This window comes from Oryza glaberrima, chromosome 3, assembly GCF_000147395.1.
Source record: "Oryza glaberrima chromosome 3, OglaRS2, whole genome shotgun sequence".
Classification (NCBI taxonomy): domain Eukaryota; kingdom Viridiplantae; phylum Streptophyta; class Magnoliopsida; order Poales; family Poaceae; genus Oryza; species Oryza glaberrima.
Window position 1 is genome coordinate 19550081 of NC_068328.1, and position 71756 is coordinate 19621836.

Below are 71756 nucleotides of genomic sequence, written 5' to 3' on the forward strand. Positions count from 1 at the left end.
ATGAATGAGGCCAGGATCATCCTAATGCAAAAAATGCAGGTTAGTAACTGAGTCCCCCTTAGCCCCCGCTGTAGGTGGTGATGATCTTTGAATCATGACGATGTGTAGCGATTAGTCTTCGGGTTGTAGAACTTGTATGCATGATGATGTTGTTGCTGTTTGGCTTGTATGACCATGTGTTGGATGCAGAAAATTGCGGAGCGCTTTGAGGCCAAAAGCGAGCCTCTAGAGTGTGTCTTCAGTAATGTGATGGAGATTGAGGGGATCCGCCGGGCTGTTCAGTGGCAATTCGAGGCCAAGGAGTGACATGCCCAGGATTGCCAAGCTGAGGTAGGATGGCATGTGCCTGTTGCATATTATTCTTTTGTTGGCCCTGTCTGGGTGCTTTACGGGCGTGTTTTGTCTTGCAGTAAAGGCTGAACAGAAGGGGGCGTTGGATGCAGCCGACTGGGAGAGAAGGGTTGCCCAAGCAGAGGAGGCCGGTGGCAAAGACCAGTGCGGCCAAGTTGACGGCGAAGCTTGAAGAGGCGTTGAAGGAGTCAAATGATCTTCGTACTCAGCTTGCCTGTAACTTCCATCTCAGTTTTGCTCTTATTGGTTTTGTGCTGGCCTTATGGATTGACGTTAGTTTCCCTGCAGTTGCCCAAGCCACCATCGAGTCGGATGCCGCCGAGAAGGAACAGCTTGCCAAGGACTTGAAGGACAAGACGACTGCCTTTGACAACTTTGCGAGCTGAGGTTGATGTGCGAGCGGAGAACAGTTGAGTGCAATTTGAGCACTTTGAACGGGAAATGTGGATGGCACAGGCTCGGCGTGAGGAGCTGGTAGAATCGCTAGCTCCCACTCTTCAGCTGCTGCTTCCCTCCTGGCAAGAAGACAAGGATCCCATCCAACTGGCGGCTAAGCTGGTACCTGAGGGGCCGGCTGCTTGTCGTCGTATGTCGGAGTCTGCAGCCTCCATCAGCACCAACCATGTCCTAGCGGTTGTGAAGTACTCCCTCCATCTACTTTTGATAGTCATATTTCATCTTGGCACACAGACCAAGGATAAGTAATTCTACTTATCATCCATTTAAACATGCTACTAGTTATTCCTCGTAAACAAGCGATTCATTAATATTTACATTTCTCGATGCCCATGCAGCCAATCTTGTGTGGAAGAATGAAGAGTCACGCATTAAATCCGAGAAAGTCATTAACAGGATAGGATGTTGGATTGAAATATGACTATCAAAAGTAAAATTTTCAGATTTGGAAATATGACTATCAAAAGTAGATGGAGGGAGTAACACTATCCCTGAATTGACCTATCGATGATTGAAGAGGGGTATGCTGGAGACTGCTCCAAGGAAGACATCGACTGCCTGCTGGAAGAAGTTGGTCCTACTGCATCTGCCATGGCGAAAGATCTTGACCTGTAGGGCTGTGGCGATTAGTTAGTGATGAATGGCTGAACTCTAGGTGGAACTGATTTGCGAACTTTGATCTGTGACTTTAATTTGTTGCTTTTGATGTCTTGAAGTCTTGCTTGTTGATGAAGTGCTATGTTGTGACTGGGTAAGCCGTCATATGATCCGATTGCAATAGGACTTCAGGGTATGGATCTGGGTGGAGTTCCATGGCGCGCGACCACTCAGCAAATAGGCTACCCAGGTGCGAAGCCCTCAGGCGGGTAGTGACACCGGGATGAGTAGAACGCAAGGGCTCGGAGCCCCTAGGCGACTTAACTACTGGTGCGCGGAGCTCTAGGCAAATAGGGCGCCAGGGCTCGGGGTCCCAAGGCGACTTGGTTGCCAAGGCGTGGAGCCCCCAGGCGAGTAGGGCGCCAAGGCTCGGGGCCCCGAGGCGACTTGGTTGCTAGGACACGGAGCCCCCAGGCGAGTAAGGCGCCAGGGCTCGAAGCCCCAAGGCGACCTGGCTGCGAGGGCGCAGAGCCCATAGGTGAGTAGGGCGCCAGGGCTCGGATCCCTAAGGCGGCTTGGTTGCTAAGGCGCGGAGCCCCCAGGCGAGTAGAGATATGTTTTAATTGCATTTTATTTCATGTTGGTGATTCATATATAGAATTTGAGGAGATGCTCTATATTCCAGGAACTCGAGATTGCTTCTCCTTCCAATGTCACTAGCCTGTAGGATCCTAGCCGAGTGACGTCCGTTACTATGTACGGGCTGAGATTATGCATTTGGGGCCAGGCATCTTCATCATGGCATATGCGTAGTGGGGGATGGCCATGAATTTGGCCATGGCTGGTCATCCAAAGATGGCGTGGTACGCTGTTTCGAAGTCGGCCACCTCAAAGACCACGTTCTCGGTGCGGAAGTTGTCCGGGCTGCCAAATGTCACCAGCAGGGTTACTTGTCCGAGAGGGATTGACGAGGTGCCGGGTATGACCCCATGAAAGGGTGACTTGCTTGGCTCAAGTGCTGAAGCTGGGATGCCCATGTCCTTGAAAGTCTTAGAGATGAGGATGTTGAGGGTGCTATCGCCGTCGACAAGCACACTTTTCAGGCGCACCCCTTGGATTACTGGGTCAAGGACGAGGGGGTTAATGGCCTGGGTGTGGCATGTGGTCCGAGTGGTCTGATCTGTCGAAAGTGATGGCCACCTCGAACCATCGGAAGTATTGACTATGGACCAAGGAGCTTCTTTTATGTCTAAGGAAGTAAAGAGTTTTGCCGAATCTTATGGTATTAAGTTGTTGAGTTCTTCTCCTTACTACGCTCAGGCTAATGGATAAGCCGAGTCGAGTAATAAGACGTTGTTGAAGCTGGTAAAAAAGAATATAGAGGAACACCCAAAGAAGTGGCATGAGGTGCTTTCTGAAGCATTGTGGGCGCATAGGATTTCTAAACATTGTACTACTAAAGTCACTCCTTTTGAGTTGTTTATGGTCAAGAAGCCATTTTACCGGTTGAGGTAAATCTTGGTTCTCTTCGTTATATCAAGCAAGATGATTTCTCAAGTGAAGATTACAAGACATTGATGGGAGACAACCTTGATGAAGTCATCGACAAGTGTTTGAAGGCTTTGGAAGAGATAAAGAAAGAGAAGAAGAGGGTGGACAAGGCGTACAACAAAAGGGTGAAAGCAAAGTTGTTTCAAGTTGGAGACTTGGTTTGGAAGACAATTTTACCTTTGGGTACTCGATCCAGGGAGTTCGGTAAGTGGTCTCCTAGTTGGGAGGGTCCTTATCGAGTATGTGGCATTGTTCGAGGGAACATATTTTTTGGAGACACTTCAAGGAGAGCGTTTTCAGCGAGCAATCAACGGGAAATACTTGAAGAAATACTTCCCGAGTATTTGGCAAGACGCTTAGGAGGTACTATGGCCAGTAATTGGATTATCGCCCTAAGACCAAAAACATGTTCTATGCTTTTAGATTCACGTTGTTAATAAAAAAGGCAGGGGGATATGTGTTTACACCCAAATTTGGCACCTAGGATCGAAATAGGAAAAATTGCCAAAGTGTGGTGTCCTGCCGGTTTCCTCCAAAGAGGGCCGGTCTGACCGCTATGTGTTGGCCGGTCAGACCGTCGGGTGAGGGCCGGTCAGACCGGCGGTGTGTGGCCGGTCTTACCGGCAAATCCGAATCCGGGTCTGTTTCGCCTGATCTCGAAGTTTCCTTACTCGGGAAGACATGTTCGGGTTTCCTTTGGATTCTATCCCGAGTTGGACGTGGAGGAGGGCCTGTAGAGGGCAAGACCAACCCCTATATAAGGGGGTAAGGCCGGTTCATTGTAACAATCAATCAATCGAATCGTTTTTCATATTGCTTTTAGTTTTCTCTTAGTTTGTCCATCTTTGTCGATTTGCGCTGTAAATCGTCCGCCGCCGCTGCGAGAGTGCGACACCTCTTTGTAGGTTTGTCCTGAAAACCTTCTGTTTTGCCCACGAGACGGGTAGTTATCTAAAATCGGCTCCGCTAGCCGGTTTAGTTATCAAAACCCATCTTGGTTTAGCTTTTGCTAGATTGAGGTGGTTGGCGACTCTAGGATTACCGCAAGGCGTTTAGGTGTTGCGATCGTGCTTGTCAACTTGTCACAAAAAGTTGCCAACAGCAGCGATCACTGTATACTATTCCTTGTATATCCAAGGGACCACATCGTCGTAGTTCTTGATCTGGCCCACTACGATGAGAAGACGTTGATGGAGTTCCTTATCTTGCTGAATTTGTAAGTTTGAAATATACCCCCTGCATACTATACATATTAGATACATATTAGATGTAATGTTAAAGTTAGCTCAAACAAATATTTTATCTTTGTAGAGGACACGACTATCACAAAAGACATGGCTGGTTCGTAAAGCATCAAAAGAGAACAAAACTTCTCGTAAAGGCACGCTGGCTGGTATGTGATCATATATGCATTAAATTAATGATGTGATTATTAGTTCTTAATACTGACGTGTTTACTGTTCTTACGTAGTGTTACAAGCAACCCAGCGCCACTAACCTATACGGATATTACGTGTGAGAGATGCTCAGAGTCTGTGGGAGATACATAACTGAGTTTACAGATGTAAGTGATTGTGCTCCTTACATATAGGAAATAGTTCATTTAAGTTGATTTTAACACATATCATTTTTCTTCTATTTTCATAGCTCCCGAGCATCCCATATACCGCAAACTGGTTCAACCAAAAAACGCTTCTCAACTTCTACGTGAACTTATGCCGGATCATTCGTCGCGACATCTATAACATCTGGGGAGTTCTACGACCCTTACAGCGAACTTTCTATGGACCCCCAATTCAAAAACCTAAAAGAGTGGGACAAAGAACATGCAATAGATTAAAAAAGATCTATTTGTGAGGGAGTCATAACTTGTAACATTATGAACACTAGACATGTCACTACTTTAATATGTGTACATGTACATATGCTATCTAATTATATATATGGATGTTTGTGATTGAGCGCGAATAATTTATATATAACTGTACCATTTAAAAACACATACACAAAAGAAAAAGAGTAGAAGTGCGTAGATCTTCCCAAATGGTTAACATGTGTTAGGGTAACTATACGAATCTATTATCCCGTGCGATCGCTCTAGCACATGCTAGCCTACTGGGATTATCGATTATCCCGTGCAGTCGGTATAACTGGACCGTACAGGATAATCGATTATCCTGTGCGGTTTACTTAACCCAACCACACGGGATAATTGATTATGCCGTGTGGTTGGGCCGCCCGCACTTGAAAATATGGATTTTCGCAGAGACCTGAATGCAGACGGACAAGACCTCCGCACGGAAAAGGCCATTTTGACCGCACGAAAAAAATCTTTTTTTACTAGTGGTACTTGTTCTAATTACACGCAACTGCATCAAAGTATGCAACATCGCAGGCAATAAATAAAGCAAAACAATCTTGTTGAGTGAGTATAATTAAATCAAATCCCATTGTGCTCAAATTACATACAAAACGTACAGTGTTCATCCTGCGATAAGCCCGTGCTGTAGCTATCTGCCCTCTACAACTGTTACAGTCCAGCTTCTTGCGCTGTTGGACCGGCTGGCCTCCGTGTCGTCGCTGAGGCTCCTCCCCGTGCAGAAAGCAGGCTCGCACGGCTCCAGCAGCGCGGGGCTCTCGCTGCTCAGCATCATGGTCACCGCCGACATGGTCGGCCTGTGCCTCGGCTGCTCCTGGACGCACAGCAGGCCAATCTGGATGCACCTCAGCACCTCCGTCACGTTTGAGGAAGTGCCGGCGATAGACTGATCCAAGAACTCTAAGCTCCGACCTTCCTTCCACAGCCTCCATGCCTGAAAACAGCAGCGAATTTGTCATCGTTCTCCTTAATTTGTCATACGTCAAGTTTATTTGTGAAGTTGTATATATTTGTAAGAAGAAGATTGAGAAACGTTCAGAGGTTTTTCAGCTAGCTTTATAAGGTGGTGGATTAGACAACCTGGGTTCGAAGCCTCACCCTTCTAATTATTTGATATTAGGTCATTCCCTAATATTCGCGTCTTTTATATGTAAGAAAAGATTGAAGGAGGCATACATATCTAAGAAGGTTCAGGTCGAGCTCATTGTGGTAGAATCCTCTGTTCTTCTTGCCACTGACAATCTCCAGTACCAGGACGCCGAAGCTGAAGACGTCAGATTTCATCGAGAATACGCCGTCCATCGCGTATTCAGGAGACATGTATCCGCTGCAACCACGAGAAGATGTAATTAGCATAGTGCTTTGCTACACATTGCTGCTGAAATTAATTAATGCATCAACTTACTATGTCCCAACTACTTTCTTGGTATATGCACTAGTCTGGTCAGTTCCAAATATTCTCGCAACACCGAAGTCTGAGATCTTGGGGTTCATGTCTCTGTCAAGCAAAATGTTGCTTGCTTTAAGATCTCTATGAATTATCCGTAGCGCGGAATCTTGATGCAGGTATAGTATTCCCCGCGCGATCCCGTTGATGATATTGAATCGCTTTGACCAGTTTAAAATTGATTGTTTCTCTTCATCTGAACAATCATTCAACAAGCTGACGTCAAGATTACATGTCATGTCAGTAAAGGAATACAATAGGCATTAAGATCAGAAGTTGAAATGGCAACAACTCACTGAACAGAAAAGTGTTGAGGCTACGATTGTGCATGTACTCGTAGATTAGCATCCTCTCTGAACCGTCAATGCAGCAACCAAGTAGCCTGACAAGATTCCTGTGCTGAAGCTTAGCTATCAGCTTGACTTCATTCTTGAATTCGCGGAGACCTTGCGTCGATCTACGTGACAGTCTCTTGACAGCTATATCTTGTCCGTTGTCAAGTCTCCCCTGCAAAACTTATATATGTCACCAGTTAATTCAGAATTACTAATCAATTAAAATCTGAAGATGCCGATCATATGTTTTGACAGTCCTAACTCTCAAGCTCAAACAATACATTACCATGTAGACAGGGCCAAATCCTCCTTGGCCAAGCTTGTTATCAGCCGAAAAGTTGTTGGTGGCGTAAAGAATGGTTTCTATAACGAACGACGGCAGATCCAAATCCTGGTGATTTCCCTGACCAGCAGGACGCATGGAATTGTTGTCCTGGGCATCGTTGGATGCAGCAACATGGTTTCTTTGCCAGAAGGGAGTAATCTCCCAATTGTTCAGTGCTGAAGCAGTATGGTTTCTTTGTCCGAAAGGAGTAACCTGTCCATTGTTCAGTGCTGATGGGATCGCCTTCCTGTTCTTCTTTGCCTTGATGACACAGATGACAAGTCCAGCTAGAAGCAACAATAGTGCGACAACGGATGGGACAATGATTTCGACGAGCTTAGCTGTCTGTGAATTGTCTGAAACAGAATTGGTGGCTGCAAAATTCACAGAAAAATTGTTCAGTGGCCTACTGGAGGAATCTCTTTTCTCAACTTGCCAATCAACTACCTAACTTGATGAAAGTGGAAGTAATTGACAGTTATTTGCAAAAGCCAAGGCAGGTTTCAGCATTCAATTGACCAACAAGAACCAAAGAAAAATGAATCTGATTTTGATGTTCTACTGATCCTTATTGGCAGCAATCGTCTACTCCAACCTAATTAGTTCTAATTCTAAACGGTTAGCATTAGTTAATATTTTTCTGATATTCTTGTTACGTTGGCGATAAGGAACTGAATTTTCTTTGGGGATAAAAGGTTGATCAGTTGGAAGTCAGGTACAGAAAAGGATTGGAGATGAGTACACTGAATATGAAATGGCAATACATGCGTTTCTTTTTCCAACAGTGAACATCAATGTGGTTGGACCTAACAGCAGCTCGATTTAAAACCCAAACTATTATGTAGAGGTTTGGGGCTTTGACTTTTGATGTTTAAGTTTGATCAGCAAGTGAGAACTCTGAGAAGAAAAAAGAAGGAACTTTTAACTAGCTGCGCAAGTAGCATTGCCCTAAAATTTTGACCAAGTACGCAACGTTTATAAGAAGTAAACGACAGGTATGCACTTTAATTACATGAACAGCGGAAACAAGGCTTAGGTGGGGACAGAGAAACTTGTAAGCGTGCATAATGCAGCAGCAAAACGTCAACTCTGAATGCCCCGGAAAGCAAAAACAGAAGTGCGTGTAGTGTTCTCTACTCTGTTTATACTGATGACCCCTAAAATAAACTTATAGCTCAAAAGAAAAGAAAAGTGACAAAGAAACAATAAAACTTTTAATCTAAAGAGTAGCGAAAAATGACAAATGAAAGCACGGAGTCAGCAAAGTAAGAGTTGAAGAAAAGATGGAAGAACTCACGGAGATCAGACGCAGCCAGGCGGACGAACAGGTCCTGGCCTCCGTTGTCGAACTGCCTCATGTCAAGCAAATCGGCCGTCCACATGAAGCACCCCTTGGCGTTCGCGCTGGTGACGTTGGCACTGGCGTAGGCGCGGCACGCGCAGTTGCTCAGGCAGCTGAGCCGGCACTCCTCCAGGCCCAGCGCCATGTCAACCGTCGCGTTCGCCGACTCCGGCAGCTTCATATTCCTCGTCACGGCGAACCCGTCGCCGCCGGTACAGTTGAGCGCCGTGCGCCTGATGCACCCGCCGGACCCGTCACGCAGCGCCCATGCCTTGGGGTACCGCGGCTCGAACCCCTCCGCGCAGCCGCACATCGGCGACTGCTCGACGTTGCAGACGCCGTAGGCACCGCAGGCGCGGTAGGCCTCGCACTCGTCCATGGGGTACGACGAGAAGACGCTCCACGACCGCGTCGTGTCGATCCACATCAGCCTCTGGATCTGCCCCGACGAGTTCATCACGAACCGCGTCAGGATCGTCGTGCTGTCGTCCACCTCGTACCGATAGTATGCCTCGTCGGCCGTCGACACGTACTGGTAGCTCAGGAGGGTGTTCGTCCTGAGGTTCGGCACGCCGGAGAACTGGTACCCGTTCCACGGGCCGCTGCCGTACGTCCTCGTGGACCACCGGTACAGGAAAAACTCCGGCGAGCCGCTCGGGTCGATCCGGAAGGAGTACTCTCCGGGGGACGGGTCATCGGCCGCCCTCCACGAGTTCATGTACCGGTCAAGGCCGGTGCGGAAGTCGATGCCAAGCTTCATGCCGGGGAGCAGAGTGTCGGTCGGGTAGTCAAAGCTCTGCCACGCAACGCCGGCGCTGGCGAACCGCAGCACGAAGTTGCCGTTGTCAAGGAGCTGCGCCTTGGCGCTGCCGGCGCTCAGCACAGAAGCCGACATCACCGGCGACGCCCACACGACCCTGCCTTGCCCGTCCACAATGGCAAGGCTCCCATTGCCGTTGATCTTGAGCGTGGGCGAGCCGCCGACCACCGGGCTCTTACGATTGGCGACCCACACGACGGTCCGCGCTAGGATGTTGCTGTACCATATCCCGAGGTACCTGCGCCCTGCCGGGGCGACGTCCGGCGTGAAGAAGCCGAGCGTGAAGGTCCCTCCGGCCGACACGATCGTCCGGTTGCCCGCGAGTGGCGCCTCCATGGTGACCGTGTCGACGGACGCGGCCGGCGAGAGGAAGAGGAAGAGAACGGCCGCCAACGGTAGAGCGCGCCACGGCCATGTCACCATCATGTTTCTTTTGGCGAGGCGAGTTGTCTGTTCTTCTAAGAACGCGACGCGATGGGCGCGCGGGTTTACGCTCGTTTTGAGGAGCACTCGCGCGGCGAGGCCGTGTGCCCCTTGTGTTTCTTCCTTTTTTGTGTGTGTGTTGGGGTGCGGCTGGATCGGCGGAGTTGTGTGGGTCTGGACATGCGCTGGGCCGCACTGGGATGGACTCGTGCCTCATGGCCAAGACAAGGGGTCCGTCCCTCGTCTTGTTTGCGTGGCCGATGTGCGCCAGGCTTGCCTGGTTAGTTGGGTGGAACGGGTCGCGTTTTGGTTCTGTTGTCGCCGTCTCCGAGGATTTGGTTCACATCGTACCGACTACCGCGTCTCGCGGTTTGGGGACTGGGCCTGGATTACAGCCAAATGGGCCGCCCGGGCCGGCTCGACAGGGCCCGGGACGAGGTCATTTGGGCTGGTACGGCCCAACCTACACGCTGGACTGGGCCATGCCTACCCATGGGTTGCACACCAACGGCCCAGGCATGGCCCAATAAAACTCGGATCGTGCTAGGCCGGTTCGAAGGAACTATAGTTCATCGTGCTTCTTCAAGGAATAAGTCTATTTTTCGACCCTCTTCTTTTGGGCCGTGTCGTATCAGCTTCACCTTTTTGCTTTATGCTTATGCTTATTAACCAAAATTTGAATTTTCAATATTAAATTTAAAGCTGATTTTGGAGTTTTTTCATCTAAGTTTATGTTGGAGGTATACCATGAAGGGCCTTCAGCCGGGCCTGCCGAAACCGAAAACTTGGGCGACGGGCTCGAACCGGAGGCAAGCGACGAAGGTCGAAGAGGAATACCCCAAGGGCGAACACCACAGCTCGGGAGTACACGTGCTTCGCTGGACAAGGACCCCGTTAGGAGGCCACACAGGCGGAGTCGGTGAGGCGAAAGCCTCAGCCCGAAGGCATAGGTTTCGCCAAGGCACCAAACCCCACCATGAGGAAGCCCAGCGGGCCGTTGCGTCCCCGCAGGGGGATTCGCCAGATTGATGGGCCAAGCCATCTAGCCCAATTGGGGCCCATACATGTAAAGGATACTGTGTGCCCCTAATAATGTCCCTATCATAAGGGTAACCATGTAAATTCCCCTGTAAAGTCTAAACCCTAGGGGAGAGAACATGTAATAGGATTATAAATAGCCCCTCTAGGCCATGTAATGGGGGATAAAAAAAAATTTCGACCAAGTAATGCAATTGTCCTTTTTCCAACCACTGTTGAGAGAACCACGCCTTTCGGTGTGCGCAGTTGTCTATTCGACAACAGCTGGCGCCGACCGTGGGAACCTCCGAGCGAAACCATTGAGAGTGAGCGAAACCACTGATGCCACCGAAGGTCGCCAAGGAGAAAGTTGCCAAGCGGAAGGAAGGCAGAAGCGAAGCTGAGATAGTAGCCGAAGAGGGAGCAGAGCCTTCGGCCTCTGAGGGCGAAGCCGGAGCAGCACATCTCCGATCGTGGCTGCCACCTCTCCCATCTTCGGCGCCCACAACTTCGACAGATGCGGAAGCGGCGAAGGCGGTGGCAGCAGCGAAGGCCCTCCAAGTCAGGGACGCAGTCTTGTCCTCACAAGTGCCAGGGGCGCCTTCAACCACAGCCTTCACCCAACCGGCTTCGACGTCAGCACCGATCACCACCTCACAAGCCAATGCCGCTCTTGAAGCACAAGCCGAAACTGACATGAGGGCCGTGCGTCAAAACATGGCCAAACTCCAAGACACGCTTCGCTAGATGCAAGAACAGCAACAAGCGTACAAAGCAGCAAGGCAAGGCAAGGCCAACGCCCAACAGTTCCATGCTCAGCCCCAAGTCATTCCTTCTTATGCCGTACAAGCATCGGTGTACTTCGTCAGGGCTGCCCCAGCCGTTGCCGTGCGTCCGACACCTCAAGTGTTCCAAGCACCGATTCGCCCGGCGACGCCTCAAGCCCAGTACCCGAAGCCTACTCATACACCGCAAGCATTGATGGAAGCAGTTTCGACCTTGCAAGCTCAATTCCAAGCTTTTTTGCAGCAACTCAATCAGCCCCACAACAACATACAAAGAGCTTCGCCTCCGGTTCAGACTGAGGGAAGCCCAAGTCAAGGTGAATCGGCGGGACAGCTGATGGGGCAGTTTGCCCCGCCAAGTCAAGTTCAAGGGTCTTCGCCTCAAGGTCCACCTTCACAGTTCGACCCAAGCACAATGGTCCAAGCACCAACAACTTTTGCACAAGCCATACCTCCAAGATACGGAATAGCCCCACCACTAAATCAGGCCTAGAATCAAGCCATATTTGATCCAGCCACGGCAGTGCAAGTCACTTCGTCAGACCAGCAGAACCAGGCAATGATGTTCGGCACGGCGCATCAGTCGATGTCTGCAGCGCAACCACCTGTGCAAGCTATGGCTTCGTCGTTCGCGCTGCCCTACCCACAGTTGAATTGGCCTGCTCAGCAAGGGGCTATGATCTAGTCAGGGACCGAAAAGGGTTTGCCCCTCAGCTGGGGAATCAAAAACCATCCCATCCCACCCCAATTCAAGTACCCTCCAGTCCCATAGTATTCGGGAGAAACAGATTCGAAAGAGTTCTTGTCCATCTATGAATCTGCAATCGAAGCAGCTCATGGTGATGAGAATACCAAGGCGAAGCTAATTCACCTCGTGCTCGATGGCATAGCCAGATCTTGGTATTTCAATTTGCCTGTTAATAGCATTTACTCATGGGAGCAATTGCACGATGTTTTTGTTCTTAACTTTCGAGGTACCTATGAGGAGCTGAAAACTCAACAAGACCTTATGGGCATTCACCAAAGGCAAGGGGAATCGACAAGGGAGTACATTCGCCGGTTTTTGCAAGCACGATGCCAAGTGCAAGATATAACCGAAGCGTCTGTGATCCATGCTGCTTCGGCCGGTTTGCTCGAGGGCGAACTCACAAGGAAACTTGTGCGCAAGGAGCCCAGAACACTTGAACACCTTTTTCGCATAATTGATGGATATGCTCGAGGTGAGGAAGACACCAAGCGAAGGAGAGAAATACAAGCCGAATATGACAAAGCAGCCGCGGCCGCAGCAGCCGCCGTCCAAACCAATACCCAAGCTCAGGTCCAAACTCAAGCTATAAGTTCGGTACCAATTCAGGTTCAACCGGCACCCTTGGCAAACCAAGTACCGCACCCCAGGCCGAACCAAGCACCCATGACATAGAAGAAATTCAGGACTGAATGAGCAGGCAAAGCGATGATGGCAGTCGAAGAGGTACAAGCCCTCCGTAAGGAGTTCGACACCTAGCAAGCGGGCGGGCAATAGCAGCCTTTTCGCAAGAAGATCAAGAAAGACTTGTATTGCGCTTTCCCTGGACGCTCTTCGCCGACCGAGCAGTGTCGTAACATTCGGCAGCAAGGCAATGCTCAAGCACAAAGACAACAACAGCCGAGGGTTAAAGAAATACGCGCGAAGCGGCCCTAAATCAGGCACCTCAGGCAGAGCAGTGCCAAGATGTGTAGCGAAGGGTGATCCAAGTCATCACAAGATCTGATCCCCCCTCGCAAGCGTCGAAATGGCAAAAGAAGATGCACCTTCGAACTGTACACAACATTATTTCAGCAGGTGACGGCATTCCAAGATACTTCTCGCAGCTGTTAACGACCAAATTTGGTAATCCAAGGATCGGATGTGAAGAAGGAATCGAGATGGAGTTTGAGATAGAGATTGTCCCGGGAACAGAGTGAGGATCGGCTGAAGTTCGAATCGGCTACGACTAAGATCGGCAGAGTTCGAGTCGGATAGGGTTAGCTGATCGAGCTAAATCCGACAATATGATGCGGCATATATTGTCGGGTTAGGTTGACGTGCTTCATGATGATTGCCACGCATGGATAGAGTCTTGAGAAGGCAATTGTATCTATTAATTAGGATATTTCATGTAATTTCCTTAGAGATATGTTTGGGCAAAAGTCTGTCGTAAAGACTTATGGTATCTTAGAGTTTGTTAGGGATAAGAGTCGTGTCCGATATGGACATATTTTGTAATCTCGGGTATAAATAGACCCCGAGCCCCATTTAATTATGCTAACACACGTTCAATACAATCTCGGCGCATCACCACCCTTTTATTTTCGCTTTGTTTCGACGAGTTCTTGCTTTCGGGTTGAGCTGCATCGGTTTCAATCTTCAACAGGAGGTAAAACTTGTTATGGCGGCTTGCGTTCTCAGGATTAGTGCTTCCATCTTCATGATATTCTAATCTTGTTTATGTAATTCGTCAAGTTATCATATATCTTACATAATCTCCAGCAATATCGTTATCTAACCTACAATCGGCTAACATCTGTCGGTAGAAAGCAGCTGATTAGGTTAAATACCAATGTTGACTTAGATTATATAGGATATCAACCACTCTATGAAACATCCAACGGCTTGATTGTCTAGATATTGTCCTTCTTTTCATACCTATAGCTGCATCAGTTGAGTTTGATCTTATGAGTCATGATTAGAATCTCAATCTCTAGCCTATCTTTGGTTGCCGATTAGGGTAGTATCGGGGTTTCAACCGATCTTACCTGATTTAACTCTATTTGTCTTATACGCTTGATTGAAATGTTAAATCTGCCCTTTATGTTAACATCTTGTTGCGTTTAAGTATATTAGACTTTTGTTTGGTATACTCTACTTGCTTTAATATCTTAATATAGAGTAGTATCGGAGTATTAGCCGATACATGCTAGATCTATCTGATCGGCTATGCTATGAATATATATAGTCCTGTTGTTAATATATATTTCGATCTAAGTGATTTATACTGTCTCGGTATGGAGACCGATCTATCCCAATCACTTGATTTAAGTATATATCGACATGAGGATTATATATTATTAATATCTACAGCCGATCGAGTAGATTTAGTTCTTTCTTATTTAGTCATGACTGCCAATTGATGCATATATGACATCGGCTCAAAGATAAATGATATGTCATCGGCACCTAGCCGATCGGCTATCGTTTATGGATTTAACCGCAATTTCTTTGTCTTTGTTTCTTGTTGATTGTAGGATCAAATCAACTGGCACGCTCACACACCTGAAGGCAAGTGTTGGACCTGCACTGGAGTTAAGCAGATCTCCCAGGCCTCGTGTTTTCACATCAACGGCAGCCAATATCATTCGGACCAGAAGATGCCGGAGGGGTTCTTTTCCCGCACCAGGACCCGTTGGTCGTTTCGGCAGAGATGGCTGGCTTTGAAGTCCGGCGCATCTAGATCAACAAAGGAAGTTCGGCTGATGTCATGTTTGCTGGGACATATGCCAAGATCGGTTTGCCAACTCTGGCACTGTCTCAGGCGCCGACTTAACTCAGAGGTTTCGGCGGCGAAGCAGTGCAAGTTCTGGGACAAGCCCTCATCAAAGTTGCCTTCGGATCGCAAGAAAATAGAAGAGAAGAAGAGATACTCTTCGACATTGTTGACATCCCTTACAACTACAACGTCATCTTCGGCAGAGGCACATTGACCAAGTTCGAAGCAGTTTCTCATCACAATTATCTCAAGCTCAAGATGCCCGGCCCCGCTGGCGTGATAGTTGTGAAGGGTTCTCAGCCTTCGGCCGCCGCAGTTACACCTTTCGATAGAGAAGTTCACACTATAGAAGTCGGGAGGGGGCGAAAGTCAGATACATCGAAATGGAGAAATTAGCCTACGCCCTGGTGATGGCTTCAAGGAAGCTCAAACACTACTTCCAGGCCCACAAAATCGTAGTACCTTCGCAGTACCCTTTGGGCGAAGTGCTTCGAGGAAAGGAAATTACGGGGTGCCTAAGCAAATGGGCTGCAGAGCTTTCACCTTTTGATTTGCATTTTGTCGCCCGCTGTGCAATCAAGTCTCAAGTCCTAGCTGACTTTGTGGTCGAGTGGACGCCCGCGTCCGTCCCGAAGCCCGAGCTTGTCGAACAACCATTGGTCATGCACTCCGACGGCTCGTGGTCTCACAAAGGGGCTGGCATCGCTGCAATCCTGACTTCGCCAGTGGGCGTACCAATTCGGTATGCAACAAGATTACAGTTCGACACAACCAACAACACAGCGGAATATGAAGCAGTGTTATTGGGTCTCAGAAAACCGAAAGCTTTGGGCATTCGGCGCTTGCTAGTCTGGACGGACTCAAAGCTTGTTGCAAGCCAGGTTGACAAATCCTTCGAGGCGAAAGAAGAAGGTATGATGAAATACCTAGAGGCCGTTCGGTCTATGGACAAGAGTTTCGCTGGCATAACGGTCGAACACTTGCCCCGAGGCTAGAATGAAGAAGCCGATGCATTAGCAAAATCAGCCGCTTGCGGCGGACCTCATTCGCCAGGTGTCTTCTTGAAGTTCTTCACACACCAAGTGTGCCAGAAAACAGCCAACATATCATGGCGATCGACTAGGTCGAGCTGGGCGAAGACCCGGACGACTGGCGAATGCCCTTCGTCAAATACCTCAGAGAGGGATGGTTGCCAGATGATGAAGCAAAGGCAAAACAGTTACAAATCAGAGCTGCAAAGTACAACCTAGTCTCTGAGCAATTGTACCGAACCGGGATGCTACAGCCCATGCTTCGATGTGTCTCCTTCTCGAAGGGTGAAGAAATGATAAACAAAATACACCAAGGAATGTGCGGAGCACACCAAGCAGCAAGAACAGTTGCATCAAAAGTATTTTGCCAGGGCATATATTGGCCAACCGTACTCAAAGCATGTGTTGACCAAATCAGGAAGTGCGAGAGCTGTCAGAAACATGGTCGAACCCAAGCTGCACCTCAATACGACTTGCAGCCAATCGTGCCCATCTGACCATTCGCAAGATGGGGCCTGGATATCATCGGACCATTCCCGGCGGCGCGAAATGGCTACAAGTTTGCCATTGTAGCTATCGAGTGCTTCTCCCGCTGGATTGAGGCCGAACCCCTTGGCACAATAACAGCAGCAGCAGTTCAGAAGTTTGTCTAGAAGAACATAATCTGTTGATTCAGAGTACCGAAGGAGTTCATTACTGACAACGGCAAACAGTTCGACTCAGAGAAATTCAAAGAGATGTGCGGGGGGCTAAATTTGCAAATCAAGTTTGCTTCGGTCACACACCCGCAGTCGAACGGGGCGGCCGAACGAGCGAATGGCAAAATCCTCGAGGTACTAAAAAAGAGACTTGAGGGGGCGGCGAAGGGTAAATGGCCAGATGAAATGTTATCCGTTCTCTGGGCCCTTCAGACGACTCCCACAAGGCCAACAAAGTTCAGCCCTTTCATGCTCCTTTATGGAGATGAGGCAATGACACCTGCAGAACTAGGGGCTAACTCACCAAGGGAGATGTTTTCTAGGGGCGAAGATGGGCACGAAGTGTCGTTCGAACTCCTAGAGGGGGTGAGAGTCGAAGCACTGGAACATATGCGCAAATACGCAAAAAGCACTTCGGCAGCCTACAACAAAAATGTTCGACCAATAGAGCTCCGGCCTAGCCATCTCGTACTAAGGAGGAAGGCGAACCCTGTGGTAGTCGGGAAACTAGAATCTAAGTGGGAAGGACCATATTTGATCAAGCACAGGTCTCAAACGGGCTCTTTTTGGCTGGCAACACTAGAGGGTGAAGAGTTCGACCACTCTTGGAACTCCGCTTCCCTTAGACGGTTCTATGTGTAAAATGGGTGGCACCCGATTCGCCAATTGTAAAAATGTACAAATGATGTAAGCCGTTCGGCACCAAAAAAAAAAAGGAGAGGAAAATAAAAAAAAATGGACGTATGGCTATTATCCAACTTGGAGGCCCGAACCAGTATAAAAATTCTCGTGTCTTTTCGCTTTCTTTCTTTCTCTGTGGATGGTGTCTTCGTGGAAAAACCCCAAATCAAACGCCTAATCAGCGAACGCGCCAGGGGGGCGAAACGAATCGGTCAAAGCATGGCTCACCGAACGTCGAAACCACGACAGCTTGAATTTTGATAACACAAGTCAAAACACCGTTGTACTCGACTTACGCATAGGCCACGATGCTTGATAGCACGCCTGCCATGAGCCGAAAACGGAAGAGCAGAGCTGGGAAATAAACATATCTTTTCGCCATAGCACGCAAAGGGGCTGACATGTTTCGACCTAACGAAAGCACGATGGTGACTATGCAAACGATAGCGTGAAGATATGTTCAAGAGTCCACAGAATATCAAAGAGACAAAATTACAACTGATCTATTGTACTTATGATAACAAACATTACAAACACATCACATCATCATTTACACCTGCGCCCGCGGTTGCGTTACAAGTCGACGAACTAGATTCGTCGTCACTACTAATAGCGTAGACAACCCTTAAAGGGGACAGAGGTCAGACGCAAACTAAGCTGTAACAACGGAGAGAAATCGCCTCTTGGCGAACCGATCTCCTAAAGTTTCACCAGAAGTTTGAACTATTCTCGCGGCACGAAACGCGATGGCAATAATAATCCTCCAAGGTTTGACCTGGATGTGTACGCATCCATTTAGCGACCTTTACACTCTGGTAGCTGTTTCCATTTATTAGCATCTCACGGTAAACAGGCCGAAAAGGACACTTCGTCTTTGGCAAGCCTTTCACTGCCACGAACTTCTCGTTCTTGTTTCGCCAATTATTGGCGGGGGGCCGGACGCAAACTTTTCGGCCACAAGCCTGCTAGAAAAGCACAAAGAAACAAGTGCAAAAAGGGAAAATACCGACGAAATTAGTCCCTCTTTCCAACAATAAAATTGGCGAAACATTAATTTTTTATTAGTGGAATAAAAGTCATAGTGGCTACAAGATGGAAACGGCTCAAGACCAAACATACCAAATGCCTATATACATAAGAAGACTACCAAAAAAGCCTAAAAGGCCAAACAGAAAAAAGCACACGAGGGCGAAGGGCCTCACACCTTAGGGTGGTCTTGGCTTCCATCGCCTTCGCCCTTGTGTTGGGCAGCCGGCTCCGATGGCTGGGGATCCCCCGCAGTGTTAGCTACAGCGGCCTCCTCGTCCTTCGCAATTCTTTCAAGATTTTCGCGAAACCAAGTCTTCGCGCAATCTCGACCACCGTCCTCCCAGAACCCCTTTCGAAAGGCCCTTAAGGCCGCCCGGAGCACTCCGAGTTCTCGGGCCAATCCTCCTTCACCCAATCGGGAAAATCCTCAACATGCTCGCAACCATGCGCGTGGAGCAGGCTAAGTACGAAGCCCGCCGAAACACGCGCACAACAGTCTTCATAAGCACAAGCCACTTCGACAACCGAGTCGGCCGCTTCCTGCGTCCACTCGGAGAAGTCGAATGTCGTCCCATCGTCACTTGGAGCACCCTCCGCACGAGCGCCCAGGTCGTTGAGAGCTAGCTTGAGGGTGTAACAGGCTTGCTTGGCGGACTCTGTCGCCGGCGCCAAAGTCGCAGCAGCAGCTTCGGCCGAAACAAGACGGGCCTCAAGACACCTAATCTTCTCCTCGGCCGCGGCAAGCTGGCGATCCCTTTCGGCGTCCCGCTTGTTCGCCGCCTCTAGGTCGTAGCGAAGAGATATGTTTTCTCCGATGAGAGCCTTGTTCTCCGCATTCACCTTTCTTAGGGTATCCGCCACAACGCGTCTTTCGTTCTCCTTGTGGCGAAGATCCTCCTCGGTTTTCCAGAGGCAAAGACGGTACCCGTCCAGCCTCTCCAAGGCAGATTTCTTCGCACTCAAGTGCGTGACGAGGCCCTAGACAAGGGAGACCAAATCAGTTATGGTGCGACATAGACGAAAGGAAAAAATTCAACAGACAAAAATATTCATACCCGCACAAACAAGCTCTCCACAGCTGCGCAGCTTTCGCCAAACTCGTTCAGTTCGGTGAAAAGCCCAAGGCCGTCGGACGGTGTGATAACATGGCACACCCCACCCACGAAGGGGGTGATCTCAGGCCGCGTGGTGAAATTCGCGGGAACAAAGTGTCAGGAGGTAAGAGAAACGTCCGACACGTCATTTCGACCATCGGAGCTTTCCCTTCTCGCTGACGAGTTGGCGAAGGAACCGCCTCCACCCGCTTGACCCCGGAGACATTTGCCACAGCGGCCGGTGCCGAGGCACTTCCGCTCGTCGCCGCTTCGGCGTCACTGGCAGGCGGCGGGGACATGCGCCTCCCCCGAGGAGGAGCGCGCCGCAGAATCGGCGAAGTGGGCGTCCTGTCGGACCCTTCACTGTCCGAAAAGCCACGGCCAACTTGCACAACCTTCCCCTTCTTCTTCTTCCTCCTGGCGGCTGCTCCTGGCTTTGCCGCAGTGCTAGAAATCGCCAGAAGGGTATTCACCACAGCATTGTCTTGCGGGTGCGCAGGCGAAACATGAGAGCCCGCCCCAGGTTTCGCCTTAGTCGGACTAGTGGTGTAACCGTGGGACCCATCGTCCTTAGATCCGGCCTCCCCATCATCTTCTTCTTCCTCCTCATCGTCACTTTCGGCCGTGCCCTTCGCGGCGCAACAAGTTCGCACCTGGCCGCCCTTCGCGACCGCCCGTTTGCCTTCTTCGACGTGCCAACATCGTCGTCACTGGCCTTGGAGGGGATCGATCGACCTGGCAATTCGCCAGGATGAACTCGGTTCACCCGGCCGTCGGTCTGACGCTGGAGCAAGCGGGCGAATTCGGCCGTGGTTAGGGCGCCAAGCATTTTCGACGCCTCCGTTTCGGCGTCCTCCATGGTGCGAACTAGAAAAGAGAAAAAGGAAAACGATAATTTAGGCCGAAGTATATTTCCATAAAAGAGAATATAAGACTCAGAGCAAAAGCGAAAACTCACGCTCGGCCCCAGTGGGGAGAACAAGGCGGGGAAGCCCGAGAACCTCTTCGCCCTCGTTGATGGAAACATCCCAAATACGGGCGAGGGGGGAGATCCGAAGAAGGCAAAACTCCTCACAAAGGTCGTGGGTACTTAGCCGCCGTGCGACCTTGCAAAGGACTCGAGGTTTCCATCAACCTCTACGTTCGGCTTCGCGATGATGGAGACGGCGGAGCACTGAAAGTGGAGCCAATTCGCCTTGACGTCTTCGGCAGGGTAGGGGTTGGCGATGTAGAACCACTTCTGCATCCAGTTCCTCTCCCATTTGGCCATCGATGCAGGCACCGGCCAAGCGTCCGAACGTTCCGGCCGCAGCATGAAGTTCACGCAGCGGAAGACAGTTTTTCTTAGTCCGGCCGGCGTCTGCACGTCTTTGGTCGTGGCACACGCCGTAAATAGGACGGCAAACAGCTCGGCGGTGGGAGCGAACCCGCAGGTTCAACACATCCAAGCGAAGACAGCCAGCTTCGGGAATGCTGATGGACTGAGCTGGGGAAGCCTAACCTCGTATGTCGCCAGCACAGATGACAGGAAATCATCACATGGGAGATGAAGCCCGGCGGTGAAGTAGGCGGCGAAGACAACCATTCGCCCATCGCCAAGCGAAGGGACAACAGCTTCGCCCCCACATGTCCCTTGGCCCTCCGCAAGAGCACCGGAGGAAACTAATTCGGCTAAGTCGGCCTCCTTGACAAGTGATCTGCCAAGGAAGCATGACCACCCCTCGCCAAGGCCGCCAAGGTCTTCGCTAGTCGACCCGGCCTTGGTGGGCTTGCGAGGAGCCATCAGGTCCGTGGCGAAAGAAGGATTGAGAAGCGAAAGAAGGCGAGAAAGTCGTCGAAGCACGAGAGCACAGCGGTGGCGAAAAAGCTAAGGTGCAAGCAAACGCAGAGAGTGCGGAGCGTGTTAAGCGGTAAAAAGTGAAGAGCTGAGTGGAAAAAGCGGTAAGCCGGCCCGGGGTTATATAACCCCGTTGCGAGACCGTTCGGCTGCCGACCAATCAAATCCTGACACGTGTCCAAGGGCAGACGAAACGGTAAATTCCCATTAGGACCAGAGCCAAACAGTAAAAGGCCGGGTGCGAGAAAGGAAAGGCCCACGGGGCCATTACTATTCATAGTAACACAAAGAACAGGCCAACCCCTTCGATACTCTTCCACGAACGCAGGAAGGAAATTTTCCTCATGAATTTTTTGTTACCATGAGAGCAAAAATGTTTATTTTGCAGGCACACAAACAAAGGTTTCGACAGGAACGTCGGCCGAAAGGGGGTGCCTCGCGGTATACCATACGATTTGCACGGTCTCGGCCGAATCTCCCTACTCATCCTTGCCCGTGAGGGGCTTGTTGGAGGTATACCACGAAGGGCCTTCAGCCGGGCCTGCCGAAACCGAAAACTTGGGCGATAGGCTCGAACCGGAGGCAAGCGACGAAGGTCGAAGAGGAATACCCCAAGGGCGAAGACCACAGCTCGGGAGTACACGTGCTTTGCTGGACAAGGACCTCGTCAGGAGGCCACACACGCGGAGTCGGTGAGGCGAAAGCCTCGGCCCGAAGGCATAGGTTTCGCCAAGGCACCAAACCCCACCATGAGGAAGCCTAGCAGGCCGTTGCGTCCCCGCAGGGGGATTCGCCAAATTGATGGGCCAAGCCATCTAGCCCAATTAGGGCCCATACATATAAAGGACACTGTGTGCCCCTAATAATGTCCTTATCATAAGGGTAACTATGTAAATTCCCCTGTAAAGCCTAAACCCTAGGGAGAGAACCTGTAATAGGATTATAAATAGCCCCTCTAGGCCATGTAATGGGGGGATCTGAAAAAATTTCGACCAAGTAATACAATTGTCCTTTTTCCAACCACTGTTGAGAGAACCACTCCTTTCGGTGTGGCGCAGTTGTCTATTCGACAACAGTTTATTTTTTAGTTTTTTGCTTTTTAGATCGCTAAGAACATGTATATAAAAAAATTATTCACAAATTACTTTTCGTTTGCAAATATGTCGTTTGGTTTATACCACGAATAAGCTAAAGGGTGGAGCTCTTATATGGCTAAAATAAGTCTACTTTGTATCCCTCATCTCTTTGTGTCATTCCTTGTGTTGCTGAATTAAGTCTATTCTTGGTCCCCACTATTTTTCTTCCTGCTCATTGGATCGTGCTATGCCAGGCCGTCTCACCGTGCCAAGGCATCGGCCCAAGCACGGTCTAACTATTGAGACAGCCCGGCACGGGGCCAAACACCAGTCGTGCCGTGCCGTGCTTGGCCTAGGCCAAATGGCCATACCGTGGGCCGGTCCATGGGCCTCGGGCCTTATGGCCATCTATAATTACAATCTTCTTTTTCTTCTTCTTCTTCTTCTTCTTCTTCTTGTACTAGTAGTAGTAGTAGTTGGTCACAAGAGTCCAGGCTAGTAAAGATCTCCCTACAAAGGGAATATTAGGTGGTAATTAGATTAGTGCTAATTAGTATGACGCCCAAGATTCTTCTATTTATTTTTCTCTCTCATCACGGTGCATCTATCCTATAATTCATCAACTCGGTTTTACATCGTTGATACTTCATTCATTAAATCCAAGGGATGAAAATCGTCCAATCCGACGCTCAAGATCGTCGCGGACCCTCTCCTCTCCCCCAGCACGTGCTCCGCATCCACATCTCATCCGCTCCGCCGCGCGTCTCCCCCCGATCCCCTCCCCTCCTCCTCTCTCTCTCGCACAACCACCGCCACCACCACCCTCTATGCCCCGCACGCACCCCTCTCCCCTCCTCTCTCTCGCACACCCGCCGCCACCGCCGGCGTCGATCCGTCGTCGATTCCCATCTCCAGATCGACGCCACTGGCGCCCCCTCACGCCGCAAGAACGCTGTCGCCTCGGCTCATCGATCTCCGACAACGCCGCCGCGCGCCGCCGTCGATCTCCGCCGCAAGAACAACGTCGCCCCGCCTCACCGAGCTCCTCCGACGATATTCCGCGTCAATTAATCTTCAGAGCAATAAGGTACCCATGCCATGAGTAATTTGCATGTTCGACTGTAGCGTTTAATTTGTCAAATTTCCATACCCGAGAGGTGGTATAAACAATGTTCCATTCAGTTCGTCAAACACCGCACTAGGTAGTAAATTTTCAGATTGTAGTTGCATGACCATATATATTGTCGGTTGAAGTTAGATTGGGAGGGGTATTGATGCTTTCTGTGCATGAATGAACTTAAAAGGCTACAAACTAATCTGCATGCCTACTATTTTTTTTTGGTTGGTACAAAATGCTTATAGTTGTCTGTAACAACTTGCTAAATTTGGTAAGGCAGGGACATCAATTTCCACCTTGCTGATATTGCGGCACCGTTGATACCGGTCACCGGAGAGCGTCTATTTCACCTGCACTGCTCCTGTTGTCATCCACGACCACACTGCATCTATGTCCTCGACCTCTACCTGTCGCTGACGACCATCCAGGAAGGTCGCCCTCGCAGCGATCTAAGCTGGGTTCCGTCCGTGCCCACCATTAAGGTAAACTACTATATATATAGTTCTTAAAGTTTCATAATTTACACAATGGTGTTAGATTGCTGGACATGATCTGGTTTGCCACCACTGCCCATGCAGTAGTAAATATATCAATGTCCTGACAAGATATAGTATCTGATCAGGTTTGCTACTCTACTCAATGGGACTTGAAAATGTTGTGAAATCTCTTTCAATTGCTGGTAGAAGCCTGGCATTATGCAATTTTATTAATATGGTGCATAGATTGAAGGAGCTATTTCTTTTCTCCCTGCAGATGCAAGCACTGACACAATATTCTTGCATTTTTAACACATAATTTATTTTATTGCTGGGTCGGGAGAAAAATTTGACGGACCAGAAAAATCCCCAAAATGAACTTTAGTTTTTAAGTCAAATATTTCTAGAAAACCAACTTCAGACAACTTTGCAGCTGATAGGACATTAATAGAAAATTGAGACATTGTGTTGTGGTCAAGATCAAGAGACTTTCTAAACTACCGTGCATTTTTTTTACTAGATAATGCAAGATTTTCATTTCTTGTAATTTTGACAGCCATTTTGTCCAACTTTTCAGAATATCAGATTTTAGGCCTTTTAAGGTTTGTTTTTTGGTCACATTCTATGTCTCATATTTTCCATCACAATTTTGTCCCGAACTTTTTGGATCCCGCCTTTCTGTTTCTGTAGGTATTTGACAGCATTTTGATGCTTCGCTACTTCATGGACCTTTGCATGACCTTATTCAACATGTAATAAGTACTACCACAATGCATTTTATTTTGATGATGACTGAGCTAGGCTACTTTTGAGTTACTCACATTTGGATCTACAATTCTGCTGATCTAAATAATAATTGCTAATGTAACAGCAGTTCCAGGAGAATCTGACTTAGCAGATGTAAATATGTTTCTAACATTATATGAGATTTTTTTTTTATGCGTAGCTATGCAAGCCACAACTGAGTTCCTATACACCATTTCTCACCCAAAAGTTGTAAGAACTAGGAGGCACTTCAAGTTTTTAAGTTAATTTGAGCAGAATTTGTCTCCTGGATATATATTTTTTGGAGTAATAATCTAATCCTTTTTGAAAGGTGTATTTCTGTTCTTCTATCAAATCCCCTGCTGCTAACTGGCCACTTATGTGTTAGGTGCTCTGATAATTTTCATTCAACTCGTGTTTCCTTTTATGCCACTTTGTCCTTTGCATCTAATACTGTACATTTCAGCAGTACTAGAAAAGTATAATAATCGTATTGGACAAACTGCAGATTGGATATACTAAATTGGAAATTCCGGTGAATATGCTAAATGTTTCCTGTAAATGCATATACTGATTTTTTTTATATACAGAATTATATACTGCAATGTCCCCTATGTGCTATTTTTTTCACCTTTACAAGCATATGCACTGCATTTTTCTATAGAGAGGGTATATGCTGCTTTATTTCCTATAGGGGTATAAACTGAAATTTATATAACAAATAACAGATTGTTTATTATCAAATCACCAAATGTGTACATTGTACTGCATGTAACAGAATCTCTCTCCCTCTCAAGAAAAGGGAAATTATCAGCACATGCATAGGTTGTGATTAATGCCACATGCACTATTTGCTAGCTGAAAACCGTATATTTGCAAAAATATCCAATTTTGGGCAATATATTGGTGGTATGGTCTCTTTGTTGGGATACGCGTAGGCTACAATAGCATAAATTAAAATTTTTTATTGCGTAAACCAGGAACCATGCAAGTATTAGATCATAGATCGTTACCACTCGACGCGCTGTGCAGCGGAAGAAGACGCTGAGAAGTCCAAGGAACTCTCGCGAAGTAGCGCGCGTCGATGTAGAGGAAGTAGTCGATCGCACCGGCTCGACCTTCTCCTCCTCGTGCGTCCTCGCCGTACTCCCACGCCAATCAGCACCGCAAATCAGCGGCGCCTCTACCGGTATCCACACGTACAGGGACGGAACGCCACGCGCAGATGTGCTAGCACCCGCGCGTGGCTAGGGTTTTGCTCGGGGAGGGAAGTGACGGCTAGGGTTTCTCACATGATGCAATGCCTCCGCCGGTCACACTCCTCACGAATATATAGGATCCATCACTCGGGCCTCCAAGGCCCGTAGGACTCCTATTCGGATCCCTATCCGAAGTAAGCTTATATTGGATCTCCATCCAATCCCCTTATTTCGGCTGTAACCTGAAAACTTGTTTTCGGTCCACGCGTCAACAGCGGCCCCTAGCAGAACGTATTGACCCACCGGGCATACATAAAGATCATATCGGCTGAACCTCTAGTGTATACTTGTATGAACCCCTTTGCCTCACGATATCGATTAAGCTCAAGGCTAGATATGTGCCATCCTTTAATCCATCCTTTAATAGCTCAATCATTCACTCGAACCTGTTGATAGATTATATAACTTGTGATTGACTCCTCAATCACCTTTGGCATGGCCATGCACTTCCATAATCTACAACATCGAGGGGCCCAGAGATATCTCTCCATAGGAGGGGCAAATCCCATCTTGATTATTCATATCCCACTACATGTTTCATAGCATACCCGAAAACTACTTTTATAACTACCCAATTACAGAGTAGCGTTTAGCAGTCCCTAAGTAAGCTACTACACATGTTGGGAACCATGATAATCTCAGGTCTAAGGATTCAACACCAACACTAAATGAGATCACTGATGACACAACACATATGGCTCTTGCAGTGTCTCATGTTGGGTCTATCCAACAACATGTTCACTAACATGTGTCCACATTATTAATTTGATATCTCTATACCATGATCCATGAGACATAATCATCAATTAATACATGTGCTGATCATCTAAACATATTTGTTCCACATATGATATTTGATCAGAGATCCTTTAGAAATAGCAACACATAACATAAAGAGTCTTATGAAAGAATCACATGTTCATCAACCAATAATGAGTTTATCTATTTCAAGAAAAAAAGTCGGATAAATATGTAAACATAGCATGTGATGCAATCATCTCTATGATAGCCTTTAGGGCATATCACTAACAGTCTCCCACTTGCACTAGAGTCAATCATGAATGTATCTTATACCCATTGCCCTAGTGTGTGCCTCATGCTTAGGCTAAGGGAGTGGCTTTGTCAACGGATCTGCAACATTCAAATCCGTATGTATTTTGCATATCTTCACATCTCCTCTACCCACTATCTCGCGAATGAGGTGATACCGCCGTAAAATATGTTTGGACTTTTGATGCGATCTAGGCTCCTTGGCTTGCGCAATGGCACCACTATTATCGCAATAGAGGTCCATAGGGCTAGAGGCACTAGTCATCACACCTAGTTGAGAAAAGAATTTCTTTATCCAAACAGCCTCCTTTGCTGCTTCAGAAGCGGCAATGTATTCGGCTTCTGTTGTAGAATCAGCCACTGTATCTTGCTTGGAACTCTTCCAACTCACAGTGCCTCCATTCAGGCAGAACACAAATCCAGACTGCGATCTAAAATTATCTTTGTCGGTTTGGAAGCTTGCGTCAGTGTAACCATTTACAACGAGCTCTTCCTGTCGTCCATAAACTAGGAACATATCCTTAGTTCTTCTCAAGTACTTCAGGATATTCTTTACAGCTATCCAGTGACTCTCACCTAGATCTGATTGGTATCGGCTTGTTACACTAAGTGCATATGAAACATCTAGACGTGTACATAGCATAGCATACATAATGGATCCGATTGCCAAGGCATATGAAACATCTAGATTGTTTTGCTCATCAGTCGTTTGAGGACACTGATTCTTGCCAAGATTAATGCCATGTGACATCGGTAAGAAACCTTTCTTAGAATCTTGCATGTTGAACCTCTTCAACACCTTGTCAATGTATGTACTCTGGCTTAATCCAATTAGCCTCTTTGATCTATCTCTATAGATCCTTATGCCCAGAATATATGCTGCTTCCCCTAAGTCCTTCATTGAAAAACTATATTTCAACGATGTCTTAACGGATTCAAGCATAGGAATATCATTCCCAATCAATAATATGTCATCTACATATAGGATTAGAAACACTAGTGCGCTCCCACTAATCTTCTTGTATACACAAGGCTCTTCTTCATTTTTGACAAAGCCCAATGCCTTGACTACTTCGTCAAAACGAATATTCCAACTCCGAGATGCTTGCTTCAACCTATAAATGGATTTCTGCAATTTGCATATCTTTTTAGTTGATTGTGGATCAACAAATCCCTTGGGTTGTGTCATGTACACATCCTCATCGAGATTTCCATTGAGGAAAGCTGTTTTGACATCCATTTGCCATATCTCATAATCGAAATAGGCAGCAATCGCTAAAACAATCCGAATAGATTTTAGCATGGCGACTGGCGAGAAAGTTTCATCATAATCAACACCTTGAATTTGTCTGAAACCTTTCGCCACCAATCGTGCATTGTAGATGTGAACATTTCCATCTACATCTGTCATTTTCTTAAAGATCCATTTGCACTCAATGGCTTTTACACCATCAGGTGGATCAATCAAGTTCCAAACTTGATTGACATGCATGGATTCTATTTCGGATTTCATGGCTCCAAGCCATTTCTCAGTGTCTAGTCCCACCATTGCTTCCTCATATGTAGTAGATTCATCGTTGTCTAACAACAATATATCACGTTGTCCTGAAGTTAACAACGCATACCTCGCAGGTGTACGCCATATCCTTTCGTACCTTCGTGAAGCCGGTGCTTCCACAACTGGTTCAACAACAACTTGTTCAACCTGTTGAACAACATCTTGCTCAACTTGTGGTTGTGTGGACGGTGAAGCGTTTTCCGGTGTTTCCTGAATTTCTTCAAGTCGCACCATGCTCCCACTATCCTTTCTTGAAATAAACTCTTTTTCCAAGAAAACACCGTGTCGAGCGACAAACACTTTGCCCTCTTCCCGATTATAAAAATAATATCCTTTCGTTTCCTTAGGATACCCCACAAAGAAGCATTTATCTGATTTAGGTGTGAGTTTGTCCTATTGCAAACGTTTTACATAGACCTCACAGCACCAAATCTTTAGGAAAGACAAACTGGGACGCTTCCCTGTCCATATCTCATATGGTGTCTTATCCACTGATTTTGATGGAACCCTGTTTAGTGTGAACGCAGCTTCTCTAGAGCGTAACCCCAAAAGCTTAGCGGCAGATCAGTTTGGCTCATCATTGATCGCACCATGTCCAACAATATACGATTCCTCCGTTCAGACACCCCATTCCACTGAGGCGTTCCTGGTGGAGTGAGTTGTGGAACAATTCCACACTCCTTTAGATGATTGCCAAATTCAAGGCTCAAGTACTCTCCACCACGATCAGATCGTAGATACTTGATCGTCTTGCCCAAATGATTTTGTACCTCATTCTGAAATTCCTTGAACTTTTCAAAGGATTCAGACTTATGCCTCATTAAGTAGACATAACCATATCTACTAAAGTCATCGGTAAAGGTAATAAAGTACCCAAAACCACCTCTGGCAGTTGAGCTCATTGGTCCACATACATTAGTATGTACTAGTCCCAATAGTTCACTTGCCCTTTCACTTTGACCCGTGAAAGGTGCCTTTGTCATTTTGCCAAGTAAACAAGATTCACATGTCTTAAATGATTCAAAATCAAACGAGTGTAGAAGTCCATCTCTATGAAGCTTCTCCATGCGTTTCTCATTTATATGACCCAAGCGACAATGCCAAATAAAAGTGGGATTCAAATTATTAGGACGTTGCCTTTTTGCATTAATGTTATAGACTGAACATCCATCAAGATTCACAATGTATAAGCCATTCATCATGGGTGCATGGAAATAGAAAATGTCATCATAATAGACTGAACAACCATTGTCGACAGATCTAAAACCATAACCCTCTGCTTGCAAACAAGAAGCAGAGATAACGTTGTTACACAAAGCTGAAATGCAATAACAATTATTTAACTCCAAAACTAATCCTGACGGTAAAGATAATGGCATAGTGCCGACCGCAACAGCAGCAACTCTTGCTCCATTGCCCACGCGAATGTCCACTTCGCCTCTTGCTAAGCTCCTACTTTTCAGCCCCTGCAACGATTTGCATATGTGAGCAACTGACCCGGTATCAAATACCCAAGAATCAGTAGAGGAAGTAGCAAGATAAATTTCTATAACATTAATACCTGAGGTGGAACTCTTTCCATCCTGCTGCTTCTGCTTGAGCTGCTCTAGGTATTTCTTACAATTTCTCTTCCAATGACCTGTCTCCTTGCAAAAGAAGCACTCTGCATCCTTAGCGGGCCCTGTCTTTTGAACCTTGGTCTTAGAGTTGCTAGTACTCGTAATCTCATCAGAGTTTAGCTTTCTCTTTTGACCACTTTTCTTGTTGTTGGGCTTTCGCTTATGCATAACCATCACATGGTTGGAGTTTTTCTTAATGCTTTCCTCGGCAGTCTTTAGCATCCCATGCAATTCTGCCAAGGTCCTGTTCAGGTTGTTCATGATGAAATTCATTATGAACGGCTCAAAGCTAGGAGGGAGCGACTGGAGAATCAAATCAGTAGCCAACTCTCGGCTAAGGGGAAAGCCAAGCTTATCCAGACTCGGTGTAACCAATCATTTTGATCACATGTGGGCTCACTGGATTACCTTCTGCTAGCCTGCACGCAAACAAGGACTTTGAGGTATTAAACCTCTCAGCTCTTGCTTGGTCCTCAAACATGTTACGTAGTCCCGTGATTATCGTATGAGCATCCAATGCCTCATATTGCCTTTGAAGCTCAGGGGACATAGTAGCAAGCATGAGACAACTTATATCAAGATAATCATTGCATCGCTTTTCATGCTCCCTACGTCAAGCAGCAGGAGCATTGTTGGGCAAGTTATCTGGAAAAGGCTCTGTAAACACAAACTCTTTGTGCTCTTGCCTGAGAACAATTCTCAGATTGCGATACCAGTCCATGAAGTTTGTTCCAGTCAACTTCTCTTTCTCAAGAATAGACCGCAAGTTAAAATTGGATGGTGCAGGAGCTGCCATGATCTACAATAGAAATATATGTATGCAAAATCAGCACCATGCGGAGAGAGAGGACAATGGCGCCAGCTCGATTCCGACGGGGAAAAAGGGCGGCGAGTGGCGGAAACGGACGAGGGAAGTGCGGGGAGGGTTTATATAGGGTTGGGAGTGAGAGAGTGCGGCCGGCGGGTGTCACGCCTGGAAATTCACTAGTAATTTCCGAACTAATTTGTGCATGAAACCCTCATCTAGGAATCAGTCGAGGTACACAAACTGACAATTCAATATACAGATTCATCAATAATACAACGTTACATAGTTACAAATGAAAAGAGAGAATAGCAGCGGAATTACGGTCTAGCGAAGCTCCGGCTCCACTCCCACAGGCAGCTCAACTAGGGTATAAGCCAAACGTCTTCTCCTTTGCGACTTCTCTTCAACTGAGGTTTGATTGATTATTGCAAGGTGAGTACATGGAATACTCTGCAAGCCACACAGCAAGTATGCAAGTGCACAAGGATACCAAAGAATGGCATAATATAGGGCTCATTTGCAAAAGCAGCATTTTGCAAACATTTGAGAATTGTAAAACAGTAGAGTAATTAATCATCAATATTAATCAACACTGAACAACATACCCATGCTGCACAGGCCCAACCATCCTGAACAACCATACTCGGATGTACAGCTCTATCTCCAAACCAGGAATGTACCATTCCAAACCAGGAGCTAATCAAATTATTACCAGTTATAGCATCATTTATTATGGTGAGAAGTGTGAGACTAATCACGAAAGACATTGTTAGACCCGCCCATGACCGCGGGCACGGCTATTCGAATAGTTTTACTCTGGCCAGAGGTGTACCACTGTACTCACAAGACACAGCTCCACGACATGTCACCATGCGCCTCAATACCACCACGATACCTCAGAAAGGAGCTATGACAGTACCCCTCGCACAACACAATCCACCACAGCGCACCGTTCCTGGATCATAATCACCCCCTTATAAACAAGGCATGGACTCCCTAGCAACCCCCGTGGGCTTATCTCCGCCAATTCTCAGTCTGGTGCCCCGTAATGAACCATGCTATACAAAAGATAAAGCCGTTGCCCACGCTGGCTTGTGGTTGGCACGGTTAATGTTTCACAACCGAAACTCGTGAACCGGTCCTTAATTGTCATGAGCACAACCATCAAAACCATGTGCTCACAACCCACCATTATCAAGTTTTAGTTGGCAAATTAATTAATTAACCAATGACGATTGACCATCGTGAGCTACAATTAAATATCCATCATTAAGTAATAGTGAAACATTAGTTATCCCAATCATGTGCTAATGTTTCTAAGCATGGCTAAGCAATTATATCTAATACATCTAGTTGAACCAATATATAAATCCAACTATTCAAATTATAACCCGAGGTAATCAAGACATAGGATAATCAATGCAAATTGGCCATAACAAAGGAATAGATTCACACCACCCAGTGACATTCGAAAATAAATGCACAGCTGAAATAAATAGAGAATTTAAATATAGGATCAACATACTCAAAGGAATTGTGTTTAGAATCTGTGTGACTTGCCTTGCAATATTTGGTCTTCAATTAGTCTTCTTGAATACTTCCGGCGCACTCGCGAACCTTCGAAACGACGGAAATGACAAGTTAACAAGCAAAACAAGGAAAAATACTAAGAAACTCCAAATAAACAGTACATATAAAGTAAACAAACATGTAGATCATGATTTTAGATAAATTATGAGACTTACAGCCTCATTCTAACTTCATATGAATTAATTAAGAATTTTACAAGATTTAATTTCAATTAAAGCCTATTAAAGAGAAGACTATTCCAAATTAATTAAACCATTTACAAATGATTTATAACTGAGATAAAAGATTAAAGCAACCTCCGGAAAATGATTAGCTTATATTTGGTAGATGACATATATTAAAAAGAAATAATATGCCACTGAAAAGAGGAAACAGATTTATATTGATTTTGGACAGCTGATATTAATCGACATAGAGTTGACCAAGATTGGATGGCTTAGATTGATCTGAACCGGAGGAAAGAGCACGACGAGGGGAGCTCACCGATGACTTGAACGACGGCAAACGACGACGGCGGCGAGGTTGGAGTGGCGACGGGGTACTGATCGACGGTGGCGGCGGCGTTTCGACGATCTTTGGCGTAGACGAGGTGGTGGACGGTCTTCTACTTGCAGCTACGAATCTAACGGAGGTGGCGGTGAAGCTTGGTGATGACGGAAGGAGCAGCAGGGCCTCGCCGGAGATCAAAACGCGGCGACGAGCTCGGCCTTGACGGTGACAACGAACTTCCCGGGGTCTCCGGCTTCGGGGAGATGGCAGCCGGGCTTCCTCTCCTTCTTGCGAACCCAACGGCGGCAGCGGCGACCAAATGCAACGATGGACGACGAAGAATGGCGCGGCTAGAGCGGTGGCCGGCGCTTGGAGAGAGAAAGAAAGCTCGAGGAGGGGCGGCTAGGGCACGGAGAAGGACGGGACTTGAGCGGATAGGCAGAGGACGACTAGGGGGTCCGTTATATAGGCACGGGAGCTCAGGTCCAGGCCTAAATCGACGAGAGAAACTCCGGGAAAGTTAAGGATCTTCGCCGGAAAAAGGAAAGGTTGATCCGCGAAATTGGAAAGGATTTCCGTAAAACCTTTTGGGGATTTCTTGGGAAATTGTAGAGGAGGATTCCATTACCGCAACTAATTTGGAAAAAGGAGCAACGGGGAGGTCGGATTTGGAAGGAGGAGGTGGCAGCAACAGGACACGGCACGGGAGACAGTCGGCTCTGGCTGGAGGTTGAAGATGCACTGTAGCGAGGGGGACTCAAAACAGACTTTTCTGCGGGCTGAGAGGAAGGAAGAGAGAAGGCGAGGGAATGGGCTGAAAAGAAGGAAGAATGGGCCGAGGACTAAAGGTGAACTTTTCCTGTTTCGGCCCGAAAAGGAAAAGGGGATTTTAATTACTTTTCCCAATTAAATTAATCACTGAAATGATCTTTCAATTTTTAAAAATACTTCCAATGCTCAAATAATTCCAACAAAATTCTTGAACATACTTGGACACTCTAAGTATTTCAAAAAATTGAAACAAGCTCATTTAATGATTAATTTAATATGTGAATAATTACTGAAATATTCTTTGTATTATTAAAATTAAGAATTGAGCTCCGAAAAATCCGAGAAAATTTCAGAGAGTATAATTAATCATGGAGAATTTAATAAAAATTAAATCCAGCCATGCTTTATATTTAGGAAATTTTATTTCCCACATTTAACTTAACTTGTAAATTAATGAACATTTAAATATAAATTCTATTAATAATTTATTAAATCATTTATAAATCCTGAAATGAAATTCAAGCTGTGACACAGACCCAGGTAGGTGGCGTAAGTATGATGGGTAGGTAGTTGGCCATGGCGAGCTGATCGTCGAAGGCTGCCTGGATGGTGATGGAGTAGACGGCAAGCCATGCACCAGGATCGGTCTTGTCTTGCCGTCGTACATGTCGATACCCATGGGCTTGAAGTTTTGGGGCCATTGTACTCGGTGTAGTGGCTCGGTGAAGGCTGGGATCCCTTCAACCAGGTTGTCGCGACGGCATCTTGGCTCATGGGAGAGGTCAATGTAGTTGTGAAGTGGTCGGTGAACAACGATGCATCCGTCTAGTCTGGTCTCGGCGCGTCGCTATCCGCCTTCGTCCTCGATGTCATGGATCTGAAGTCGTTCTGCTTCTCGTTGTCGGTGTTGCTCATTCATGATGTTGGAGAGGTCGGCGTTGAGACGCCGGTTGGACTCGATCCAGTCTCGCAGGTCACTTGGTTGGTTGAGGTCCGTGGGTAGGCGAGATGGGCGTTTAGACGATGATGCGCCACCTGTTGTTACAGGTGGGAGGTGTCATCATGTGCTAGACGGCAGCGGCCTCAATCATAGGCTTGATTTGTCCGATCGTGTTGTTGATTGTCGGGTCTTCAGGAAACTTGATGTTGTTGAGTAGTCCCTTGGCCACGACGATGTTATGCTGGGAAGTCATGAAGACGTCGTGTTCGCCCAGCTTGGCTTGGAGGATGGCCTCCTGGGCTGTTCGTCCACGTTGATGCAGATCCGCCATGCGCCTAGTGAGTTCCTCTTGTTGTTGCCTGATGCGGTGCTCTTCGGCTTCACGTTCTTGTCGCTCGACGTCAGTTTCCGTGTGAAGTATGACGAAGACATCCTGCGGCTTGTGACTCGACGCTGGAGTGTTGTTGGAGCTTTCGTCTGTCGTGTCATGGATGTTTTCAGACTGTGGATGAGAAACACAACGGCTTAGGAGATCTGTTTAACTCTAGTGCAGGTCCAAGGCTTGCCTCGAGTGTGCGAAGGGCGTGCCAGCTGGTTTGATCCTGCAACCAGCAAGGAAACAACAAACAAAGTAAGTCAGCTGATAGTCGATCGGTCGATAGGTCGATGGCGTATAGTTAGTGATCATAAGCGATATAGTTAGACCAGATTAGCTATGGGTTGATATATAATTTAAGCATAAACCCTAAATATGCCTCATCGGCTAAAATATCATATAATTAGTTTGTTAAATATATGTCAGACGATATTATTGAAAAAGTCGATGGAACAATATTTAGAGCAAAATAGATAAATAAAGATAATGTACTAGCTAATGCTCTTGTACAAAGTTATATAACCAAATCAATCTATAGAAATATATCAAATACGCATTAGTTACAAAGATTGGCAACTCGGCTGACACTGATCTAGACTTGATATATTTATATAGGGTGATCTGTCTATATAAGTGGCAAATATATATAAAACTAGTATAGTATCATGTATATTAGGTAAGATCAGCTGAAACTCCGATACTATCTCTAAGTATGATTAATTCCAGGTTAGTTTTTAAGGTTCTAGACAAGACTAGGGATGATGCATATCAAAGTAAGTAAAGAAACCTAAAGTCTAAACAATCAAGGAATTAATCACTTTTCGAGATGGTGGATGCCATAGTTAATCTAATCTAGAAAGACAATTTAGATGATACCAGCAAGAACCCTAAAACGAGAACCAGCCGATAGGGCTAATTTGAAATACTAAGACTATATTAACTCAGACATATGATAGCAGATGATTATGATAAAAGGACTAGAACATCTAAAATGACATAATAGCCCTAATAGCGCAAGCCATCAAGATGGGTTACCTCTTGTTGAGAGAACTCGCTAAAAAGAAGAACAAAAAGGTTGGCGATGTGCCAAAGTTGTATTGGATTGTCTCCCCTATTACAATGCTATGAGGTTCATATTTATACCCAAAGTACAAACTTAGTAGGCACTCATATACTTGAAAGTATTTCAATACCATAAATGTATTTAGAAGAGTATTCTAATAAAAGTACAAAGCTTACAAAAGAGAGGAGGAAAGCTGCTAAAGCCATACCCGAACTCTTCCGAAGGCTTCCGGACCCTTGACTCCTATTCTATTTCTATTCCACCAGCTAGATACTACTAAACTAAACTTGGGGGAAATGAGAGAGCTATTGCTTGAGGTGTGTGTTGAAGTGATGAGAGTGACCTCCTTAAATAGGCAGGTAATGACGATTATGGCGGTTGGAAAGGTCGGTAATACCCTCCAACTGCCATAAGGACTGAATCTCCACTGTTCCCTCAAAACCCTGCATCCATCGGCTTCACCGCAGGTTCGGCAACCAGGGGCCGGCCCAACCAGCCCACATTTTGGCTGGTGGCCTCCTCCGCTAATTCACTTCGTAGACTTGTGAATTTTGGCCTAATTCATCGTGTCAAGTCTGCGTTCTTGGCCCATTCATACACAAGTCTGGTTCTCGACATCGTCCGATTGATTTATCGTCTGAGTTGATGTCAATTTTCCTCCACTTTATTGTCATTCTCTGCAAAAGTTTAGTATACGTAATACTAGTGGAATATTATTATTCTAACAAATGTATGCATTGCAAGCATCACTAGTTCTCCTCTATTTTGGTAATATTGACGGTTGAAACTGATCGATAACAATCGTCAACAAAACCCCCAAAGCTTGGACCTTTGCTCGTCCCGAGTGAAGGACGAAAGGAAACAAAGACTTGGTTGTTGATCAGGAGTTGCTACGTACTATGCTGCATATCTCAAAGATACAGGTGCAAGATTTTTGTACTCTCTCTCAGATTAAATAATCTTTGGCACGGTGGCTTACCCTTACCCCTGATTCCCACGTGACACTGCTTCTCCTTGCCTTGAGCGGTTGAAAGACAGAGCAGCAATTAGAGCACCAATCACCCGATTTTTATTCTACTCTTATTCCGGAAGTTTTCAAATGATTTTGCAAAAGAAAGCCAAGTTCCTCAAATGATTCACTCAGTCTCTCTAAGTGTATCAATATGAATTCCTCACCAAATGTTGCCTTGTTGATTCCTACTCTAAGGTTTATATGTGGAGCTTGGTAGGGATCAAACATGGCATACTTGCATTCACATTTATTACTAAGTCAAAAACTTAGACTAAAGCAGATAGCTAAACATACTCAAGATCAAGATCGTGCAAAATGTGTGTGTGTGGTATATGGTGGAAATGATATATGAGGAAAAATAAAGAAAAAGCTTCTCCTTTGTGCTTACTTTCTTTTCCCAAAAATCCTTCTTTTATTGATTAGGAGAGGGCATGGCTATATATTTCTTTTTTTTTCAATCATGCTCATGCTTGATGGAGCATAACTTTATTTTATTATTATTTTTTTCATAACAATGCCTTTCCCTCCTTTCTCTTTTTTCTTTTCAAAAGGATTTTTCTTTTTAGGAGAAAAAAGCATATGAGAGCATGGAGAGTTTATTTTGGTGGTAATATGGAAATGGGATGGAATATTGCTTAGCTCCCAGTGTAGGAGTTTTAGCATGTGCATATATGTGGGTGTATGATCTTGATCATAGAGTATGAGAAGTATCTACACAAGTCACAAGAGTTTGACAAAGTTCAATGGAATGACAAGTAACCAAAATGTATATGGTTTAATCATGATAGCACATTTTTGGCTCTGGTAGGAATTTATATCAAATGAGGAACTTTCAATTTTATCATTTTGAAAAGCAAAACATCCGGAATTTATGTCAAACTAGTATCAGGATCATAGCAACTCTTATTTACCATCTCATATCTCGCAACAACCTAGACTTAGATCAGCAAGTGTAGCCCATTTACCTCAGGTTCCCGGATAATTGTTGGCTACTTATATTTAACCTTTGAGAGAGTATTTACCAAGAAGCCATATATCAGAGATATAAAACAGAGCAACTATTTATTGTTTCAACAAAGAGAACTAGCTTGTCTTACCTAGCATGACTCAAACCTATCCTATCTTTTTGGTATTTTCTATTTTGCAAATTTTTATGTTGTTTTTATTTTTATAAGATGCAATTGGAGAGCAAATATGCTATAGGAAAGGAAAATATGCAATGTGATACAAGTTACCTCAATGGGGGGAGCGATGTCTCCCCCCCCCCCCAAGCTTGGCTTTCGCTCAGGGTCCTTGATAAGGATTGAACCCCTAAAAACGAAAGTGCGCCTGAAGGTCATCATGTTGTTACTGCATCATATTGTTGATGTTGGCGAACTGAGCATCAACAGATTGTTGCCATTCTTGCATGCCACCGGTCCTCACTGGCGCTTGCCCTGGTCGAGACTGCGATGCTATGGCGTGGAGCTTGGGTCCATCCGGGTGCATCCCCAGTTGATGCCCAACCTGCCTCATACATTTGTACGGGTGTCGAGGATGATGAACATTCTCATTCGTTTCTTTTCATGTTGCGCGTCTCCCGGTATGTTCCACCTGCGTGAGATTCTTCTATGGTCTGTAGGGGAATGGTTAGTTCATGGCAGTTGTACAAATGATACCCCGCATTTGGCAACTGGATTTCATTTGTACAACCGGGGAAAAAGTATATCAAAGATCCATCTGCTCCATGTTTCAGAATATGCCTTTGCATTAGATACGCCTCATCAATACGCGGACGAGCGGCTGAGATAAAAGCAATTTGGTCGCTAACGACCCCTAGCCCTTTTGCTATCCGAGTAATCAGAGAAGTGCACTCAACAGGAGCAGAGAACTTTATACTTTCTAACCATTGCCTTATCATACATTTCACAGGAGCAATTTTGATTTTTCTAACCATGGCAAACATGATAATTAATTCATCTCCCCTAATGGGTCTCAGATCACCTCTAGGAAACAAAGTCATGGCAATCCATTTGTGCATGAGCCTAAGTGTAGGATTATGGATATCATTCGTTCTAGGTTTCTCGCAAATTGGAGCACCAGAAATATCTTCCCAAAACCTATTTTTCTCGAACACAGAAATTCATTTCTGGAGATCGATCTTACAGAAATCGTGAAAGCCAAGAAGTGTACTCAAGCCTTTCCATGTAAGTGTGAACTCCTTACGGAAGAAGCGAAAAGAAATACCATCTTCTATTTCTTTCAAAGTGCACAGAAATTGCAAAGTAAGCAAACAAGAACTAGGCTCATCTATCATAGCAAATCTCTACCAACCAACAGCTTTCCAAATAGAACGAAATTCAACATTCATACCTATCTTTTTCAGCAACTCCGGTGAGTATTCTCGCGTGTGAGCATACTCCCGGTCGCTCAGCATGTAGTAGACTTGTCTCTCCTGATCACTGATAAGGTCGAGGTCAGTGTCGTTCAGGAGTCGTCACGGAGCTTAGGTGTCTTCCATCGAGACATCGGCTGATGAACGAGTACTAGACTCGTCATGATGACTTGATGAAGAGCCGGACCCCTTGAACAGACGAGACAGTCGCTCCTCATTCTGCACAATGAAGCAAGAACGGACTAACTCGGCGGGGGTTGGGAGTGACAAGAGTTTCATGCGCCGGTTAGTTTCACCAAAGAACCTTGTATATATGCAACTAAAGATTTGAATTTGAGGGAAACTATCAAAGCTTGAATGAACTTGAGAGCAAACTTTGGAGAGGGAATGAAAATGTGTTGAAATGGGGTGAAGTCCCCTCTCCCGGCCGGTTGGCTTAAATAGTGCACCCACAACGGTCAAAACCAACCTGTGGGGCCCACTAGTCGTTGCCTAAAAGAAAGAGGGAACCGACCGTTGGCCTGGCCGATTGGGCCCCACTTTCGGCCGTTGGATTCCAACGGTCAGTGTGGTCATGGCACAGTAAATTTTCATTGAAAATTTTATTTTGGTTTGTTCTGAAAAATCGTAAATGCAATTTTGAAATTCAACTATGTGATGATGCAAAAATTCAAATTGTTGAAAGCAAATATGCAGATACATACCAATTTACCTGTTGGCGAAGGTCGCGTCTTTTTAGGTCCGACGTGCAAGACCGTACCTCCTTTCGATTTAGTTCATGGATTTTCCACCCGACTCCGGAGGTGATGGAGCGGGCGTCTTTGGCTTCTCCCTCCACACCTTCTTTGGTTTTGGTGCGCAGGACGGCTTCTTCTGAGCCGGCTGCTCTAACTTCTTGGCCGGTACGGGTGATTTTACCGGCGTCCTCGAATAACGGTTCCTGGGCATCGATGTTTCCTTCTCCAGGAAATTCTGCATGAACTTCACCAGGCTGTACGTTTTTGGTGGCTCCTCTTCGACCACTTGAATATTCTGCGGATTCAGCCCATACATGATTCTGACCATGGAGCATTGTTCCGTCCTTGGTTGAAACTCAAACTTTTCCTCCTTCCCGTTGATATGGAAATGGATGCTCCCCGTTCCCACATCAATGTTGACTCCTGCGGTGCTAAGGAATGGACGCCCCAGGATGAACGGTGTCTCCTTCCCCGTGTCCATGTCTAGCACTACAAAATCAACCGGGATGAAGAAATACCGTATCTTGACTGGCACGTCCTCCGCTATCCCTGCCGAGTAACGGACTGATGAGTCGACCAGTTGGAGGCGCATCGGTGTCGGTGCCTACACCATGAAGTTGAGCTTGTCGAAGACGTCTTTTGGCATGACGCTGACGCTGGCTCCAAGGTCACATAAGGCTTGGTCGAATTGTTGTGCCCCGATCGAGCAGGTGATCATAGGACACCCCGGATCTTTCTTCTTCTCCAGGAGCTTGTGGAGTATCAGGTTGCTGCATTGTTCCCGTCAGCTTGACCACCTCGGTTGTTGGGAGCGGTCTCTTGTTGTTGAGTATATCCTTGAGACAACGGGCGTATGTCGGCACTTGCATAGCATCCAACAACGGCATGTTGATGTGGATCTTTTGGATCACTTCAACAAAACGAGCGAATTGCTCGTCCACTGACGGTTTTCTCATCCGTTGGGGAAACGGCAGCAACCGTGTGTCGCAGTACTCCTGCGGCATGGTCTTTTCTGGCTGAAACTTTTTGTATGCCAAACCATTAGATGGCGCTTCTTTTGACATCCCATTAGTTCCTGTAGGGTTAGGATATGGCGGATCACGAGTGGACTTACCTCCCCTTGTCGTGATCGCCTTCACATTTTCAATAGATGAGTCGGGTTGCCCCGGAATCCTCCCAGTTTCATTTGCAGGGACTAAAGATGCCAACTGAGCTAACTGGGTTTCTATCATTTTGTTAAAGCACAGCTGATTTTGAAAGGCAGAAGCAAAGCCATCTAACTTGACATTTCTGTTCTCTAGGATCTTATCGTTACCAGCAAGCTTTTTGCTTAGCAAATCAGTAGTTTTGGCTTGCGCAAAAACGAGATCTTTTAAGGAGGGCTGGTTAGAGAAGTTACCGTTATTGTTACCTCCTTGATAACATGGGCATGGTTGGTTCCACCCCTGATCTCCTTGTCGACGATACCCGTTGTTGTTGCCAATGTACATCGCCTCCTCACAGGTTTCCAAGCAATTATTCCCAGGATGACCCGTGCCGCCGCAGACTTCACACGTGACGTGTGAGTCCAAGGCCTTGACGGTACCTTGTGGCATTTTCTCGTGGTCGTCCAAGCGTTTCATGAGGAGATCTAGCTTGGTAGCAAGTAACTCCGTCTCCTTGACGGTGTGCATGCCTCGCTGACGGGTCTGGAGTCGTTCCTCGCTCCAACCCATATTGGAGACCATCTTCTCTATGAATTCAATGGCTCCTTGAACCGTTTTAGAGAAGAAAGCCCCTCCAGCTGCCGTGTCCAGGTGATCGCGGGACATCGGGGTGAGTCCATTGTAAAAGTTCTGCAGGATCAGCCAGTCATCCATCCCATGATGAGGACAGGCGGCCACATACTCCTACAGACGCTCCCATACTTCAGGAATAGACTCATCCATCGTCTGCTGGAAACTTGAAATCCTTCCACGAAGGGCATTGGTTTTGCCCATCGGGAAGAATTTCGAGAGGAATGCCATAGAGCATTTGTCCCAGGTGTTGGCAGCAGCACAGTTGGCATAGAACCACTGCTTCACTCTCCGGAGAAGGGAGAACGGAAACAGTCTCAGCCTAACAGTGTTGGGACTGACGCCCTTGATGGTATACGTGCTACAGATCTCCAGGAACTGTTGCAGATGAGCATTGGCATCCTCATTAGGCTTGCCACAGAATGGGCTAGCCTGCGCCATTGTGATGAGGCTGGACTTCAAGTCGAAATCCACATCTCCTATGTTGACCTGTGGCCCAATGGCCACATTGTCAACAGAGGGAACAATGAACTCGCGAAGAGTCTTGCTGGCCATTGTCTTGAAGTTCGGTGGCGTTGGTACGGCTGGTTTCTCTTCGGAAGAAAGCTTCTGTATCTTCTTTGAAGTTTTCCGGCAGGTTGAAACCAGTCATGCACTACCCTGTTTTCACAACAAGTGAAAACAACCAAGGTTAGCCTGCAAAGGAAATGATTACACAGAGGTAAATATAAAGTATTAGTTCAAGCAATGTCTATTATGAATCTTCCCCGGCAACGGCGCCAGAAATGCTTGTTGGTATTTCTTAGAGTAAAAGCCCTTTTATTTCTCGTTGGTCGTGTAGACGCTGCAGCTTCGGAAGATCCGCTCTTCGTGGAGGTTGAAGCCGACGTTTGGGAAAGCGAGCAAGGCAAGTCACATCATCCTTGAACATATCGAATCCCAGTTTATAAAATTATTTTGATTTAAATTATTGCATTATCGCTTTATTTAAATTCCCGCGTTATCACTGTTTTATCTAGCCATGCCTATTTACTTTTGTTATGACCTTATTATTGTTATTGTTATTATTACTTTGTTCACCCTAGAATAAACAAAACCTCAACTAGTGGGCACATTATTCATGGTTCCACTAGCATGAATCTAGGTAGATGCTTCGCTGGTTAATTAGGCAACATTAGGTGGTTTTACAACTCTATACTTTGGGGATATTCATATCACTTGGACACTATGGAATGGTTGGATTATTGTGGAATTGGTTTCACTCCCCCTCTATTCAAAACCCTCAAAATGGTTTTAGGCTGGGCTCGGGGTGCATGGTTTTGATAGTAGCACCTCGGCCATATAAGGACCGGTCTTCAGGCCTCTGTTGCAAAGCACTACCGTACTTCCACATGTCTAGTGGGTAAGGCTTAGTTTGTGGCTCAGTCTGGTTATAAACAAAAGTACACGGATGGAGATGGACGAAGTCGGGGGTCGATGGACATCTCTAGGGCAAATGAAGGCTACACGAGCTGCGGCCTGGTAGTCGAGATGTCATGGCACAGGGCCGATGTCCTGCTGCTAGGGGCTCAGTCCTGCCTACCTGTCCCGGGGGTTCCGGCCGTAGGTGGGGTTGGGTCAGTACTCTTGTCTATGGCCAGGATGGGTTGGAAACTATGTCACGTCTTCCGTCCATATACCGTGGTGGTATGTGGCACGTCGTTACACGTGAGGAAGATGTGTCTTGTGGGTAAAGATGTACCCCTCTGATCAGAGTATAATCTATTCGAATAGCTGCGCTCTCGGTTATGGGCAAGCCGAGCAATATACCCAAGTTAGTGTTTTTAATTCTTAAAACCTGCTTAACAACTAAAATGTGGAATGGTTGGCCTGGGTTGGCTTGGGACTAGCTGGGACTCAGGGTCGGGTTGCCAGTTCGGTCTGAATCATCGTAGGCCTTGGGTTAAGGCAGGTTCGTGTGGGTTCACGGCCTTGATTAATAATATTGTATAGCTCTAGGATTGTATTTACAAAATAGTTTTGAGCAACTAAGTGTCTTTAAATGCTGTTTACTGCAAACCCTAACCCCTATATAATGGCTCCCTTGTACTCCCTTGCATTTATTCTGCACTCATGGGTGTGTCTTGTTGAGTACGGTGGTTGTACTCAGTCTTGCTCAATTTTGTCCCAAACCCAGAAGAGGAGCCCCTGGATGATGAAGGCTTTGGTGTCTAGCTCGTGCCTGCCGTCAAGCGCCTGTGGTCGTCGCCCTAGTCTTCCGCTGTTTTTCGTTTGTCTTCTTGTGTGCTGGGTCTTCGCCGCCCATGTAATAAATTAATTAATTACGCTTCCGCTTGTTAAACTCTGAATTGTATCAACTTTTGGTGTACCTTGCCTCCTGGGACAAGGAATAATGCACGCACGTAAGGAACGCCCGTTGGGTTATTTCCGGCCGTGACAGAAACCGATACAGCTCAACCTGAAAGCAAGAACTCGTCGAAATAAAACAAAAGCAAAAGGGTGGCGATGCGCCGAAATTGTATTGAACGTGTGTGTTCTTTGATTACATGGGGTTCGGGGTCCATTTATACCCGAAAATTACAAACTATGTCCATGTCGGACACGACTCTTATCTCTAACAAACTCTAAGATACCATAAGTCTTTACGGTAGACTTTTCCCTAAACATATCTCTAAGGAAATTACATAAAACATCCTAATTAATAGATACAATTGCCTTCTCAGGACTCTATCCATGTGCGGCAATCATCTTGAAGCATATCAACTCAACCCGATGTTGTACACCAAGTCGTATTGTTGGAATCGGCTGCATCGGCTTACCTAGTCTGATTCGGACCCAGCCGATCCTAATCGTAGCCGATATGGACTCCAGCCGATTCTTGCTCCGTTCTTGAATCGATCTCCGCCTTCGACTCCACTTCGATATAATCTTCTTTTCCGATGCTGATATTACCAAATTTGGTCGTTAACAGCACCATGCTTAATTTAAAAAGCCTATGGATGTACATCGATAATACACCCAAATCAAGTCATACAAAAATGGACATAAGGAGCATAACATATATGATCAAGCCATATTCACATAGTGATAAGTATGAGTAAAAAGAATGGTGAACCTTGTTTTATCTTTCGCATACCTTAGTGTACTTAGCGCCAGCATGACGTATATATTGGAATATCTGGGGCAGTGGCATGGTCACCTATGATTGTCGATTTCTCCTCCATCTCAATGTAGATTGTAGCGGAGGAAGGCACTTTGACCATATGTCGGGTCCCAAAACTAATGATTTGGAAACCGACATGTTTAACTGTATCAAGCCCTGGATTGGTAGATTGATGCAGGTTCAACAATCTGGATCTTCATCGCATGCACTTGGTCAAGGCTCCAAAGGAGACGTTATTACATAAAATAATAGGGGAATTTACAAGCTTGTGGCTAACTAATCCAGCAGAGGCTATAGAAGGACTCGACGTTGATGTTTTACTATAGACTTAAACCATCTAACTAATCTAGACTTGAGAACTAGGTTGAGATGAGACTAACTTATATGATTGAACTCCCAGCTTTGGCAAAAATCAAATGGACTCTGAAAAAGGGGTTGAAGCAAGGGTGAGTACAACGTACTCAGCAAGCTATTATATTCAATAATGAATGTATGAAATGGTAATATTTGAGTAGAGCTAGGTTTAATTGCAGAAAGCTGAGAATAAAGAGCGAGAAAGCCTGCAATGTTTTTGATGCAACAATATTTAATAAAATATGGAATTAAGTTTCTAAACATATGAGCCCTGATACTCAAATCCGTTAGCACGGCTATTCGAATACTTTCATAAATACTCTACTGTAGTAGATGTACGCTTTACCCGCAGTCCATAACTTGCCAATAATCATTAGCTTAGTCATGGCCCAGTATTAGGTTACTAATAATAATGGCACCTGTTCCATGAACTTGAGTCCTCATGTGCTCTGAACGTGACGTTATCAGCAGCGAGAGGAGTTCTAGCGTTCCCGAGGTCTTTAGAGAGAACTGATTGTATGACACCATGTCATCGCAATCAGGGTTCACAAACGTGATCACAATTTATCTCAAATATATATTTACCTGCGCCTCGGTAAATATCACAGTATTGCCCTGCTCGGCACAAGTTTGCCTACTGTGCGAGGACTTAAAAATAGAACCACTATACAGAGGTACCACATTGTTAATTAACATAATAACTAGGTCTGTCCCCATTCTAGAAGCTGCGGTCGTACTCGTTCATTTGACATAAGTACTTGGTAACAATTATATCGGCTGAGACAGTACTAGCCACCCGGAGATCAACCAACTCCTACGTACTGTCCCAATATAAGTTCATTATATTTTTATGCAGTCTAACTAGGCAGGGCTAAGCAAAAGCTAGCACATTTGGTTTGCTATGTTCAGGTTATGCATTCGAAATCATGTATGACTAATGCATGAGATATCGGAGATATATAATATAGGGCATTTATGCTCAAAGGAGAGGAATAACAACTTGCCTTACTCCAACGCAAATAAATCTAAGATAGGCAATCTGATTATCTGATCCTCGAAATACCACGGGTTGCCATCGAAAAGATAATAGACTCTACTAAGAAAGAGGAATAACCAAATTGAATAAAAATCATGAAATGGCAAGAAAGCGATGAAGAGCGAGAAAGGCTGGGTTTGAGGTATAAATATCTCATTTTTATTGGTTATAGGGATTATTGGGCTAATATTTTATGTGGAGGTTTTAGAGGGTTGGAGGCTAGATGGGATTAAGCAACCAGGGTCGCTTATATTTCATGTGCAGGTTTTGGTTGATGGAGAGTAGGGGGTATAGCGGATAGTCTAACTGATTAAACGGAAATGTGGCTAGTATTGGCTAGGGTTTGGTTGTTTGCTAGTCGTTGCTAGAGTTGGGTAGCATAACGACTATATTTGGTATCTTCTCTAGCCGGTGTCAACAGAGAGAGCATAACAGCTAGATGGATAGGAGGTTTGTGCTGATTTAGCGGGGCGGAAGTGTTACTCCGACAACCGTGAGTGGCGGCGGAGCGGTTAGGATCACACAGAGCCCGAGAGCTAACTGTGCGGCGTGCCGTGGAGGTCGAGGGATTAGTGAAGCTCCGTTATACGCATCGAGGCGTGAGGTGCTAGGAGCAACACTTCGACCTTAGGTTTGGTTTTGCCGGGCTTTACAACCAACGGTTCGACGTCGGGGCCTAGTGGACCACAAATGTCCCCATGTATGGAAGATGTAAAGTTCCAATCGGCGGCTTTTTACTAGCTAAAGGGGTATTTTTTGGGTAAAAAGGAAATATTTGAAAATCAAATATACATTCAAATGGCATTAAGGAATTTCAAATAAAATAGTAAAATAGCAAATTTGGTATCAAAATATAGGGTTTGGATTCAAATGAATTTAGGTCCAAATAGTAAAATAGCAAATTTGGTATCAAAATATAGGGTTTGGATTCAAATGAATTTAGGTCCAAATAGTAAAATAGCAAATTTGGTATCAAAATATAGGGTTTGGATTCAAATGAATTTAGGTCCAAATAGTAAAATAGAAAATTTGGTATCGAAATATAGGGTTTGGATTCAAATGAATTTAGGTCCAAGTTTCACTGGAATCGGGTCTACGGTTTAGGAGATATGGGTTTCTAAAGATTGGGTTTTGAATTAAATAGGGAAAATGAGTTAAGTCACTGTGCAGGGACCCACCTGTCAGGGAATCTTCTTTTCTTTTCCTTTTTATTTCTCTTCTTCTTCTTCTTCTTCTTCTTCCCGTTGCCTCTTCTCTTCCTTTTCTTTGGCAGCCGAGAGAGAGAGAGAGAGGAGAGGGCGAGCGGGGCGCTGGCTCTCCGGTGGCCGAAATGCGGCGATGCCGGCAACATAACGTGTTCCCCGTCGGCGCGCATCCAGGGAAGGTAGTGGTCGGCAGTGGAAGTGAGAGAGGAGGCCGGAACGGCGCAGCTAAGAGCTCGGCTCCGGCCAGTTTGGGTGGTGATGGTGGTGGCTTAAAGTGAAGGGAAAAAAGGGGAGATCGGTAAAATGGGTTCGCCGGAGGGAGACCAACATAGTGGCACAAGGAAAAGGATAGAAACGCTATGGTGGAGGAGATCGACCGTCGGCGGCGACGGTCGGACATGGGAGGAGAGAGAGAGCTCAAGTAGCTCGGCTCCGTTTTGAATAGAGAAAAGGGGAGGGTTCACCGGCTATTTATAGGCGGCGGACGTTGGTTCGCAAGGGTCGATTTGCCGGAGGAAGACGACGAAGGCACGGCAACGGCTACGTAGGGGAAAAGAAAATGGCGCCGGCCTCGTCTCCTGATTGGGTATCCATGGTGGCGCGCACACGCGGCGACGCCGGGAGTGTTGGGCGGTAGAGGAGGACGGACACGGCACAACGTTGACGTCGGCGCCAGCTGTGGGCAGTCAACGATCAGTGGCGGCCAGCGTAGACTCTACAGCATTGTACAAATGGATCACGCGTTGAAGGTACAAGGTTGTTGCAGCCGAGATGTGTGCATAACCAAACAACTCGCCTGAGTTGGCATGGTGTAACATCATGAAAATTAACTATTTTCTAATCCTGCATCATGTCATTTCTTATGTTCTTAATAACTTCCTAAACCTAGGAAAATATAATTAGCGGGACCTCCTAAAACTAACTTGCATAACATCCCTCTCTGGTATTTAACTTCTTTTGTGTTTTTCATTTAAAGATATATTTGGTTAAGCAAGAACGTGCAATCTGGTGATCAACGGCCACGAAACAGGTTTGGCCGAACTGGTGGTTCGTCCGAACCCAAAAACCCTCTTCCTGACCTCTCCTTTGGCTGGTAGGTAGCTTATTGGGCCCCCAACATCATGTACTTTGATTTGTCTCCATTCTAAGTGGTTTTGGTTGACATATGGGCCCTCCAATCCATGTAAACGCGTTCTGAATGTACAAAGGTGCATTTTGTCGTATGACGGATGTGTTTTCTCCTCAAAATACCTGCATACACATATTTCACCAACACTATTGAAAATGATTAGTAATAAACCCTACCACTAAGTTGGATGCCATATTTTATTTCATTATATGCAAGTATTGATGGTCAAAAACTATGATTTAAAGACCGTAAACATTAATTTCCAGTGATTGCTGCGTATCCCACAAATCGTTAGAGGTATGTGTAGAGGTGGTGACAGCCCTCAAGAACACTTAAGTCCTCATTGTCGGGGTACGGAATAGAGCATGTTCTAGTAGTAGCGAGCAAGCATGTGCATGAAGTACCGCTATAGGATTAAATTAAGCTTTCCATAGATACTATTTCTCACTAGGAAATCCTCTCTACTCGTTGTCTATGTTTGCTTCGTGTCCTTGGATGAACATGGAGAAGAGCTGAGCACACTCTTTCCCTGTGGAAAATCGATACCTTGGAATACTCCCAGGTGAAGTGCTACATCTTTCTCTGTTCTTCTTCTTCCTCTCTTTCTCTGTTCATCTTCTTCATGTTCTCTCTTTCTCATGCGTGTGCTGCAGCAGCTAGATAGCACGTACAGTGGCTAGCTGGAAGGGCGGCCGGACGGGCGAGTCGGACTGAGGGGCGTGGTGCGGAGAGCGGTCATTGGGCAAGACCAGGAGAAGCGTGGGAGGCGTGTGGGCCCATGGCGGCAAGTCGCCCATGCTGGAATGGTCTCCAACGTGCACCGATGACAGCAGCGGGTGTGCTACTACTACGTCCCAGGCCCGCCCGCGTCGCCATGGCGCATAGCCTCGTCGGCTTCTATGGCATGCTCGGTGACATGCGCCGTTTCCGCGACCTCATCCCAGAGAGCTACGTCAACGATGCCGCGCTTCGGCAGAAGGGGGAGGATGACCACGGCATCGGTTTACTCAGTGGCGATGATGATTGCCCCGCCTTCGACCGCCTCTGGAAGTACTGCCGCGCCTACGCCGGTGGGTAGCTCGCCGCAGCTTGCGCGCTCGTCGACGGCGCCTCCGACATCGCCATCAACTGGTCCGGCAGCATGCACCATGCATCCGCGTGCAAGGCCAATGGCTTCTGCTACGTCAATGACATCGTGCTCGCTATAAACGAGTTCCTCGGCAGCTTCAGGCGCGTCATCTATGTCGACATTGACTGGCACCGCGACAACAGCTTCAGGCGCGCAGAATGCCTTCGTGGACTCCTAGCAGCCAAGAAGTCGGCGGCCCAATTGATTTGAGGCACGCGCCGCTGTATCCCTGCCGGCCCAGTCGCCATTGCGCCACTGCGAGCTCCCCGAGAGATCGGTGCCACCGTGCATTGCCGCGCCGTGCGCCAGGATGCCGTTGTGCGTCGTCGCCGTTGGCGGTGAACCCCGGCGATGTGCCACCGCCGCTGCCCCGCCATGGCTGAGCCATCCCGGCTCGGGCCGGCCGCGTTGGCTGCGCGCATCGCGCCTCTGTTCGGCTCAGTAGCAAGCGCGAGGAAGAAGACGGGAAAAGAAAAGAAGAGAGAGCAAGGTCATTTAGGTACTTACACAACTCTTTCCCTCTCCATTTTGATTGGGAATAATAAAATAATGGGAGGAGTGTCCAGCAGCTAATTACCACTTTTTTACGATATCCACGAAAAGATTCATGATCTTCAGGTGTCTCACAGCAAAGGCCGCAATTTTTCGGTGACCTGTTGCAAATTTTGCCAAATGACAAACAAGGCACACAATAAATACAAGCTAAAAAGCTACTGAAACAGCAAAAAAACCAATTTTAGTGGATTCTTGACATTTTAATGAATTTACTACAATTTGAATGGCTTAAAATGGAGCTTCGACTATTTAGTTATGAATTTGACAAGATGCTCTGTGTTATTACTAATAACGGAAAAACCTTAGTCAATTGATAGAGATTAAAGCCCAAAAGTGTAACATCCGGAAGTTTTAATTAATCAACTTAGGTGGAAATCGGGGTATGTCCTTAGTAAAAGTTGGATGTTTTAAAGCTATTTGGGTTCAAAAACCTCATCTGGTTAATTTGTGTATAAAAAAGATGGATAGAAATTGAAACCATTTTCCCAAACTATTGGTTTGAGTTAATATGAAACTTTAGTGATCATTATAGGTAGACTAATGACCCTACAACCTTTTTGGTAGATAAACGAAAACTATTTTTTTAAATGACTCGTCCAGCGTTCAGAGAGTGTTTTGGTGCTAATAAAATCTAGCAACACTTTTGAGGAGTAGCTCAGCTAATTTATGTTTTCCCTTCCACGAGGGGAACATTGTTTCAAGAGACCAAGCTGACTCAATACTAGATAATCCATGAAGCTCTGGTGTTTGGAGTCTTCTACTTTTTAGCTTCTAAGCTTTGTCCAAGCCTCTTTGTATATAACCAAATTAAATGGTCAAGCGGTAGTTAAGAAACGTTGTAGTATAGTCGTTAATCTTTCGCTCTTTGGATAATCTACCCGATCATGCTTAGCAACTGGCTAGTAGAATTAATAACTAGTGATTGTGTGCTTGTGTACTTGTTTGTAGTGAAGTCTAATTTATTGGCTGGACTGATGTTTATGCCGTTCATAATTGGTTGATGCATGTTAAATAAACCTAGAGACTATTTAACAAATCTAAGCAACACAAAATCCATGAAGATCCTCTTGTCACTTAGCCAACCTAAGATAACCACTATGAAGGTTTCGTGATTTTATCAAACTTTTTACTACCTCAAGTAAAGCAATCAAGGTAGTCAAACTAAATTTATTAGAAACCTAATTGGTAAAATGAAGAAACATCTAAATGTGCCTAAAGTTGAACAGAAGGATATATGTTTCATAATTTATTCAAATACTAGAGTACTTATCAAGAGTTAATATATTTTTTCAAGAATTTTTACCCTTAGTTTTGACGTCCTCAAAATTCAATTTAGTTCTCAGCATACCCCTTTTCATCTTTTTGTCAGAATTAAAATATTTCAAATTTTTGAGTGAAATTTTGAGAAATGGAATCTGGGTAGCATAGGTTATCACCAAAAAAATCATCAAAATTTTTAGCATCATTCTAACTTTCAATTTGAACTTCAAAGAAAGAGACAGAAAAATCTAAAATCCTGTAAACTGAATAAAACATCGGTTTACTTTGTTCCTAAGCATCCTCCTCACCCTTACCTAGTCTACCACGACCTGGACCCACATGGCAGTGCCTTTGGCTTGCCCACACTTGTGTTCCACCATTTAATCGCGTGGGACCCACCTTGAACATAGAGAGAAATACCGACACGTTCCAACATCGTGGCAGGCTGGCAGCTTCTCCTTCACCCCCTTGCTCTCTAGCTTCCCCACCCATCCCTCCTCACTCTGTAGTCCACCCTAAATCCAAGAAACCAGAGTGGGAGAGCTCCTTCTTGCTCTCCTCGCCATCATCTTCTTGCCGGCCGCCGGGATGATGCCATCTCCGCCGCCCAACGGGTCATCGTCGTTGCCATCTTTCTTCCGTTCCCGATTCACCCTTGCATGCCGTAGCCTCTGCTCTGATCTCACCTCGTTTCTTTGAGCCGATCTCTGGGAACGCCGACCTCGCCACGGTAGCTCTGGAGCGCGGCCACACCGTCGTCAACGCGCAGCCGTGGGTTCGCGCCGCTGTTCCCGTCGCCTCGAGGCGAATCCGGTTGAGCTACTGCGCCACCAGCTTCGCCTCACCATTCTCTCCAAAACGCCCCAAGAATCTCTCAGAACCGTGCAGCGAGGAGGGAGATCGACCACCGTCTTCTCCAACTCCGATCTAGTGCCTCCGTCGTCGATTCCCGTTCAACCGGTGAGCCATTTGTCGATTTATTGCAGTAGTAGCAACCTTAGGTGGTGTTCTACATCCTGCATGTGATGTTCTTGACATGCATGCAATAGATCGAGCCGTCCACCGTGACGCATCGATGCATGCATGGCGTCCCGAGCGCTTCCAATTGCAGCTACTGCCTGCGTCGGTGCAGTCACCATTGGCTGGGGAAAAGTTGAGGAATGGAATCGCAATGTTTTGCTCTACATTTTATCTTTTGACCTCGCCCCCATTAGAGCCGCCGTTTGCCGCCGGCGAGCTTGAGATCGAGCTCAGCCATGGCTGTCGCTGCTTCCTGCTCTTGTGGAGAAAAGCTGGACCTGGTTGCAAGTTTTAGAAATGCCAGGGTTCGACATGCAAAAGTACAGTCCAAAAGAATAATCGAAAACATATATGAGAACTAGGAAAACTTCAAAAATCCATAACTAATTCATCTTTACTCATTTTCGAGTGAACCAAATTTCTATGTATTCATAAATTTGTAGTCTTTATGTTTGTAAATTAAAACATTACAACTGCAGTACTGAAAAAGTCACTAAAATTGTGAGTTTCATAAAATACACTTATTTTTGCACATAGGAGTTGTATAATCTCTAGGAACTTTATGCTATATCCTAAAATTATGAAACCACTTTTGGTTACCTTATAAATATGTAATCTTTTATCTGAAAAGAAATAATTTGACAAAACTACCTCCTAAAGTAAGTCTAAAACGATTAAGTAATCCTCTTTTTATTAAAGTTGTAAAATTTATAACTAAATATTTTAACTCCAAATGTGGTGAACCAAATTTTGTTACAACCAGTGAGTTATGCTCCATTACTTGAAAATGGTAGCTTGTTAAAACTAGCTAGAAAATGTCAGTTTTTATATGACATAGGGTAGTTCTTACGTAATTACAGATATGCCATATTCAGTGTATATGGCTTGTTATTTTTATATCTCTCAAACCACAAATGTAAATGAGATGATTCTTGTTTCTAAAACCAGTTTACCATACTCTCTACCTACTGTAATTAGGCCATGATTTATAGAGCATGTTGCAAATGCATGTTTATTTGAATCATATTTGCATATTTGCCTCTTATCGGTAGATTCGGAGAATTCGGAGTACGTGCAGCAAAGACTCTGAGGTTGAGTGTGAGTTCACACAGCAGCAAGGCAAGCGTCTATGCATATTGAACCTATGATTTCACAAACCTTATTTGCTTGCAAAAACTATATATATGCATGAGTTGAATTGCCTTAAAATGTCGGTAACGGGTAGAGTTGTTTATATCCAACTAGGTGATACCCCGCGCTTTGCGGCGGGAATTACTGAGTAATCTTTCACATGTTTTTTTAAACAGTCAAGCTATTGACAACAATTATAATAGTTTGCCAAACCTGGTTATAGTAGAGAGAGAAAATTAATATACCATGTAGAAAATTATCAACAGAATGTTAGATTGCTGCCTAATATTTATATTGCAAGGAGAAGTTAGGAAGAAAATAGATGAAAGGGCAGGGTTTATTTGTACTAATCTTGGAACAAAATTCTCCGTATCACATGATTCCTAGTAATTGAAAACATATATCCAAGAAAAAGATAATTACATAAATTATATATTTGTTGAAATAATTAGATCATTGCAGGTACTATGTCCTTAAGTATATTCCTGTATGTGTCATAAACTGGAAGACAACTTGTATATAGATTTGGTCCAATCAACTGAGATAATTAATTCGATATCGATATTGAAGTATTGATAAACAAATTAATACGAGGACCTAGTATAAATTTGATGGTTCGATTTGGACAGGAAATTTGTAGGAACAATACTACACTTTCAAGTTTCTTCTTCTCCCCTACTCTATCAATATATAAGGCAATCTTCTTGCCTTTCCTTAAAAAAAAGTTTCTTCTTCATGCTGACATTTTGGAATGTCAAAGCTTAGTGATTAAGTAAACTAAATACTTGGCACATTCAAGAATGTATCACATGTTAACCAAGAGCATTCTGCGTGAGAGCTTAATACTAAAATCTATAAAAAAATAAACAGGGATGAGAGAAGAAATGTGGGAGCACCTACGGATCGGGCGACCGATCTGGGGCTGGGAAATTGGGCGCTAACCGAATTACTTTAAACCGATTTTTCTCTTAAATTACTTATCCAAATCATGATCCGATTGCACTATTAAATTCGTTGCAATTAAATCTTCAAAACAAGACCACACATGGATATATTCCGACGAAAAAAATAGCTTATTATTGATTTTTTTTAAATGTTGCACGATGTTCCATCAGGTATATCGGAATTGTCATACTAAGTAAATCGAAAATGTTTCACTAGTTTAAATCGGGTGTTGTTACACCTTATATAAAAACAATGTTTCAGCAAATAGCGAAAGAATGTTTTAGTTCACTGCAACATTAGATTTATAAATAGTGAAACATTGTAATTACAATAAGTGAAATATTTTTCGGTGGAACAAAAAATAAACCAAATTCCCTTAACAAAAATTCCCTTAACAGGGGGTTTCCAAAATATGTGGGTTTTTTGTTGCAATGGAATATTTCGTTCACTGCAACATTAGATCTGTACATAGCGAAACATTGTGACTACACTAGGTGAAACATTTTTTATGGAAAAAAATAAACCAAATTTCCTTAATAGAGAGTTTTTAAAATATGTGGGTATTTTTTTGTTGCAAAAGAGTATTTTAATTCACTGCTACATTAGATCTATATATAGTGAAACATTATAAGTACACTAGTTGAAACATCTTTTTGTGGAAAAAGGGAGAAAGAAGTGGGTGGGCCAACAGGTAGCATGTGGGCTAGGGGCGTGCGCGGGGCGAGCGCCCGATCCGTCTCCCTCCGTGCCGATCGACCGGTGACAAGCATTATCGAAGAAATGATGGAAACATGGCATGATACAAACTAATAAAAATAGGAAAAGATACATACCGTATAGGAAAAATCCTTGTGTCCAACTCGATCCAATAATTTTCTATGCAGATCTTATAGTGAATAATTAAATAATTGTTCTACCTTTGTCCAAGATTGTATATATATCCAATGACGTCCTAGGGTCCTGTAGCAACTCGTTTCAAGGCCAAAGCTGCCTATAACTGCTAACAGATAAATCCATGTGCCTGTGGATAAGTGAATACAAAATTTAACTTAGTATTTCCTTGTGATTCATCATGCAAGCCCCAACAACAGAGACCTAAAATCAGGGGAAGTGAATGTAGGTATTTTATCAGAAACTTTCCGAACAACAAAAACTGGCATACAAAACTGATGCAAGTGCATTTGGGCATTTTATCAAACACATAGTGCACATATAATTGGTTAGTGTGCGTACCTGTGCTAAACGGCAGAAGCTTGTGTGGATCCAAGCGATACAGGAAGAGGGAAAGGGATCCTCTGACTTAATTGCTGTGCAGTTGAGTCACTGATATGTGGGCTATAGCAAAGTGGGACCCACAGAGGATCTGCTTCTAGGAAGAAGAGTTTGTCCAGCAACGCGTAGTTGATCTATGGGGGAGGTGAAGGCAATTGATTCAGAGCTCTCGAGGTATATTGCTTGATATAGGAGCATTTGAAAGCGGTTATGAAGAGGATTCTTATTGCTGATTTACTTTGAGTCAGAAGGGGAGGAGTCCTGGCGATGCGGCAGCTCGAGCTGCGCATGGTAGCAACTCCCTCGCAACCCCTGTCAATGCCTCGCTTCCTCTTGCGGCGCTGTGTAGCATGTGGGATGGACGGGGCTATGTTTTTATTCTTTTCTCGGAGAAGCAGAGGGGCTTGGTCAACGAGTAGCCTAGGCTGGCCCAATATTACCGAAACATTCATCTGGGAAATCTGCAGGACGATCCAACGGCTCAGGAAAAAAAGATGACGTGGCTCAATATGGTGCAAGCTTTATAGTAATAACTGTTGTAGTGGGTACCAACTATATAGGACTATATAGGAAGAAGGGATTTCATGCATTTCCCTTCCTTTAAGTTGTACACCTCTGATCAAAGTAAAACTATTCGAATGGCCATGTCTACGGTTACAGGACGATCACTTGATGTGTTAGTCAGTCTATATTATTGTCATGTAACCTTGTCACCTTCAATTGTAAATGGTTAGGATGGTTTATTCTATCATCGAATGCTTAGCCATGCTTAGGTCTACTTTTGATTCACCACCCGTGATTTATGGGTATTAAAATCTGATTACCTCACTCAATGATTAATATGGAAACATGCTTTAACTTGGACGGGTGATAGGGCGATGACAGGACGGTGATTTTCCCTGATGCAAGTAGCCTCGTCTGGGTTGTTAAGGACCGAACATGTTGACGTATATTCAAGCACCATATGTACTTCCACACGCCTTATTTGGGACCGGCTTGTCTTAGTACTATGTTGCACTATGATCATCTATGTCTTGCTGGTCATTTGTGAGGGTGGTTTTCCCTTTGGAGTGCCTTGGGTGTGCCTGATTTTGGCGGGGGTTTCTCCTGCGATGGTGAGCCCGCCTTAGCCGCATCACACACACATGGCTAAGTCGTCGGGGGCCTAGGCGTGGTTTAGGTGGTTGGGGTGTGACTAGGAAAGGACATGTTATGAGCTTGTATCACTTGTAGGTCACACCTGTGTGCGTGCGAAGCATTTGATCCTTGTTCATTTCGTGTGGGTAAAGTTGTACACCTCTAATCAAAGTAAAACTATTCGAATGGCCATGTCTACGGTTACAGGACGATCACTTGATGTGTTAGTCAGTCTATATTAGCGTCAAACTTGGGTTAAATGGCTGGTTTAGTCATGGATTTGGAATCCATGGTTGGGCAACGGTAGCCCATGGATGGTGATGAGAGCACCAGTTGTGCTCGTTTGTGATTCAATTTTAGATTTACTTGATTGCTGTCCTAAATTTCAGATTATGCTATTTTTACAAATGTTATATTTGCAACTTACTACTTGCTCAACAAAATTAGCTTTATGCAAAATCTGAACCACTTAGCCATTTTCTTTGATGTAGAAACTTACATACTCCTTTCTACTATCGTATATGGTGTAAGTCTTGCGGAGTACCTTCCGTACTCATGTTGCTATTTTCAGGTGAGGATGTCGGCGTTGATGTTGTGCCCTACTACTATCCCGCCGATGGTGGCGAGGGTAGCGTGTAGTTGCAGTTCGCTCTTGCGCTGGTTGGTTGCCCTTGTGGGGTTGTTGGCACACCATGGGTTTTTCTTTTGCTTATGTTAATTTGCGAAACTTCCGCTGCTATATTTTGTATTGTATGATGGGCTTGTGAACCCCGTTATGAAATTTGTACCTTGCTGTCCTTTTATCCATATTTATGCATTCATGATGTTTTTCAATTGCTTGCAATGAAAGTGTAAGGCTGGTCGTTTTTCCTGGGGACTAGCTGAGCCCGAGTATAAATTTTGAGCAATTGAGATGTTGTATAGCTTTAGCAATTTGAGTCAAGTCTCCTGAGATGTGTAACACATTTGGTCACTGCCTTCGTGTGGTTTGACGGGCATGTCTCAGGCTGAAGTTGATTGGCATGCTGAGTCCGAACAATATCTCCTTTGCTCATTATTCGGCATTGCGGATTTTATATTGAATGGTGTCAAATTGTGATCATGGGCACATTAAGGTATGAGTTGCTATTTATGCGTGTATGGATCCCACTCATCCAAAATTATGTGGTGGTCACAAATTGCACTGGACGATATAATGTTCGGTTGCCCACAAAAGGAACATAGGATCAAAGGATAGACTAACTGGCAAGCGAGCCTCACGAGATACCGACTCAATGAGTCAATTCCACGTGACACGGGATCACCCAAATGATCAACCGAAACCGGCGAACGGAACTGGCGGCTCTGAACGGCTCTAAACTAAAGGACGACTCAGGACGGACAAACGAACGAACCACAGGGGAACACCTTGTTCGAACGAACAAGGGGACGACTCGACAACGACTGCGGCTAAACCGGCAGGCTAGACAAGATTGACGGTAAAGTTCCGGTACGACAAACGATAGGCTGGTAGGAACCTAGGGTTGCACATTGTTGGTTTTTCTTAACGACATCACTAGAAATATAATTCCCAGGAATGGCGCAGAAATACTCCTGGTATATTATGGTTATAGAGTTCATCCGCAAGCGCACAGATATACCATTGTAGCATTTCACCTGAGAGTATTCCAAGGGTATCTATTTATTTAATACCGTGGGAAGATTATGGTAGAGAGAAGTTGACTAATAATTTATATATTACTTGTAATAATCATAGTATAAGTAGGGGGTTAACATAATTCAAGTGTAGAGTGACACACAAGCAATTAAGCTACTCATTTTCATACTAAATTATCTAAGCTAAGTGGAAAGAAAAGAGAAAGATAATCTATTCCTATAATTCTAGTATACATAATATACATACATTCTAGTCATCTGATATACTAGCTAATACCCTCTATCTGATGCTCTCCTGGTACTTCGAAAAGCCACCCTTGACTGCTGAGTTTCTTACTACAGCCCATCATGACCATACAACCGGGGCTAAATACGGAGGAGTACCCTCCCCATGAAATTAACTTAGGACTATATACACGTGCGGAGGAATACCCGTACTGAGCTGTCACCATCAGCAGCCCAACTCTCATCCGCAGCATATAACCCCAAATAATGATATTCCGTAATCTAGACACCACGTCTAAACTACCAGATACTACTCTAATATCATCGTCGTGACATAGAGTAATTGCATAAGCAAACATTATATCCGTACCAAAGCATCTCCCTAGATAAACTAGTGGTATATTCAGTATAATATGAACATAATATAAAGTAGGTATTCATATAATCAGAAAGTATTTCAATACCATAAATGTATATAGAAGAGTATTACAAAGCTTACAAAAGAGAAGAGAAGAACTACTAGAACCATACCCGAACTCTTCCGAAGGCTTCCGGACTCCTGATTTCTACTCCGTTCCTATTCCACTAGCTTAAGAATACTAAACTAACTTGAGAGAATATGAGAGAGCTCTTGCTTGAGGTGTGTAAGTGAAGTGAGAAGAGGAGCTCCTTTTATATGCAGGTAATGATGGTTGTGACGGTTGGAATGGTCGGTAATACCCTCCAACCGTCATTGGGGATCAATCTCAACCGTCCAAAAGAAGCCCTGCATCCAACGGCAGCAAGAGAGGTTCGGCAGAATCCGGCCCAACTAGCCCAAGTTTTGACTGGCGGCCTCCTCCATTGCTTCACTTCGTAGACTTGCCTCCATTGCTTCACTTCGTAGACTTTGAATTTTGGCCCAATTCATCATATCAATTCTGAGTTCTTGGCCCATTCATGCATAAGTCTGATTCTCGACATCGTCCGATTGATTTATCGTCTGAGTTGATGTCGATTCTCCTCCACTTTATGGTTATTCTCTGCAAAAGGTTAGTGAACCTAATACTAGTGGAATATTATTATTCTAACTTGGATATGCATTACAAGCATAACTAATTCTTCTTTATTTTGGTAATATTGACGGTCGAAACTAATCGATAACGACCATCAACAAAACCCCCTAAGCTTGAACCTTTGCTTCTCCCGAGTGAAGGACGAAAGGAAACAAAATCTTAGTTGTTGATCAGGAGTTGCTACTATGCTGTATATCTCAAAGATACAGGTGCAGGGTATATGTACTTTCTCTCAGATTAAATAATCTTTGGCACGGTGGCTTACCCTTACCCCTGATTCCCATGAGACACTGCTTCTCCTTGCCTTGGGCGGTTGAAAGACAGAACAACAATTAGAGCACCAATCACCCAATCTTTATTCGACACTTATTCCGGAAGTTTTCAAATGATTTCGCAAAAGAAAGCCAGGTTCCTCAAATGATTCTCTTAATCTCTCTAAGTATATCAATTCGAATTCCTCACCATTTTTACCTTTTTGATTCCTACTCTAAGGTTTGATATGTGGAGCTTGGTAGGGATCAAACATGGCATACTTGCACTCATATTTATTACTAAGTCAAAAACTCAGACTAAAGTAGATAACTAAACATACTCAAGATCAAGATCGTGCAAAGTGTATTTGTGATATATGGTGGAAATGGTACGTGAAGGAAAGAAAGAAATTGCTTCTCCTTTATGCTTACTTTCTTCTCCCAAAATCCCTCTTTTATTGATTAGGAGAGGGCATGGCTACACACATTTTTTTTCAATATCATGCTCATGCTTGTGAGAGCATAACTTTTTTTTTCATAACCATGCCTTTCCATCCTTCTCTCTTTTTTTTCGAATGGATTTTTTTAGGAGAAGAAATGTAACACCCCAATTTTTGTTCGGGATTAAAAATCATTTAATAATGCATTGCTAGAAATTATATTAAAAGTTAAAGTAATTTAATCAAGTGAAACAATGAGGGAATTAAAAAGTTTCCTTTAAAAATTATTGGCCCGAAATATTTTGTAATATTCTCTGTGCCCTAATTTATTCTCTGAAATTTCCCGTGAATTTTCGGAGCTCGAGAAATAATATTAATGCCACAAAGTTCATTTAATCAATTATATAAAAAGAAAAACCAAATAATTTCCCTCTCCTCCCTGTGGGCTTGTACCAAAATCCCCTTCCCCTTCTCGGCCGCGCGCCCCTCCCTTCTCTCGTGCCGGCCCAGTTCGGCTCCCCTCTCCCTCGGCCCGCTCGCTCTCTCCCTTGAAAAGTCTACATAACCCCCTCCTTCCTCTCTCCCTCAGGCCGACAAGTGGGACCGCGGGACCCACTTGTCAAGTCCATCCCCTTCCTCTGGCCGGCCACAACCGCAGCCATGCCGCCCACTCCCTCCGCCCTTTCTGCTCCACCCCGTCGCCCCCTTGCACGCTCAGGTGGGGGAACCGTGTCCCCTCCACCTCCTCCACCATTTCCCCACTCTGCCCCAAAAATCGGCACCGGTTAACCCCCACTCCACCTCCACGTCGGCGCCCCACTTCGCCGGTCGTTGTCGCTTCGTCCCGGCCTCCTCGCCACCTCCCGGGCGTATATAAAGCTTACCCCGAGCATCCTCTCTCGTTTTCCCTCCTCGCCCAAGCTCGCCGCACCCTCCCCAGCGCTCCCCACGTCGCACCTCTACGCGGCCACTCTCCGGCGAGCTCCGGCCGCCAATTCCCGTCGCTAGGGCCGCTGCCGCGGAAATCCGCCACCATCCCCGGCTTTGTCGCCGTAAGGTCAAGCCCGGCCGCCGTCTCTTTTCCCCTCGCCACCATCGAAAAGCCGCCCACCGCGCCACCAACCTCAACTGCTCACCGGCGTCGTTCATCCGCCCACCACCGCGGTTCCTGTCGTCACCGTGCTGCGCCACCGCCACCACCGGCTTCGCCGCCGCGAGATCAAGCTCGGCCACCACTTTTCCTCCCCAAACCGCCGCCGAAAACCCGCTGCCACCACACTACCTAAGCCACCACCAGCCGCGTCACCCCGCTGCTCCGGTCATCGCCGACCCACGCCGTCGCCTCCCTCGGCTCCGCAAGGACGAGGAGGACCTCGGCCACCTCTTCCCATCACCAGAAACTCACTAGACGTCCGTTTTCCCGTACGCCGGTAAGCCCTTCATCCCTTCCTTCCCTCTCCGGTCGCCATGTCGCCGCCCCGTCCTCCCTGACACCTCCCCTCCCATTCCAGGGTGCAGCTGCCGCTCGTCCGCCCCTTCCCGAGCGCTGCCCGCCGCCACTCGCCGCAGGTGGCCTTCGGGCTCGGTGCGCTGCCACCGCCGCGACGTGTGCTCAGCCGGCCGGTGAGCCGGCTGCCTCCCCCTCAGCCGCCCGATCCGCCCCAGTACGGATCTGGGCCGTCCATGTGTCCACCCACGTGGTTGCCACATCGGTGCCCCGTCGGCGCCGCGTGCGCGCCACGTGGTGCTCTCGCCCGTGCCGCGCGTGGATTCGGTCCACCGTGGACCGCCCCCTTTGAGTCACCGATGGGTGGGGCCCTCATGTCGGTGCCACCTCTCCCCCACGGCTGACGGAAAAAATAAATAATAATTGCGCAATAAATCATTAATAATTCTAGAAATTCATTTAAATGGCTCAAAACTTCTAAAATTTATATATAATTCATTCGAACTCCGAATTGGGCCATTCAAATTGTAAATTCATCTTAAATTGAGCTCTACATGTTTGTTTACTTTTTGTGTACTGTTTCCTTGGTTTTTATTAGGGTTTTTCCTCATTTTGTGTGCCAGCGTGTAGAATCCATCATTTCGGGAGTCCGCGGTCATGAGGAAAAGAGTTCGGAAGATTGTTTGAAGAAGCAAGGCAAGTCACACATTCCCCCTTGAGCATGTTGATCCCAATTTATAACTGTTTTACCGTTTGCAAATAAACATGCATTGTTTTGCTAATTACATGGGATCTGGGTATTACCTATCTGCTCACTTGTGCCATGTTTACTTGATATCTGTCTTTTGTCAACCTTGGGTGATAAATCAACTAGCTCATGTTACTTATGTGACATAGCTAGAATTATATATGCTTAGCCATGCTTAATTACCACTAGCTCCGTTGATGGGATAATTGCAGTATTAGACCTTTTTAGTATCAGAACGAGCTGCATGCTCGGGACATCTGGCCATGTTTCAGTGGTCGTAATTATCCAACTAAAATGCGACTGAATGGTGGGCTGTGGGTGCATGGTTTTGCTAGTCACACCCATGGCAATTAAGGACCGGTTCGCGGGAAACCCTGGAAGACATACAGCGCTTGCCACAAGTGGGAATGGGTAACTGCCTGACTTGAAGTATAGCTTTCCTCTGGCTGACGTTCCTCGGCAAGGGTGGGCGTGATGGAGTTGGGTCGGCCAGGGTGTTCGGTTGATCGGCTTCCGGATTCACCGTGGCACGAGAGGGGACTGCCCACTGCCTTGCGAGGAGTGGGGGTGAAACCTGAGGAGTGGTGCGATTGGTCAGAGGGGGTTATATGAAGGGTCTTGTCACAATCACTCGACATGGTGACGTGTTCATCATGGGTGCATGATGACGTGGTGACATGCCGGTGGATTGTGTCTTGTGGGTACAGTTGTGCACCTCTGGCCAGAGTAAAACTATTCGAATAGTCGTGCCCGCGGTTATGGGCCATCGACCAGATTCACCATGATTAGTCCCACACTTAATAAATCGACCCAATGCACTGTAGTTCAGGTGGGTTGGTTGGGCCTGTTCAACGTGGTGTAGCGTTGATCAGTGGAGATTTAATATTACCTTAATTACTCAATAGTTTTATTGTTTTGCTCAATAAAATGTTTTACAACCGCCTTTATGCAAATAGCCACAAACCGTCCTTGTATTCCCTTGCACGTCTGCATCACTGGTGTGGCTTGCTGAGTACGGTGGTTGTACTCAGCCTTGCTATTGTTCCCTCTTTTACGAAGTGTAGTGCTTCTGAGCTGAAGACGAAGTTAGAAGACCAAGGCTCAGACCCCAGTTGAGTTTTGCCTGTGGAGTGGAGCTAAAGCCCTGCTAGGATCGCCTTTTTCGCTGCTGTCGTTCTCTTTCGGAGTGAGGACTAAGTGCCTCTTCTGTAAGTATTTTACGCTTTATTTACGTTTGGATCTGTATATTTACTTATTGTTTTCTGTACCCTGGCTAGTCCTGGACAGAGATTTAATACACAAAATAGTCTGAAAATTTGGATTAAATTTCTGGGCGTGACAAAGCACATGAAATCATGGAGAATTTATTTTGATGGTAGTATGGAAATGGAATGGAATATTCGCTTAGTCCCCAGTGTAGGAGTTTAGCTTGTGCATATATGTGGGTGTATGATCTTGATCATAGAGCGTGAGAAGTATCTACACAAGTCACAAGAGTTTGACAAAGTTCAATGGAATGGCAAGTACCTAAAATGTATATATGGTTCAATCATGATGGCATATTTTTGGATCTGATAGGAATTTATATCAAATGAGGAACTTTCAATTTTATCATTTTGAAAAACAAAACATCCAGAATTCAAGTCAAACTAGGATCAGGATCATAGCAACTCCTATTTACTATCTCATATCTTGTAACAACCTAGACTTTGATCAGCAAGTGCAGCTCATTTACCTCAGGTTCCCAGATAATTGTTGGCTACTTATATTTAACCTTTGAGAGAGCACTTACCTATGAACCCATATATAGGAGATATAAAACAGAGCAACTATTCATCATTTCAACAAAGAGAACTAGCTTGTCTTACCTAGCATGACTCAAACCTATCCTATCTTTTTGGTATTTTCTATTTTACAAATTTTTATGTTGTTTTCAAGTTTATAGGATGCAATTGGAAAGCAAATATGCAAGTGGAAAGGGAAATATGCAATGTGATACAAGTTACCTCAGTGGGGAGAGAGATGTCTCCCCCCAAGCTTGGCTTTCGCTCAGGGTCCTTGGTAAGGATTGAATCCCTGAAAGCGGAAATATGCTTGAAGGTCATCGTGTTGTTGCTGCATCATGTTGTTGATGTTGGCAAATTGAGCATTAGCAGTCTGTTGTCATTCTTGTGTCTGAGCTATGTGTTCCGTGAGGTTGTATTGGATCTCCCCCGTCTGCACATCAGGGGTGTCCATTCTCCTAGTGATTTCACCCAAGTCCCAACGAGAGGAACTCGAGCGCCATTCACTTGGACATGGAGGTACTCCACTTGATCTGGGAGGTTGGTTGTCCCCCCACTATATGTCATGAGGCGCATGCCACCGGTCCTCACTGGCACTTGCCCAGCTTGAGACACCGATGTTGTGGCGTGGAGCTTGGGTCCATCCGGGTGCATCCCCAGTTGGTTCCCAACCTGCCTCATATATCTGCACGGGTGTTGAGGATGATGAACTTTGTCGTTCGTTCCTTGCCATGTTGTGCGTGTCCCTGTATACTCCACCTGCATGAGATTCTTCTATGGTTTGCAGAGGAATGGTTAGCTCACGGCAGTTGTACAAATGATACCCCGCATTTGGCAACGGGATTTCATTTTGTCATGACCGGAATTAACCCAGCGGGCATTCCATACATGCGTGTATTACTCCTTGTCCCAGGAGGCAAGGTACACCAAAAGTTGATATAATTCAGAGTTTAACAAGCGGAAGCGTAAATAGTTAATTTATTACATGGGCGATGAAGGCCCAGCACACACGAAGATAAATGAGAAACAGCGGAAGACTAGGGCGACGACCACAGGCACTTGAAGGCAAGCACGAGCTAGACACCAAAGCCTTCATCCTCCAGGAACTCTTCTGGGTTGGGGAAAAATTGAGCAAGATTGAGTACAACCACCTACTCAGCAAGACACACCCACGAATGCAGAATAAATGCAAAGGAGTACAAGGGAGTTATAATAAAGGGGTTAGGGTTTGCAGTAAACAGCATTTAAAAGTCACTTAGTTGCCCAAAGCTATTTTGTAAAGACGATTCTAGAGCTACACAATGTTATAATCAAGGCCGTGTACCCGCACGAACCTGCCTTAACCCAAGGCCTTCGATGATTTAGACCGAACTGACAACCCGACCTGGGTCCTAGCTCGTCCCAAGTCAACCCAGGCCAACCATACCACATTTTAGTTGTTAAGCATGTATTAAGAATTAAACCACTAACTTGGGTACATTGCTAGGCTTGCCCATAACCGAGGGCGCGGCTATTCGAATAGATTATACTCTGATCAGAGGTGTACATCTTTACCCACAAGACACATCTTTCTCATGTGTAACCACGTGCCACATACCACCATGGCATACCGACGAAAGACGTGACATAGTTCCCAACCCATCCTAGCCATAAACAAGACTACCGACCCAACTCTGGCTACGGCCAAGATTCCCGAGACAGGTAACCAAGGTTGAGCCCCTAGCAGCAGAACACCGGCCATGTGCCATGACATCTCGACTACCGGGCCGCAGCTCGTGTAGCCTTAATTTGCCCTAAAGATGTCCATCGAGCCCCGACTTCGTCCATCCCTATCCGTGTACTTTTGCCCATGACCAGACTGAGCCACGAACTAAGCCTTACCCACTAGACATGTGGAAGTACGGTAGTGCTTTGCAATAGAGGCCCGAAGACCGGTCCTTATAGTGGCCGAGGTGCTACTATCAAAACCATGCACCTCGAGTCCAGCCTAAAACCATTTTAGGGGTTTTGAATAGAGGGGGAGGTGTGTGTCCAATTCCAACATAAGCCAACCATTCCATAATGTCCAAATGATATGAGAATTCCCAAAGTCTAAAGTTATAAAATCACCTAATGGTTGCCTAATTAATCAGCGAGGCATCTACCTAAATTCATGCTCGTGGAACCATGAATAGGGTACCCACTAGTTGGGGGTTTTGTTTATCCTAGGGTGAACAAGGTAATAAATAACAATAGCAATAACAATAAGGTCATAACAAAGGTAAATAGGCATGGCTAAATAAAACAGTGATAACGCGGGAATTTAAATAAAACGATAATGCAATAATTTAAACCAAAATAGTTTTATAAACTGGGATTCAATATGCTCAAGGATGATGTGACTTGCCTTGCTCGCTTTCCCAAACGTTGGCTTCAACCTCCACGTAGAGCGGATCTTCCGAAGCTGCAGCGTCTACACGACCAACAGAAAGAAAAAGGCTTTTACTCTAATAAACTCCATATAACAAGCAGAAACAAAGCACAAAAATAGGTTCTTGACTTCTTAAGGAAAAATTAGAGACTTGAACGGTCCAATTCTGAGTTCAAAAGGCCAAGATATGGCCATTTGAAGTTTATATGCTCTTAATGTAAATATTTGCGAATTTCTTCATTTAAATTTTAATTAAAAAAATAGGGTTTATTGCGTCAGCCGAGGGGAGGGAGCGCGCGGGCCGGGTCCATGGGAGTGGTGGGCCCCACGCGGCAGCCCCTCGGTCCACGGTGGACCGGGTGCACCCGTGGCTCACCAGCCGGCGCCGGGGGCCCCACGCGTCAGCCGCACCCGAGGGCACGGGGGGCTGACGGCCAGGCCCCACGCGGCGGCCACACGGTGCGCCCAGAGGCGGCCACGTCGTCGCGGCCGGCGTGAGGAGGCGCCCGCGCCCTGATGGTCGCCGGCGGTGGCCATAGGCGCGGTGGAGCGGCGGCCAAGAGAGGGGAAGGGAAGGGGGAAAGAGGCGGCGGTCCACGGCTCACCCCGGAGTGACGACAGCGACGGAGGAGGCGGCCGAAGTGGAGGGAGGCGGTGGTGCGGCTCGAGTCGACGGGGTCGCCGGCGTTCCGGCGGTCGGCGACCGAAATGGAGGGGTGGACGAGGTCGGCGACGGTGCGGCGAAGCCGGAGGAGACGACGCCGAGGTGGGGGATGGTCCCGGCGAGCGGCTAGGCCCAGCCAAAGGTCGACAGCAACGGCGGAGAGAGAGGACAATGGCGCGAGCTCGATTCCGACGGGGAAAAAGGGCGGCGAGTGGCGGAAACGGACGAGGGAAGTGCGGGGAGGGTTTATATAGGGTTGGGAGTGAGAGAGTGCGGCCGGCGGGTGTCACGCCCGGAAATTCACTAGTAATTTCCGAACTTATTTGTGCATAAAACCCTCGTCTAGGAATCAGCCGAGGTACACAAACTGACAATTCAATATACAAATCCATCATAATAATAACGTTACATACTTACAAAAGAAAAGAAAGCAGCAGCGGAATAACGGTCTAGCGATGGCTTCAGCTCCACTCCCACAGGCAGCTCAACTGGGGTATAAGCCAAATGTCTTCTTCTTCTAGATCCTTTTTCTTCAACTGAGGTTGATTGATTATTGCAAAAATGAGCATATGACATACTCAACAAGCCACACAGCAAATATGCAAGTGCACAAGGATACCAAAGGATGGCATAGTATAGGCTCATTTGTAAAAGCAGCATTTAGCAAACATTTAGGAGAAGTAAAACAGTAGAGTAATTAATCATCAATTTTAATCAACACTGAACAGCACCCCAATGCTGCACAGGCCCAACCATCCTGAACAACCGTACCCGGCTGTACAGATCTAACTCCAAACCAGGAGCTAAACAAATTATTACCAGTTATTGCATCAATAATTATTTGTGAGAGGTGTGAGACTAATCACAAAAAACATTGCTCAACCCGCCCATAACCGCGGGCATGGCTATTCGAATAGTTTTACTCTGGCCAGAGGTGTACTACTGTACCCACAAGACACGATTCCACACATGTTGCCATGCCCCGAAGTACCACCACGGCACTGCAAAGGGGGAAATCGTGACAATACCCTTCGTAAAACACAACTCACCATAGTGTACCATTCCTGGATCATAATCACCCCCTCAAAAACCAGAGGCATGGACTCCCCAGCGACCCTACGGACTTCTCGCCGCTTCTTAGTCTGGCACTCCGTAATGAACCATGCTATACAAAAGATAAAGCCGTTGCCCACGCTGGCTTGTGGTTGGTACGGTTAATGTTTCACAATAGTAGCTCGCGAACCGGTCCTTAATTGCCATGAGCACGACCTTCAAAACCATGTGCTCACAACCCACCATTGACAAGTTTTAATTATCAATTAATTATCATAACACGATTAACCATCGTGAGCTACATTTAAATCTAACCATAAGTAATAATGTAATATGATTCACCCCATTAATGAGCTAATGTTTCTAAGCATGGCTAAGCAATTATATATATATAGTATTTAGCTGAACCAAACCAATATATAAGGTTCTAGCTAATCGAATTATAACACATAGGAAAATAAAGTCATCTTCGGCCAATAATTAATTGGGAAAGGCTCACCACCCGATGACATTCGAAAATAATGCATAAGTTGAAATAAAACATTAGCTTTAAATGGGTTCAACATGCTCAAAGGGTCGTTTGGGATCTGTGTGGCTTGCCTTGAGCTTCATCAAACGCTTCTAAACCTTCCTCAACGAAAACGCTCTCCTCCGGAACGTCGGAAACTAAAACGAAAGAACAAAATCAACAAAACAGTACAAAAACATGCATAAACAGTACATGTGGATACTTTTAACATGTAGATCTCGATTTTAGAAAAATTTAGCAACTTGAACCACTCAAATCGGAGTTACGATGAATTAGTTATGAATTTCTGAAGTTTTAATCTATTTGCATCTAGAAAAAAAACTGGAAAAAGGAAATATGACGTCATGCTGACATCATCATCGCCGGCAGCGATGACCTCGCCGGCGATAGAGTGGTCGGCAGGGCTATCTAAAGGCATCTACACGTAGAGGACGACGACGCGAACTCACCGGTACTAGCAAACGCGATGGACGACGACGAATGGTGGCCGGCGGCGAGCTCTAGCGGCGGCACGGCTCGGGTCGTCGTCGGCGGCGGCTCTCCGGTGACCGGCAATGGCGGCGAGGGGGCGGCCGAGGTTCCCCGCCTCCGTGCGCACCTAATGGCGACGACGGGAAGCGGCGGCGACTGCTAACGCGACGGCGCGGCACGGCTGGACGTCGGCCGGCGGCGGCGGCGGCTTGGACGGCGTGGCGGCGGCGCTACGGGGGACGAGAAGGCTCGGGAGTTGGTGCAACCGAAAGAGGACGCCAAGGGGATGCTATTTATAGGCTTGGATTAGAGAGATCGGACTCCAAACGAGAGGATTTGAGCCGGAAAATCCGAGGGTTAGTTGGAGAGATAAACTCGAAAACGAATTCGATTCCGCGTTGATTTCTTCGGGATAAAGTGCGATTCTTGGGGGAAAGGATAGAGGAGGATAAGAGGAATATTTCCCCTCAACTAATTTTGCAAACGGAGCACGGGATGCGGCGGATTTGGTGGAGGAAGCGGCGGCTGCACAGGTACAGGACGGCAGCTCGGGCTTCTGTCCAAGCTTGAAGATGAAGAGTATACGGGGAGGCAAATTAGACTTTCGGCTGGGCTTCTACTTCCAAGGACTACTTAAAGGAGGGACAAAAAGCAGACTTCGGGAAAGAGAGGGAAAGGACTGCAGGCTGAGAGGAGACTGGGCCGAGAGTGAGAGGACTTTTCCTAATTTGGCCCAAAAAGGAAAAGGTGAATTTTAATTACTTTTCCAATTAAATTAATCACTGAAATGATCTTTGAATTGTTAAAAATACTTCTATTGCTCAAATAATTTCAAGAAAAATCTTGAAAATACTTGGACCCTCAAAGTATTTAACAAAATTATAATCAGACCATTTAATGATTAATTTAATATGTGGATAATTACTGAAATGTTTTTTGTATGATTAAAATTAAGAATTGAGCTCCGAAAAATCCGAGAAAATTCCAAAGAGTATAATTAACCATGGAGGATTTAATAAAAATTAAATCCATCCATGCTTTATATTTAGGAAATTTTATTTCCCACATTTAACTTCACTTGTAAATTAATGAACATTTAATATAAATTCTAATAATAATTTATTAAATAATTTATAAATCCTGAAACGAAAATCAGGACGTTACAGCGGGGGAGGAAACCGGCGCGGGAGACCCTGCCGCCATTAATGGCGCCGGCGGGATTAGTGGGGGGCTTCCATCCGAAATAAAAAGAGAGAGAGAGGGGAAAATGGGGGGAAAGGGAGAGGGAATCGGGGGAAATATTTCCCCCATTCAATTTTGAACGGGAGCGGCGGAGCGCGGCGGATTTGGCGGCGGCGGGGGCGCTAGGCGCGGGCGGAGGGAGCGGTGCATGCGGTGGGAGGAAGGGGATGATGGGTGTGCCCCACCCGTCAGCGAGGGTGGCGGGCGGGCCCGTCCGTCAGCGGCTGCACGTGCAGGGAGAAGCCGAGTGGGCCGCGGGGAAGAAGAGAGAGGAGGGAGATGGGCCGGATTCGGCCCAAGAGAGGGAAGGAGGATTTTTAGGGGTTTTCTTTTTATAAAACCTTTTCAACTTTGTTTATTTCTTGATAATTATTATTTGTGCTCTG

General features: G+C 45.8%; 3 protein-coding genes and 1 non-coding gene across 9 annotated transcripts in view; 2 read left to right on the forward strand and 2 right to left on the reverse strand.

The window, feature by feature from the left end:
• Positions 1 to 5375: 5375 nt before the first annotated feature.
• On the reverse strand, positions 5376 to 9689 carry LOC127765835 (G-type lectin S-receptor-like serine/threonine-protein kinase At4g27290). Its single transcript, XM_052290794.1, has 6 exons — positions 8239 to 9689; positions 6903 to 7315; positions 6578 to 6788; positions 6240 to 6477; positions 6011 to 6161; positions 5376 to 5768 (listed from the first exon to the last, which is right to left on the reverse strand). The coding sequence occupies exons 1-6, from the start codon at positions 9527 to 9529 to the stop codon at positions 5466 to 5468; spliced, it is 2607 nt and encodes an 868-aa protein (XP_052146754.1). The 5' UTR covers positions 9530 to 9689; the 3' UTR covers positions 5376 to 5465.
• A 13311-nt stretch (positions 9690 to 23000) lies between these two features.
• LOC127765936 (uncharacterized) lies at positions 23001 to 24974 on the forward strand. Of its 4 annotated transcripts, none has more exons than XR_008016179.1 (3): positions 23031 to 23367; positions 23678 to 24475; positions 24564 to 24974. XR_008016179.1 is itself a non-coding variant. In XM_052290916.1 (3 exons), the coding sequence occupies exons 1-3, from the start codon at positions 23108 to 23110 to the stop codon at positions 24627 to 24629; spliced, it is 528 nt and encodes a 175-aa protein (XP_052146876.1). In that variant the 5' UTR covers positions 23034 to 23107; the 3' UTR covers positions 24630 to 24974. The 4 variants fall into 4 exon arrangements, 1 of the variants encoding a protein (XP_052146876.1); XR_008016178.1 differs by having other exon boundaries at positions 23034 to 23367; positions 23678 to 23879; positions 24020 to 24974; XM_052290916.1 differs by having other exon boundaries at positions 23034 to 23367; positions 23678 to 23879.
• A 17167-nt stretch (positions 24975 to 42141) lies between these two features.
• LOC127769150 (small nucleolar RNA R71) lies at positions 42142 to 42248 on the forward strand. The gene has a single exon (XR_008016717.1). It is a non-coding gene; the product is annotated as a small nucleolar RNA R71 (small nucleolar RNA).
• Positions 42249 to 65883: 23635 nt separating this feature from the next.
• The window catches only part of LOC127768225 (uncharacterized), a 19316-nt gene continuing 13443 nt past the window's right edge, over positions 65884 to 71756 (reverse strand). The window contains exons 2-3 of one of the 3 annotated variants that reach the window (XR_008016563.1): positions 67388 to 67453; positions 65884 to 66112 (exon numbers count right to left, since the gene is read on the reverse strand). The gene's annotated coding sequence lies outside the window, so the exon portion shown is untranslated. Of the gene's footprint in view, positions 66113 to 67387; positions 67454 to 68295; positions 68612 to 69402; positions 69795 to 71756 lie in introns of those variants that run through there. The other 2 variants (XM_052293759.1, XM_052293758.1) reach the window with 2 other exon arrangements.

Coding starts and splice junctions, on each gene's coding strand:
- LOC127765936 (XM_052290916.1), top strand. CDS start 23,108: ATGCCCCGCACGCACCCCTCTCCCCTCCTCTCTCTCGCACACCCGCCG. Junction 23,368..23,677: donor TTAATCTTCAGAGCAATAAG/GTACCCATGCCA, acceptor TTGGTAAGGCAG/GGACATCAATTTCCACCTTG. Junction 23,880..24,563: donor CGTCCGTGCCCACCATTAAG/GTAAACTACTAT, acceptor CTGTTTCTGTAG/GTATTTGACAGCATTTTGAT.
- LOC127765835 (XM_052290794.1), bottom strand. CDS start 9,529: ATGATGGTGACATGGCCGTGGCGCGCTCTACCGTTGGCGGCCGTTCTC. Junction 6,789..6,902: donor GATTTGGCCCTGTCTACATG/GTAATGTATTGT, acceptor TAAGTTTTGCAG/GGGAGACTTGACAACGGACA. Junction 6,162..6,239: donor AAGAAAGTAGTTGGGACATA/GTAAGTTGATGC, acceptor TCGTGGTTGCAG/CGGATACATGTCTCCTGAAT.